The sequence below is a fragment of the Ovis canadensis genome, chromosome 12, assembly GCF_042477335.2.
Source record: "Ovis canadensis isolate MfBH-ARS-UI-01 breed Bighorn chromosome 12, ARS-UI_OviCan_v2, whole genome shotgun sequence".
Lineage (NCBI taxonomy): Eukaryota > Metazoa > Chordata > Mammalia > Artiodactyla > Bovidae > Ovis > Ovis canadensis.
Window position 1 is genome coordinate 46,818,556 of NC_091256.1, and position 72,089 is coordinate 46,890,644.

Sequence of the window (72,089 nt, forward strand, 5' to 3'; positions counted from 1 at the left end):
TTAGTACAGTTATCTTGCACATGTTACAGACCAGGCTCAAAAAATGTTCATCATTTTAAGCTAGACAGAGAAGGAGAAATACCGAATGAGATCCTTTATAAGTGGAATCGCAGACTTATAGGCTTAGAGAACAAACTTATAGCTGCCAGCGGGGAGGATGGGGGACGGGAATAGTTAGGGGGTTTGGGATGGCGATATACACATTGCTATATTTAAAATGGATAGCTAACAAGGGCACATGGAACTCTGCTCAATGTTATGTGGCAGCTGAATGGGAGGCCTCAGTTTGTCCTTTAGCCCTGGTCTCAGCTCAGGAGTGGATCAACTAAAGGGTGAGCTTTCCCACAGTTTAATCTGTCCAGATGTCCACATCTGCACCCAGCTCATATTCCTCTTTCACAAATCTTTGCCTCATCACTGTCTACTCTCCACCTCTGCTATGTATTTATCCATCGATGACGTCTCATCTAATTGGCTTCAAACCCACATTAGCCTAATTTTTTCAGTTTGTGTTTCTTTTGTATCCATATCTTCTCCCTGACTATATAATGAGATTCTTAAGGTTAGGGTTACCATATATTTGTCCCTTCATTTATTGTTAATCCTCGTAGTTCCTAGCAGAGGGTGGGACTCAAACTTGGTACTCAATGGATAACTGCTTACAAATTCTTTCCTGTTCAAAGGTGAAAGCACTTAAGGGATCTGAAAAGAAAGGTTTCCTCTGGCAATCCCGAAAGGCAGGGCAGAATGTAACAATACTAATAATGAAATCAGCATATGGTATTTACAGCATGTTTTATCATATCTAAATTGACTCTCACAACAACTCAGTGAGGCAGGGAGGGATTAATGCAGTTATCTTCGTTTTACAAAGACTTTGACTCCCGAGGTCTGAGTTACTTTCCCAAAGTTGGCAAGGCAAAACATTATTGAGGCAGAATGAGACCCAGGTATCTTGACTCCGTATCCCATACTCTCCCAATGGTGCTGAGCTGCTCCCTTCCCAAGTCAGCTGATAAATTATTTCCCTATAAAACCAAGGGAAACCAAGTTTATATGATCCAAGGCATGAGGAGCCATACTTTAGAAGCAAGAGCTCTCATTGTAAAAAAAATTGTTTTCCTGCTTTTCTTTCCTTAACTAAATTTGTATAAGACTTGTGGTCCTGGTTAAAGCTGGATTGTTTTCACTTTTGGTTAAAATGTTGTCTTTCAGAGAATAAGTTTGTCTCAGAATGTAGCAATTACACCAAGTGCAAAACCTTGAAAGTCAGGGCAAGATGTTTAGGATGCAGCTGACAGATACCCAGCGGGCATCTTAGTAGCTGCAATCCAACACAAAGTTGTTGAAGGCAAAGAGGCTGATACCTGAGAGGTACACCTAGGAGGTCTCTCTTATTGTGGTATTTAAAAATCATTCTCACTGATGTTTATTATTTGAGGAAGGAGATACACACCCTAGGGGAAAAGAAAGCTGAAACTTTGCCTTGAACATTTGACACTGTCTTCCCAAATAGTGTGGAACTAGAAGCCCCAGAAGGTTCTCTTCATGGCAATTCAGATTAATAGTCTAAGACACACTTAGACTGTCATAGAAAAGTGGAACATTCTTGTGATTATTTAGTAGTTACATAATGTTCAGGTCATAGTGATATTAATATATTCAACAATGTATTAAAAATTAAAGAAATAAATAATAGGATATTGTGTAAGAGTACAGAGATATGAAAGAAACCAGAAGAGACTATCTGAATATTTTTGAGTAGCCAAAGTACATTTTTTTAGAACCTCTAATAGCCAAAACGCAGTTTTAATGAGGGCATGGTGCTCAAAAGGAATTCAGCATATTATTTGTCATAACACTGAAGGAATGAAGTCATATTAAGTCTGGTTAAGACTATGGTTTGGTTTCACTCTTAAATGGTGTAACTATTGTGGTTAAAACACCCAGTTAAGAAAGTCAGATATAGTGTTTATTTCTTCACTGCCCTGGTAGGTTGGTTGATGGAGCAATTCAGTCATAATGGCTGCTTTATGGCAGAACTGGTGCCCATAAATACGGTCCAGAGAGGACTAGACCTTAGAAGCCATAGTATATACTTTCTTGTCCACTCTCTGTAATCAACTGTGCTTTTACAAATCTCATCTATAAAATCTCATGCTGGAAGGCATTTGAAAGGACTAACGATACTTTTCGGCAAAATTTGACCTTTGCTTCTTGCATGATGCTTGAAAAGAGCTTGGGCTTTGAAGTCGGAAGACAGTTCAAAGTCTTGGTCCTGTCTCAATAACTACGTAAACTCAGTCAAGTCACAATTGCTGGGTGTCTACTTCCTCATTTGTAAAATAGGGGTGATAATACCTACCACACAGTTCTATTGAAGAGCTACATGGGTATGTCTTTTTTCGGTTGCCTTATTTTTAGATTCCACATATAAAAATTATCCTTTAGTATTTTTCTTTTTCTGTCTGATCTACTTCACTAAGTATAATATTCCATAGGCCCATTCATGCTGAAAAAGGCAATATTTCACTCTTTTGTGGCTGAATAATACACACACACATATCTTCTTAACCCAACTGTCTGTTGATGGACACTTGGGTTGTTTCCATGTCTTGAATATTGTAAATAGTGCTGCTATGAACATCGGGGTGCCTGTACCTTTTTGAATTAGAAGATTTTCTTTTTTTCTGAATATATACCTAGGAGCGGAATTGCTGGATCAAATGATAGGTCTATTTTTAGTTTTTAAATGAACTTCCATACTGTTTCCCATAGTGACTGCACCAATTTACATTTCTATTAACAGTGTAGGAAGGTTCACTTTTCTCCCCACCCTTCCCAGCATTTACTATTTATAGACTTTTTTATAACAGCATTATGACCCGTGTGAGGTAATAACTCATTGTAATATAGAGTTTCTTTTCTCTAACAATTAGTGATGTTGAGCATCTTTGTTGGTCATCTGTCTTGTTTGGGAAAATGTCTATTTAGGTCTTCTGCCCATTTTATCAGAGAAAACAATGGCACCCCACTCCAGTACTCTTGCCTGGAAAATCCCATGGGTGGGGGAGCCTGGTGGGCTGCAGTCCATGGGGTCACTAAGAGTCGGACACAACTGAGTGACTTCACTTTCCCTTTTCACTTTCATGCATTGGAGAAGGAACTGGCAACCCACTCGAGTGTTCTTGCCTGGAGAATCCCAGGGAAGGGGGAGCCTGGTGGGCTGCCATCTATGGGGTCGCACCGAGTCGAACATGACTGAAGTGACTTAGCAGCAGCAGCAGCCCATTTTATGACCGAGTTCTTCATTCTTCTGATGCTGAGTTATACGACCTGGTTGTATATTTTGGAGATTAAGCTCTTGAATCTCTTGTTGGTTGCATCACTTGCAAATATTTTCTCCCATTCCATAAATTTTCTGTTCATTTTGTTGATGGTTTCCTTTACCTGGCAAATAAAACTTTTAAATTTTATTAGGTCCCATTTGTTTACTTTTGCCTTTTTTTTTTTTTTTGGCCTTGGGAGACTGATCTAAATAAATATTGCTACAATTTATGTCAGAGAATATTTGCCTGTGCTCTCTTCTAGGAATTTTATGGGGTTGTGTCTTATATTCAAGTCTTTAAATAATCTTCAGTTTATTTTTGTATATGGTGTGAGAGAGTGTTATGATTTCATTGATTTACATGTAGCTATTCAGGTTGTTATGTCTGTGTTCATTAGTAATAATCATGAACAGAACACACATGACTTTGACCACACTAGCCCTTGGAGATGGAGATGAATTTGCATTGGACTCTTAGTTTCAATGTCTATGTGATAAATGAATAAAGAGACAAACAGATGAAGTATATATTGACTCTCAAATCCTAGAAAATATTTTTTTTCTATTTCCACATATCCAAATCACTTCCACTTTCTCCATTCAACTTTTAGTGACTGCCTCCTCTCATCAGATTTGCAGTGGTTAGCCTCTGAGTTTTATATTTATGTATTATCTTTTATTGCTCTTGGGTACCTCCTTCCACCCAAACAGATTATGAGCTGCTTAAGTGCTGTTATTTCATTATTCCCCTACTGTGACCATGTGGTGCTGTTCCCACAAGATCCTTTTAATAAATGCTTGTTGACCAATTGACTGGAACCTTGCCTGATGAGAGGGGGCATTGTGGGGTGGCAAATAGTGAGGCAGAGCATGTAATGGAATGCAGTCAGCTGCTGTGTATAGTAACCAATAAATGCAGTGATGCTAATGTTATGTGTTATTAGTTTTGAAACTAACAAACTAATATTTTAATTTTCTACTTATCTTTTACGGCATAATCAAATTTCAATTTGTGAAGCAGATTGTCTTCAGTGGAAAACCTTTGATGATAAATACAAGTCCCTTACCATTCTGAGATACATTAAATTTAAAGACTCCTGGAAGGCCTGATCTTTGTCCCAAAGTTTGCTTTCCTTTGCAACACTTTTGCAGCCATCTAGCTACTGTGTCTATTTCAGATATTATTAATTCAGTACCCATTGATGAGTACATGCTCCAACAGAAGCTGTAGTAGCTACTAGGGATTCAGAGATAACTGTGACACAGTCCCTGCCCTGAAGGAATTTGTTCTGGGAATGGGCATATCACTTCAAGTAGTTGCCATAAAGTATCAGGAGACTCAGTTTCAACCCCTGAGTCGGGAAGATCCCCTGGAGGAGGAAAATGGCAACCCACTCCAATATTCTTGCCTGAGAAATCTCATGGACAGAGAAACCTTGCAGACCACAGTCCCAAAGGTCACAAGGACTCAGACATGCCTGAACAACTAAGCACAATACATTGTGGCAAAGGCAGGGAGGGTGTTCTGCATGCAGTATTGTGGGATCCCCCATGAAGACCTTCTAGCCAGCCTGGGAGAGATCAAGGAAGGCAAGGAAGACACTGATGCTTTATTAGGAAATGGAGCTTAACCCCATGCACTCTAGGGAGCATATAAAGTAAGAGTTAAAGATCACTATGCTAGATCACTCCCCTAGCTGTGTATAAGTGGCATTTGAAGGAGGCAAGTCAGAATAGGGATAAGGAGACCTGATAGAAAAATGTTGCAATCGTTTGGAAAAGAGAGGATGAGTTCTAGTTGTAGTTTTTTCATGGAACTATAGAAACTCTCTGGTGTTGGAAGGCACTTCTTTCATTGTTTAAATATTTGTATAGTTAATAGTTAACAAATACCTACAGTAGGTGAGGCAGTGGAGACAAAGAGACAAAGAGAACATTTAGTTTTGTCAAAACAGGAAAATGCAAAAGTATGACAAGTGATGTAAAGTAGGAATTATGGCAGCACCCCAGAGGGACTTCTAACACACCTGGGGAATCAGGGCATATAGCACTGCGAGTCAGCCAGGGAAAGAAGGCCCAGGTACAGAGGCTTTCAAGTATGGAAAATAGCATATAAAGGGTGCAAAGGCATAGAGGAACATGACAATGTCTGTTCAGGGAAATGTGAATTATTTTGCATGACTAGCACAGATTTATACCTGGTGGGCAGTGTGTGAAGGAATATATGTCTTTAGAAGGAATGTGTTTAAGAATCATGTGAAGATTTTAAGCAAGGACGCAACATATTAGATTTACGTTAGGAAAATCTTCTTACAGCTGATGGATGGATTTCCAAAGTAAAGACTGTAGCTAAGGAGACCAGGAAACAACGATAAGTGTTTTAAAAAAGTAATATGTTGAGATTAAATAAAATAGATCAAATCCAAGAATTGCTCAGGAAATGAAAATTATAACTGCTCTGATGATTCCATAGTACTTGGAGCATATGAGAATGCCTGGTCCCCGCTTAGAGAAATGCCGGGAAAACTAGGATTAACTTAAAGCAAGGAGGTAGAGCATGAATCCATGAAAACAATGGAAGATGTATGGCTCTTTATTTTCTTTTACTTTTTTTTTCTTTTTTTAAGCTTTGGGATAGAAGTTCTAAGAGCCTGTGTGTGTGTGTGTTAGTCGCTCAGTCGTGCCCGACTCTTTGCGACACCATGGACTGCAATCCACCAGGTTCCTCTGTCCATGAGATTTTCCAGCAAGGATACTTGGAAAGGAAATGGAGTGGGTTGCCATTTCCTTCACCAGGGGATCTTCCCAACCCAGGGATCGAACCTGGGTCTCCTGCATGGGCAGGTGGATTCTTTACCGACTGAGCTACAAGGGAAGCCCTCCAGTATAAAGGTGTGGGAATGTAAGAATGAAAGGAATAGCTAGAGAATATGATTGGAAGAATATGAATAAATAGTATGGGAGAATGGCATTGAAACATGTATAATATCGTATGTGAAATGAATCGCCAGTCCAGGTTTGATGCAGGATACAGGATGCTCGGGGCTGGTGCACTGGGATGACCAAGAGGGATGGTACGGGGAGGGAGGTGCGAGGGAGGTTCAGGATGGGGAACACGTGGCAGATTCATGTTGATGTATGGCAAAACCAATACAATATTGTAAAGTAATTAGCCTCCAATTAAAATAAATACATTTATATTTTTTTAAAAAAAGTATGGGAGAGAAAATATAAAGGGGCTGCTGCTTAGTCCTTCAGCAAAGAATATTCAACAGAGTCAGTCGTTCAATCATTCAACAAATAGATTTTGATCTCCAACAATGTACTAGGTACTCCACTAGGTGTTGGGAATACAAAAAAGGACCATGTGTATCAGGCGGAGACTGACTGCCTTCATAGTTTCGTTTGTTGTGTGGATTTGGTGCTCACACTGGCTGAGGCCTCAGATGGGGTGAGAAAGGATGAGATTAGCCATCCACGGCATTGCCTACAGAAGGCAGCATAGCTCAGTCTACATTGGAACGAACGCACATGCACTGGCCTCAGCCAGGTCTGGTGAGTAGAGTGTGCGGTCTTGAAAAACTAACTCAATATCTATGAGTCATTTTTCTCATTTGTAAAATGAGATTAATGACAGCCACCTTGTAAGTCGACTTACTAAGAGTTTTCAAATGAGGCTCATTTAAGGGTCAAGTAAGGTACCTGGCTCAGAAAACGTATAAAAATAATTGTTATCATAATCATGATTTGAAACCTCTATTTAGAGACACAGATAAAGCAAAGACTTGGTTACTTCAGTACATGAAGATCAACTGTGAATTCATGGAGGCCTGTGTGGATCGAAGCTTCACATAAAGTCAAAGGCCGCAGCATCCTTAATGATGACTGACTTCATGTGGAAGGACCTCAAAATTGCCACTACCTATAAATTAGCTTATTTTCTACTTTTCTTTTAGAAATGAGATCTTTATAATATCTGATGAAACTGGGGCACACTATTTTACTCCCTGAGATTAGGTGTCCAAATTCCTTCATTGGGAATTAAAGATAATAAAAAATAATTTATATGTCTATTGAATTGGTTATGATGACCAAATACCAGTGATAAATTTGATTTATGATGCAGGTAACCTTCATTCTTCAAGACAATGTTGGAGAAGAGCCTCAGGAGATGAAGTGAGCTAGAGCTTTGATATCAGCCCAACACATTTCTGCTAACAGATTGGGTATCCTGGGGTTTAATCAACTGAAGAGAATAGTAGTGCTTATTAAGCATGATGATGATTCTCTAGGCAGAAATCTTCTCAGGGCACGTGCAGCAAAGAGAAATGAGTCTGAGACTCTGCATGGAACCGAAACAATTATGGAGGCTGGGAACAAAGAAAAGATGAGAATGTCTCAGCTGTCAAAGAGTAATTCTGTCTAGCTGGATTAGATTGAATTTATGGAACTGAGGGTTTGTGATGTAGGAGTCAATACAGAAGGCAGACAACACAGAGGTATTGTAACTACAGGAGATGTTGAATCTGTTCCTGATTTTATTGGGATGGCTAAGGTCTAAAGTAATATGAAAAAGCTGAGTAGTAAGGTTATGATTTTCAGGCCACCCATCTGACTTTTAAACCTCCAACAATGTTCTCTCACTTACCTTACAATGTACCTCTCTCTCTAAAGGTAATATGTAAAATGTTGGAATAAAGCTGTAAGTCTTTTCTATTGTAAAACATTTAGCTACGGAATAATAAGAAGCGGTTTAAAAACTTTCTTCCTACTCTCAGTAGAAACCCTTGGCTCCAGGTTGACATAGCAGAGAGCAGCTGGGCTTCACAAACAGCCAGGCTTGCATCCGAAGCCCGCTCTCACTAGCTGTGTGGCCTTGGGCAAGTAGCCTTCTATTTCAGAAACTTGTGAACTGAGCTATAAAATGGCGATAAGAAAACCTATATAGAGTAGCTGCAAGTGTTAAATGGGAAAGCCTGGTAGAGCACAGAGTTCAAGGGGCTGAATCTCCCTTTCATGTTACCTCACTAAACCACTGTGCAGGGACCTGGGAGCATACATCACCGAGATAATGGCCCAGAGCCTTGAATTCTAGGTCTGACTGTGCCACTTACTCACGGGGTGTCCTTGAGCAAGTCATTGACTTCAGTGGGCTCCAGTCTTCCGTTAGTAAGACGTAAGAATTGCACGCATGGTTTCCCTCAGCTCCTTGAGAAGCACCTCGCTTCCATAGGTCTGCCCAGGCAGTCTCCACTACTGAAATGACTCTTACTCTTCTTTCACTCTTTCTGATGTCTTCTGTTTCACCAGCCTGAAACTGTTTACCTCAGATAGGGACTTGAAACCACGTGCCGGAACTCAAACCAGGCCAAAACTTGAACTGGGACTTAAACCCACATCTTTTCATTAGAGTGATTCATCTGGCATGTAGATTTACTGAGGCTCAGGTTCTTTGTGTCTCAGCACAGAATGAATTCACCCAGAGGCAAAGTGATAGTCGAGAAATAGATTTTTTAATATAGGATGCTTGTAAGAGATGCAAGTGGGCAGGCGATGGAGCTCTGCCCCCAAGGATTAAGTGGGCTATGATTTTATAATCAAAGGAAAGTGGGAGAGGGGGAAAGACCACCTTATTCAAGAAGATGTCAGGCTTACATCACTAGCTCCTACTTTATATCAAGCAGGATAGTGTCTGACCCTATGAGGTCAACTAGGATTATCACAGTGCTTATTCAAATCAGTAGAAGGGTGGTGACATTTTTCTAGCCCCTAATGGCCTGGGCATATCGCATGCTTTTATTTATGGCTTTATAGTTAAGCAAGACTGGTTCCTTCCATGACATTCCAAAAGCTTTCTTGAGTGCTCGTTAACTCACAGTAGTCTCTCCAAGTTTCCTGGGTTTACCTCTCTATCGGCAATCCCCTACTGGGACTTCTCTCACTACCTGTATAGCTATCTGATTCTATTCCTATCAGGCGCATAGTGATCTTCCTTCACAGTATGTCACTTACCGTGCCTTTGATTGTCACTCACGAGGCCCTTGATTGTCAACAGCTTTCTTTTGATTTCTAACCTTCCTGGATTTTAGGCCTTGGCTCCCTAACTAGAACAAAATTCTTCCTGAGGAAAGAAATATGTTTTAGGTTTTGCGACTTTCTTCAGTGTGTTCCAGGAACACAGTAAGTGATTAATGACACCTTGTTGAAGTAACAGTCGACATTAAATGTACAAAAGCCCAGATGTGTGGGATTATAAATTTGGAACAAGCAATGGTGCTATTCTGGGAAGGGCTGAGTCTGATGCCCCCACCACCAACAATCCACTCATCCACATCTTTCCATTTTTTTTTTCTATACCTCTGCAAAGGTTTTTTTGTTTTTTTGTTTTTATTTTTTTAATCAAGGCTTACTTATGCATGTAGAGAATTAAGCTTGCCTTGGCTCTGAATTTCTGTGGAGTCCTTCTCCAGCTTGAGCTGTGCTGTTTTATACTGTGAGAGGTGTTTGGAGCCTTTCTCCTGGAAGCCATGGGCAGAACTAATTTGCATGACATTGTGCTCTCAGTGACATTATACTGTCTCGGTAGGGGACAGGCAGGTATGACTCAGAGCATGTTTGATTTCCAAAGACATCTTTCAATGGCTAATGAGCTCAGCTTTGAGTCTGCCAACAAAAGAGACCTGGGAGACACTCAGGTCAGCTGAAATATACCAGTCCCAAAGAGGGAAGATGAGGCACACAGGCATGGTCTATGGATGCCTGTCAGGCAACCTCATGAACAAGAAACCCTGACTCTCAGATACTGGCTTCACTGCTTCAGCCCAGCTGATCACCAGCTGGTCTCACAAGTCAACTCTTTGTGGGAATAACAAGGAAACACAAGGGTCATAAAGTCTATATTCACAAATTTTTAATCTGTGTTATTGTTTGTCTTAGGGCTCTACTCGTATTTACTTATCAAATGTTTGCTGTATAGGGGATATGTCAAACAAAAATCACTGCCCTCCTATTCCCTGGGACTCATATGCTATTATAAGACTCAAATGCATCCAAATTCATACAGAGCTATACCAGTTTACCAACCTGTGCCCCTTTGCCCTCAGCCCCGCAGTCTCTTCAAGGGTTAGTTACCTAGGCTCTCCCGCATGTTTAACAAATGGCTAGTCCTGTACCTCCCTGGTTGGTCAGTGGTAAAGAACCCACCTGCCAGTGCAGGAGACTTGGGTTCTACCTCTGGGTTGGGAAGGTCCCCTAAAGAAGGAACTGGCAACCAACTTGCTTATTCTTGCCTGGAGAATCCCATGGACAGAGGAGCCTGGTGGGCTGTAGCTCTTGGGGTCACATGGAGCTGGACATGACTTAGCAACTGAACAACAGCAACAAGTCCTGTACTTGTTGCTCAGATGTTGATTTCAATATAGTTGAAAAGGTCATAAAAACACTAAAATTCACATTCTGGTTTTTAGTATGGTGACACACTTTCTGAACATGTAAGTAACAATTGTGACTGACTGGTATGCTTTCCAACTCATTCATCATTAGTGAGTAGCTCTTACAAGGATGAAATTAATGATTACCTAATGATGTTGAAGAGAAAGCGGGAAATGGCACTGTGTGTGTGAATGCTGAATTGATTCAGTCGTGTTTGACTCTTTGCGACCCCGTGGATGGTAGCCTGCCAGACTCCTCTATCCATGGGCTCTCTCAGGCAAGAATACTGGAGTGCATTGCCATGCCCTCCTCTAGGGGGAGAGGGCATTAACTCCCTTCTAACCCACACATTATCACAATACCATGCTTCTCAATACAGCTATGCAATTTTCAAAGTGCTTTTACACGTTTCTAATTATTGATTCCTTAAAGCTTTGATTTTGTTGTTGTTTTAGTCACTAAGTGGCATCTAACTCTTTTGCGACCCCCAAAACTGTAGCCCTCCAGGCACCTCTTTCCATGGGATTTCCCAGCAAGAATACTGGAGTGGGTTGCTATTCCTTTCTCCAGGGGATCTTCCTGACTCAGGGATAAAACCCATGTCTCCTATATTGTCAGGCAGGTTCTTTACTACTAAGCCACCAGGGAAGCCCCAGAGCTGTGATGGGTCTTCCCAATAAAAACTGAAAACCAGCTGGAAATCCAGATTAATTTTAAAGCATAAGTCTTGGATGCCCACTATATATATAAATATCCTGTCAAGCACTAGAAACCTACAAACGAATAAGTCAGGACCTCTTCCCTTAGGGGAATGCAAACAAAGACTGGATTACTGAGGAACCAGGAAGGGACCCTGAACCAGTCTTAGCAAACACTGCAAATTTTCTGGGGAACCTGAGTCCCATGCTTGGTCCTGAAGGGCAAGCAAGAGCAAGGGCACTTCAATGAGTGGAGGAGTTTTAAGTGTTTGTTTCTCATTGGCCATATGACAGAAAGAACATCTGTTCCATCGTCTCTGGGGATGGTGAGAGACGTTAGAAAGAGCAGGTAATTCTGCCTATTAAATTATAACCCACTAGGCAGACTGTTAGATGAAAGAGTCTGGTTTTATAATCTCTCTCTTTCCATGAAGTCTCCATATGCTCACCTTTCAGCTGGAGCAGAGTCCTAGGGCTGAACTGTTTACCAGCTGGTTACTGTTCTTGTCCCATAAGATTAAAATTACTTTTAAAAAAATTATAAACACAATCAATGGTAATTGTTTTTTAACATTAGGAAAGGCAGAGAAGTATTAAAAAAAGAAAGAAAGAAACAGTAATGCTACCATTCAGAGAATTCAGAGGATATAATAATTTGCCTTTTTTTTAAAATTTTAAAGTCTTTAATTCTTACATGCGTTCCCAAACATGAACCCCCCTCCCACCTCCCTCCCCATAACATCTCTCTGGGTCATCCCCATGCACCAGCCCCAAGCATGCTGTATCCTGCGTCAGACATAGACTGGCGATTCAATTCTTACATGATAGTATACATGTTAGAATGTCATTCTCCCAAATCATCCCACCCTCTCCCTCTCCCTCTGAGTCCAAAAGTCTGTTATACACATCTGTGTCTTTTTTGCTGTCTTGCATACAGGATCGTCATTGCCATCCTTCTAAATTCCATATATATGTGTTAGTATACTGTATTGGTGTTTTTCTTTCTGGCTTACTTCACTCTGTATAATCGGCTCCAGTTTCATCCATCTCATCAGAACTGATTTTTTAAAAGATGTTTCTATTCAGCAGTTTTCACTGATACGGATATTCATTCACATGGATAACTGGGCTTCTTCAGGGGGTATTGGAAAGAGGAGAGGAAGGTTATGAATGATACATTTCCAGTGCTTAAGAAGGCACAGAGGAACCTAATAAATAGGTTTTAAAATACATAGGTAAGGACCTCCCTAGGGTCCAGTGGTTAAGACTCTATCTCACAATACAGGGGACGCAGGTTTGATACCTGGTTGGAGAACTAAGATCTCACAGACCGCAGGGCAACTAAGCCTGAGTGCATTGGTAATGGATAAACACCCCAGTTAGATCCATACCCCATTTTACAAAAGATTTCACTTACCTTCCTATCTCTGGCTCCCAGAATGGTAACCAGGCTCTGGTAGTACTTCTTAACACAGTGGCTTAATTTCACAAAACTAAACAGAAGGTATAGTCAAAATGGACTGGGTCTTTGTAAGATTTTTTTTTTTTCCCTTTTCTTTGATTTTCTTTGTAAGAGTAGACACTGTAGATTCCATGGCCTTTGCTTGTGTTGGCCACCTGATGCGCATACCTGTTTGGATGCAGGCTGTACTGAGCGAGTTTCCTTCACTAAGAGGGGGAGAAGAACCTGGAAGTGTAAGGAGAGAACCAAGTAGGTTGGAAGCTAGACAAGGGACCAGCTAGAAAGAGGGAAAACCCCTGACTACATGATGAACAATAAATAAACATGGAAGAAGGAAATTCTTGAGCCCGGCCCCAAGGCCACCGAAGTAGAGCCTAGAACCAAGGACACCTCTGAAGCTAACTGAATCCCTTTACAACCACCACCAAAAGCCTCCTGATCATCACTAACAAGCCTCCTGACTCCAAATTAGGCAAAGATGTCCACTCCAGTAAATTCCCTATAGTGCTCCCACCAATCACCTAATGCCAACCTTCCAGCAGTAATTTTCTTTGTCTTGAGGCTATAAAAATTGGCTGCTTATCCATGAAAACTGTCAGCTTCCCCTGGTCTGTCAGGAAGTCAGTCTAATGCATTCACAGTGGTCACATTATTTATGCTCTTTGTTCTTAATAAACTTACTTCCTTCTGAAATGCCCTGTGTTTGGAAGTTCTTTTCAAACTTGCGTTCAGACTGCCTCAACCAAAATGTCTAAATTTTTGTTTTTTGCTTTTTTAGTTTGAGTCTGTACATTCATTAATGCTTTTATGAGAATACATTCCTCTGTAGGAACTGAAAAAATGCTGAGTTTCTAGTCTGGGTCGAAGCAGTTGACCCGTAAAGATAATACATATGGATGAACACCCAGGATGGAGAGAAAACTCCCCAGGCCACGGCATTGTGCATCTGGGTGCATGGAGCAGAGAGAGGATTTGATAAACTCCCTCTCCCTAGATTTCTAGGAGGCCTCAGCTGCAATCTGAGTTCCAGATACCATAATTGTAATTATTAACATGCACACATCGTGCAGTGCTTTATGGTGCTGATCTGAGCTACCTGTACATCCTTAGGGTATTTGTGACTCTGTACTGTGCCTCTCAGACACTTTGGTGGCATCAGTGTTTTCTGGGGAAACTTTCCTAAGCCTTTACATCCTTTAATGCCTTCCATGATGTTGTTGCCATTGCCTAAAACACCACTTTCCCTTTTCCCACCCTAATCTCTCACCACTCTCTGTTGCAACGGTACCTATTCTTGACTCACCAACCTGGACTGTAATGATTTGCTTGCTTGTTTGACTCCCTTAGTTTATAATCCTCTGGAATGCAGGAACTCTGCCTTGTGAAGTGGCTGATATATAATAAGCCTTTAATAATGTATTGGTTGAGTGACTGAATGTAAATAAATGAATAAATAAGTGAATGATAGCAAAACTGATCTCACCTCTTCTATGAATTTTCCTATTCTTCATCTATTCCAATATCCAGTTTACACAAGGAACATTATTTCTAAAGTATGCTAATAATATTCTATTTCTCTTACATTTATTGGGTCCTTATTAGTGCAAGACACTATGAGATCTTCTTTAATCCTTACAAGAACCCCACAGTATGGGTACTACTATTGTCTTTGTTGTTGTTTAGTCACTAAGCCATGTCCAACTCCTTGTGACCATATGGACTGTAGCCCACCAGGCTCCTCTGCCCATGGGATTTTCTAGCCAAGAATACTGGAGTGGGTTGCCATTTCATTTTCCAGGGGATCTTCCTGGCCCAGAGACTGAACTCACATCTTCTGCTTTGCAGGTGGATTTTAGTGACTTTAATTATAGGGTTAAGATTCCAAAGAAAAAAAGGTTTTGTTGTGTTGTTTAGTTTCTAAGTAGTGTCCAACTCTTTTGTGACCCCATGGGCTGTATTACACTTCTCTATCCATGGGATTTCCCAGGACACTGGAGTGGGTTGCCAGTTCCATCTCAAATTATTGTCTTTACTGGTAAGGAAATAGAGTGTTAGGGAAAGTAGGTGATTGAGCCTTGGTCATGCAACTGATAAGTGATGGAACAAGGACTTGTGCCCTGACTGTTGGAATCCAGAGCCCTCTTGCACTGACTTGACAAGTTCTATGGTCCTTCAGGGCCAACCACGGGCTTGGCTTCCTCAGGAAACGTTCCTGCATGTGTGTCTTCGTTGTCCGTTTTCTCATCTCTCCCGTCAGACTGTAGGCCCTGTAAGGCAGGAATCAAATCTCTTTTCTTCCCATTCTTTTTGTGACCACCCTCTTGTGAAGTTACTGGAAAAGGGACTCCTGCTCATACCAGGCAGATGAAGAAACAGCAGGCTTGGGGATCTGTCTAATATTACACAGCCACTTGTTGTCAGAGCCAGGGGAAGGACCTAGGTTTTCAAATCCCATCCCAGGCTTCTTCTCTGGAAGAAAATGCCTTAGGAATTTGTAAACAATCTGGGACAGATTGTTCATCTTTCACAGGATTTCTGGGGTTGCAAGAAACCACAATGTCACCTAGATAAATTCCTCATAGAGTGGGGAGGTGGTTTGTCCAAGGTTGTGCGCAGGTTACTAGAAAGATTGGAGTAATGAGAGCACAGAGGGAGATCACAGTCAGAAGTTCCTGGATGAAGCCTCAGTCTGGCACTTAGCTTCTTCTGATTGAGGTTGACCAAAAAAAAAAAAAGTATAAATTCAGATTTGAACCAACTTGATGATGACTTTCCTGTTATTGTCCTTGGCCTATATGCAAAAATAGCTTTCCTCTTAGTTCTTCTCTCCATTTATTCTACTTGGCACAGACACATATTGAATTGCTGTATTAGTTTTTTCCCTGACTTGTGCTGTCTGGCAGTCTCCTGGACTGCTCATCCCACTTGTACCTCTCCAACCCGAGCCTCCAGCTCCCTGGTGCCCTGCTCCCCCACCTCCTCCCCAGCCTTTGGTTTCCTTCATGGCTGCTAAGCCAGCCAGTCTGCACTGCTTGTCTCTCTTCCAGCTGTGCTCCACACACCCAGCTAAGTCTATTTCCTGGCTGCCATCCTGACCCAAAGCTGTAATTGCTAAAATATTAATGGTGCCCTTAGTGAAAAAAAAAAAAAAAAAAAACACAGGGAAGCTTGGTGTAAATGAAAATTGCCAGAGACATGGAAACAGTGAAATGGAAGAAATAAAGCAGAAACATAAGGTGAAAAGGGGCCTCAGCGTTAAGTCAAAGGCGGACATCCTTAGCTCTGCCTTTCTCTTCCTAATACCGAGGTCTCACTGGGAAATGCCAGCTTCACTGGCTGAGATTCACTGTCTTGGCCACCTGGATGGGCTGCCTAACAAGGTAGGTGATCCCTGTGGATTTGCCTGCCTGCCTGGGTCTCCTGAGAGAGAAGAGAAGGGAAGTATGGCACAGATCTGAAAAGAAAAGGCAAATTGTGTGGATAAAGAAAGTAGAGGCTCCCTGTGGTCAAAAATCATGTGAAACATTGGCATGAGGAGATCTGTAGGATGCTGAGGACAAATCAGGCTAGATTCAAAGGCAAAGAAATGTGATTCCACCCTTTATCCAATCCTTAATGAAAGCACTTAGCACCTTATGCTTTATTTATTGGATTTCTCATACTCTGTCATTATCATTATTGGATTTCTGGTGCCCTGCATGGTGCTTGGCACAAATCACAGTGAGAAGCTATATTTTCTGAATAATCAGAAAGGGGAGGAGTAGAGAGCAAAATGGAGAAGGAAAGGGCAACTCACTGCCGTATTCTTACCTGGAGAATCCCATGGACAGAGGAGCCTGGAGGGCTACAATCCATAGGAGAGCCAAGAGTTGGACATGATTGAAGTGGCTTAGCACAGAGAGCAAAAAATGACCCTTAACATTTGCAACATAGTGAAAGTTAATATTTTTATTCTTTTTATGATAAAGAGAGTACAAAGGGCTGGGGATGGGGACATCACAGGAGGAGGAAATATAGTGCCATCTCTGCAAAGACACCCCTAAACTATACGTTGAAAAGAAGTAGATCCCCCAGGGCAGCCTTTCCCATCCGGAAAATGGAAACCAATCAACATGAGTTTGCCAGTAGCTCACAGTAGGGCATATGCCAGTTTTTCCAGGTGCTGGCTAGTCAAACTCCTTTTTCAGTTTTCCTCCAGGTTCCTAACTTGAGTCCCATTCTCTAACCTCTCTCATCCTCCTTGTTTTTGTCTTACTTGAGACTGATTCTCACAGGTTTCTCTGATTCCTGTGTTCATTTTCATTACTGGGCATGCTAACAATCTTCTTCCAGTTTAGGAAATTCTTCCAGTCCTCAGTCTTTCAGGCCCAAACAATTTCACCTCCCCATTTCACCTCCCAGTCTCCTCCCTCCTGGAGCACAGAGCTCTGCACTTGAACTTCTAGGCAAGCATGGCTTACGTGGAGTGGGAGAGTGGGAGCAGGAAGAAGGTCTGTTCTCTGTGAAGATCCTAGGTTTCCTTCAAACAGACAGAGCTCCAGAGAGCATTCCTGGTTCCCTTCTTCAATTTCTGCCCCTTCATTCCACTACTGAACCTCCTCACAGGTACTGCTCAGCACCAGGCAGCTCACTGGGTAGTAAAAGCAACAGCAAGGCTGAGACAGGTGCTCAAGCAACTAGGCTTGTTTTCAGGCTGTGCATGTGCACACAGAATATATGGTGTGCAACAGAGCCATTGTCACTCATACAAAAGGGTTTCTATGGAACATGTTGAAAGTGAGAAAATAGGGATTTTATTGTAAGCGTGATACTAGTCAGAAGGCCCAGAAAACTGGCATTACAGCTACCAACCAGCTTGAGCAGAAGAAAAGAGAGCAACAGAAACCACTTAGGAGTCCCTGCTGATGTTAACATCTGTGGAGTCCTCAGGCCTCCCTGACCTCTTCCCTTCACTCAGATTGGTAGGTTGCAGGTTTAAACATTTGCAAATTCACAGTCATAGTCAGTCATCCGGCACATTATGAATTTCCACTGGCGATCCCTGTAGGGAGAGAGTCAGAGAGCTGATGTCAGTGAGAAAAGACACTTTAGGAAGGATAAAGCAGTGAGCAATCTTTGGAGAATTTAGGAACTTAAGGGACACCTAATCTCACTTTCCTCTCAGGAAACATCTCTAAGAAGTCTCTAGAAAACCTATTGGTAATTGCCTATGAGGTCAGGACTCCTGGACACCTCTTCACCCAGTTCAAGGTGCATCTTGGAGGGGACTAACTAGGTTGCCAGCGTGTTTAGGTCCTGTTTATCACCAGTGATCAGCTGATCACTGCTCAGTCTCAAAAGCACCTTCTTGGACATACAGGTTAACAGCTTTGGATAAAAGCATTTATTTAACATTTTCTTCATTTCATTGTAAAGAATCATCTCTTACATAGGCTATCCACCTGCTCATTCTTTCTTTTTCTGAAAATGTACAATGTGCTGGGCTCTGTGCTGTACCCTCTTCAGAAAACACTATTACAGGGAAATGGACAGAGAGAAAACAACTCTAAAAGCCTTAATATGAAAAGGAAAGTGCCTGTTATTTTTGCATAACAGAAACTGAATTGCATATTTGTTTAGATGGTCAGGAATAGGTATGAGAAAACATAGAATTGTTTAGTTTTGAAGAATATAGTGTGGATGCATTTCAAGGAACATTCTTTGCTAAGGACTAGCCCAAGTCTTTTGTTCACCTATTTAACAAAAATATATTGAAAGCCTACTCTGCATAGCACTCTTCTGGTCTGATATTATTTAACAATGATAGCAGTGATGGTAATGACAACTGTAACCACTATTTGCTGAGTCCTCCAATATGTCCAGCATTGCACTAGATGCTTTACATATTTTCTCATTTAATCCTCACAATATGTCATTGTTTAGGTGGAGAAGTGGACTCAGAGAAACATGAACTTTATTAACATAATTAGGTGACAATTTCAAGTTCCAAGTTTGTGGAACTCAAATCTTGCTCTTTATCTGATACCACAATGACTCCATAACTTGACACCCATAACTCCATTGAGAACACAGCTGTCATATCTTTTGCAAAGTCTTAATGAAGGGCAAAAAAGTCATTCTATGTATAACCACAAAAATGCTTCCCAAGCACAGTGGGGTCATTTAACCTTAGAATATTCTTCTTCCTCTTCAGTCTGAAAGGCCTCTTCCCAGATCAGTTTTTCTTAGACACCAACACTGCTAAGATCTTCATCGAGCTGCAAATCTGGAAGGTGGGACTGACCATTCTCGAGTTCTGGGAGGTAACTCTTGCCAACAGCTATGGAACAGGCTGCTCACACAGTAAGGCAGGCTTTGTAATTTGAGTCTGCTGCTCCAGGTTGTTTAGAGTAATGGGCATAGGATCCCCAAGTATAAAAAGTTTTCAAGAGCCTGGGTAACCAATTATTTATTAGTATTTGTTCTTTCAGTTGTTAACAGAGAACATGGCTTGTTTTAGATGGAGGTTAGGAAATTGGTGGCATGTGAGTTTATGAAATAAATTTCATTATTGTAGACAAGTCTGATTTATCTCTATGCCAACAGACATAGCTAAATAAGATCTTGAGCCAGGCATTCACACTGCTCTTTCAAAAGGCTTTAATTGATGCTAAGCAAAATTTAGACTTGGTTGTAAAAGAACCAAGTTATTCGAATCAGGCTTAGTCTCTGATTTCCCTCCTGGATCGTGGTTCTCAAGAAGGGGTAGTTTTGCTCCTCAGGGTTTTTTATTGTTGTTGTTGTCACAACTCTGGGGGAGGTGAGGTTGCTATCGTCATCTAGTGTGGAGTGGTCCGGATGCTGCTGAACATCTGGAATGCATAGGAAAGGCTCCTGCAACAAAGAGCTATCTGTGCCCCAGCTGGGCAACTCCATTCCAGGAGAAAACCACTATGATCTGCCTATGGAGGAAAAGCTCCTGCCCAATGAGTCTTACACTGAAAATATTTCTTGAAGGTGATGACCTCCGCATCTTTCAGCAGAGCGGGGAAAAATCCAAGTTGTGGATCTTCACACCACTGATTGTTAGTGACTGTGCTAAATTGCATGGGTATATTAATTGTAAACAAATGCATGATATAGTAGCTCAGTTTTCCAAGATTTTAGGTTAAACTACATAAGTGAAAATGCCCAAGTCAATAGCCACTGGACATTTTAAGTGTCAAAATATATTTATTTTGAGGAGATTTTGGATGGTGTACTCTCTTTACTGTATTCCTTCCTGTCTCCTTAAACAGAAAATGCCGAACTAATTTTCTCATTGACTTGGAAACATCATTAGGAATATTGAGCACCTTCTATACTGTTGTCCGGTGTTGCCCTTCTGGGCTTTGAGTTCTTAGGTCTTTCCTTTTCTTTTTGTTAAATATAGTTTTTTGTGTGTACATCATTCAGCTGTTTTATTTTAACTGGTGAGAAGTAATATCTTCCCTATTTATTAAAAAAATTTTTTTTAATTGAAGGATAATAGCTTTACATAATTTTGTTGTTTTCTGTCAAATATCAACATGAATCAGCCATAGGTATACATATGTCCCCTCCCTCTTGAACCTCTCTCTCATCTCCCTCCCCATCCCACCACTCTAGATTGTTACAGAGCCCCTGTTTGAGTTTCCTGAGTCATACAGCAAATTCCCATTGGCTATCTAGTTTACATATGCTAATATATGTTTCCATGTTACTCCACACATCTCACCCTCTCCCTCCATAAGTCTATTCTCTGTGTCTGTTTCTCCATTGAAAGCGAAAGTGAAAGTGAAGTCACTCAGTCCTGTCCGACTCTTTGCGACCCCATGAACTGTAGCCTACCAGGCTCCTCTGTCCATGGGATTTTCCAGGCAAGAGTACTGGAGTGGATTGCCATTTCATTGCTACCCTGCAAATAAATTCATCAGTACCATTTTTCTAGATTCCATATATATGCATTAGTATACAATATTTATCTTTCTCTTTCTTACTTCACTCTCTGTAATAGGCTCTAGGTTCATCTACCTCATTAGAACTGGCTCAAATGTGTTCCTTTTTATGGCTGAATAATATTGCTTTGTATATATATACCACAGCTTCTTTATCCATCCATTTGTTGATGGACATCTAGGTTGCTTCCATGTTCTAGCTATTGTAAATAGTGCTGCTATGAACAGTGGGATACATGTGTCTTTTTCAATTTTGGTTTCCTCAGGGCCTATGCCTAGGAGTGGGACTGCTGGATTATATGATGATTTTATTCCTAGCTTTTTAAAGAATCTTCAGACCATCTTCCACAGTGGCTGTATCAATTTACATTCCCACCAACAGTGTAAAAGTGTTCCCTTTTCTCCACACCCTCTCCAGAATTTATTGTTTGTAGACTTTTTGATGATGGCCATTCTGACTGGTATGAGGTTATAGCTCACTGTAGTTTATTTTTTAATTTGCCCCTTCTAGAAAATAATAACTAAGCTAGATAAAAAGGTATGTAAAATGCAAACAATTAATGTGTGAGAATTGAGGGGGTTTTCTGTGAATAAATGCAAGGGATTTTGTTCATGGAGCCTGAAACCTGTATTGCATCTTTTCAGATTTCCTTCATGTTTGTTTCTTTAATTTTTTTTAATTAAAGGTCATATTAAATAAGTTAACTCCAATTAGGTATGATATCATTGCACTTAAAAACATAAATATACACAAAAATGTCCCACCCAAATTTGTCATTCTATTATTTAATGAATTAATGAGTTAGGTTTTGTTCTATTTGCTAAACAGTTATTGGTAACTTTTCAGGAATTCGTTTGCTGTGTAAAGTGATGATCACCTAAATATAAGTAGGTCAAATCAACGTTTTAACACCTGAATTTATTCATATCTCTTTCTTTATTAGCAGGGAGAAGAATTTTTATTTTCCTCTTATTGTTTTGCTTTGATGTATTTGTGATAAAATTGGGAACTGATTGTGAGAGAACGGGGATTAAAAAAATTAGTACTGTCTTTCTCTGAAGTTCTCCTTTTTTGTTTCTAAATATAGTTGGTGAGTTTTGTGTGTTTCTCCTCTCCAGTCCCCTCTCTTTCTCCTTTCTCTCCCTTCCCACAACCCCAAGTGAGGACCATATAGAGAAGTGGTATTGGAGAGGATTTATTTCGACAGTGGGCACTCTTTTAATCACTTTTGTCCTCTCTAACATGTTTGGCAGGAAAAAAATGCTTTTTGAGACTGAGTAAAAGGAAGAGCATAAACCATCATGGAATACCAACTTGAGCATCTCCTGCTCTGAGCAATCTGGAACCCATCCTCATCTCCAAGGGTGAGCTGCTCCATGAAGTAGGTTCAATTCCCATTGTTTTCCATTGTCCTGTCAATATTTTAGTTAACCTAGACCAAGTAGAAAACTAAAATAGGGAAAACCCCAGATCAAAAATCCTGCTGATATGACCCTTGCAGGGAGCTGGTCCCCAACCACTCTAACCTTGCCCATGGAGAAGGCTCACCTTTCCACTGCAGAGAAAGTGGTTGTTGCCCCTCGCATATAATAATCATAATTGTAGGAAATCATGTCCATCTCCTCACCATAGTGGCCTGGATATTCTGTTGTCAGCCTATGTGGGAAGAACAAAAGGTTAGAGGGAAAAGATAAACTACTGCTAGGAGCAAACAGGAGACATGCTACACAGAAGAGATACAGTTTCAACATTATGGGAGCCCCAGATCAGAGCTGGATGGCCTCTGCTGCACCATTCCAGGCTGCAAAAAGATGGACAGTTTTCTCACGTCTCACGTTCCTTCTTGCCACTAAACTAGAAACTAAAAAAGATATAGCAAGCTCCTCAGTCCTTGAGGAAACATTGACTAATATCAGTATTAGTTCAATCCAATCAAGTCAACCAGAGCCAGGCTTTCAAAATGTGGGTTGTGACTTACTAGTAGATCATGAAATCAATTTAATTGGTTAGGACCAGCTGAGCTTTAAAAAAGAAGAAGAGATTGAATAGAAAATATCAGAGACTGCATTGTACATACTAAAGATAAGTTCTGGTGTACATACTAAAGATAAGTTATTGTGTATGTAGATAAAAACTTTGTTTCAAATATATATGTGTGCATGTATTTATATGTTATTTGTATAGTCTGATAATATGCACTTTTTTACTGTATTTTAAAAATATTAAAATAAAATATGAGCTGTATAAAAGTAGTTTTTACCTAGTCTGCCATTGTTTCTTTGGCACCTAAAACAGTTTCTGGTACATAGTAAGTATTTGTTGAATAAATAAAGAGCCTTGAGAGAGTCATTTAATCTCAGTTTCCTGGTCTATAGAAGAATGAAAGTTACCTTATAGGTTTGTCATTTGGGCTAACACAAATAAGTATGACACATGGTAGGAGTTGAATTGTTAGGAGAAATTTTGTGTCTTCCTCCTCCACATTGCCTTCTTTCTCCTCCATTATTCAGTCAAGCCCTGGCCTCTCCCTGAGTAGGCTCATTGTGGTCCACTCTGGAATAAATCTAGAATTTCCTGGCTCTTATAATGCTTCACCACTGGGCATCTTCAGGATCAAAATAGTCCTTTTGGTATGATATGTGTTCCCCAAAGTCTTTATCTGCACCCCCAAACTTCTTGGGAAACAAATAGTGTCAGTAATTTAATCTGATTTGGGGTCATAAGTCATTGTATGTTGATGATATAAAGATCTATGTAGACTTACTACTACAAGGATTGTCATGAAATCTTAAAAAGCCAGATGCATAAACTGGAAGGTCTCTTAGAAGATTCTCAAGCTTTGATGCAACAAGTTAACACAAGATAACCTGAGTTATTGAAGCTGAAGTTGCTCAGTCGTCTCCAACTCTTTGAGACCCCATGGACTATAGCCTATCAGGTTTCTCTGTCCATGGGATTTTCCAGGCAAGGATACCGGAGTGGGTTGCCATTTCCTTCTCCAGAGGATCTTCCCAACCCAGGGACTGAACCCAGGTCTCCCGCATTGCAGGCAGACGCTTTACCCTCTGAGCCACCAGGGTAGCCCAAACCGGAACCTAAAACTTCACTCTCTTTGTTCATAACCATTTGTTTTCCCACATTATGCACTTGTTCTTCTTCTCTGATTCTTCTCTTCTCAAGACATAATTATGTTCTATCAGAACACCAAGCCCTATCTAGAGTGGGTTCCATGTGTTTCTGCTTAATATTTATGGAAGGAAACAGGCTAAGGCAGAACCCTATTTTGTGCTTCCCAGGAGACTCAGAACAAGGACTTTCTCTTCCTAATGAAAACATTAAATGATTCATAAATGGCCCTAATAGGTTTTCATTTGGATTCTGTTAGTTTGTGATCCCTGAGGATTCTAACAAGTGCTAGATTCAAGTTTACCCAAAGGAGGAGGGATTTGTTGATAAAGAAAATTAGGATTAAAAGAGATGGAGTAGAATGTATTTTTTCTTACATCAGGGAGCACAAAATATTTTCCAGAATTTTTAGAGCACTCTTTAGATACAATATATAAAAGTTAATTGCCACATAATTTAAGACGTGTTGAGGCAGAATTCTACCTAAGGTAATAGCGTATGGGAGTCACTCAGTCGTGTCTGACTCTTTGTGACTCCATGGACTATAGCCCACCAGGATCCTCTGCCCATGGAATTCTCCAGGCAAAGATACTGGAGTGGGTTGCTGTTCCCATCTCCAGGGGATCTTTCTGATCCAGGGATTGAAACTGGGTCTCCTGTTTTATAGGCAGATTCTTTACCATCTGAGCCACCAGGAAAGCCCCAAGGCAGCACTACATTAAGCTAAATCCAGTTCCCAGAACTATTGGAAATCATTATGCTAGACTGTTATTTTTTTGAGTCTTTACTGATCTACTTTCAAATTATTTTGATAGTTAAATACATTTGGAATGAAATGGGAAAGAGAGGCTTGCATTTTTTAAAAATTGACATTTTAAGCTTCAAAGGGGGACAAACGTTATCCATTGCTTTTTTCAACTAGCAGTTCCTATGGCTTCATTTTTGGTAGTGACCAGACCTAAAGTCTCCTGTTTAAATGACAGTCTGACTCTGAGGTTTCTCTGTGGGGGACTGCTGTTGAGTAAGTTTCTAGAATACCCTCAGGAAGGTGTCATGCATGCTTATTTGTATATTTCCCTCTTGGTCCCAGCCAGCTTTTTGTTTTTACTTGATATTGGGGATTTTCATGTTGTTTTGTTTTTGTTATAAAATCATGAGGTCAAGTGTAGATTATTTTACAGAATCTTTGATTAAGAGGGTAAGGCAAGAGTTTGGGTTCTGGTAAAAATTACTTCTACTTTATGAAAGTAAAAATACAGAGGAAGAAAGAACTCCAATCAATAAACCTCCCAAACACCATTCATAGAGGGAACTGCTGCTTCAATACAGTCTGGATTTTGAATTTTAGAACAAGATAAATGTGCCTCCATTTAGTTTCTGAGGATGTCATGCACACACAAAATATTCCAATAAGTGAAAGCCCTAGTAATAACTCCTCAGAAGGAAAAAAAATAGAATTTAAACGTTCAGAACAAGACATGGGGACAAGGGCATAAGGACTTATCAGGAAATTAAAAGAGACTACGAGGAAGCACAAGATCAGGGTTTCATAAACTATGGTGATGGGCTTCCTGAGGGCAGAAGGGGAGGAGTTCAGTGTGGTTCCAGATTCCTTGTGGATTACCAGGTCACTGCAGGCAGTTTTCTGGCAAAGTACACTTCATACTGAGCACTGCCATACATTTCCAGACCAATTAAAACAATCAAACAGGCTTTCCCTTGCAAGAAGAAGGGAAAGTTCTGTCAGTAACATTGCTGTTGTTCAGTCACTAAGTTGTGTCTGGCTCTTTGTGACCCCATGGACTCCAGCATGCCTGGCTTCCCTGTCCTCCACTCTCTCCCCGAGTTTGCTCAAACTAATGTCCATTGAGTCAGTGATGCTATCTAACCATCTCATCCTCTGCTGCCTCCTCTTCCTTTTGCCCTCAATCTTTCCCAGCATCAGGGTCTTTTCCAATGACTTAGCTCTTCACATTAGGTGGCCAAAGTATTGGGACTTCATCTTCAGCATCAGTCCTTCCAATGAATATTCAGGGTTGATTTCCTTTCAGATTGATTGGGTGATTGGCTTGCAGTCCAAGGGACTCTCAAGAGTCTTATCCAGGACCACAATTCAAAAGTATCAATTGTTTGGTGCTCAGTTTTCTTTATGGACCAACTCTGACAATCCATACATGACCACTGGAAAAACCATAGCTTTGATTATATGGATGTTTTTATGCAATTTACTGAAATGAGTCTACTACTGAAGCTCTTCTATCTGGATCTTATATATCCCTTTACAAAGAGTTAATTGTCCCTCTGTGTGTGTTTCCCCTATCACTTTTGGGTGAGTGGCTCCTGGCGCATACTTTCTCACTTTAAACTATTTTTAGTGCCATCTGTAGGCAAGAGTATGGCATCACCGACTCACTGGACATGAGTTTGAGCAAGTTTTGGGAGTTGGTGACCAACAAGGAAGCCTGGTGTGCTGCAGTCCACAGAGTCACCAAGAGTTGGACACGACTGAGTGACTGAACTGAACTGTAGGCAAGGGGACTGGACCAGAACGTTGTTTCAAAACTAAGTGAGAACTTGATAACGTAGAACCACTTGTACAATTTCTTGTATTAGATAAGTTTGAAGAAAATGGAAAGAAATTAAGTAATGTCTTGGTTATGAATTGAAGAAGGCCCATGCAAATGGAGGGGATTTTTGAAACAGATATAGGATTTTCTCATCTAAGATTATTAAAGCTCTAAAATTATCAATGGATTCAGCTAGAATCAATAAATGATTGCTGTCCAGTATGTTACTACAAACTGAGCCACAGCTGACAGATAGCATTCTCCTTTTCTATGAGAATAGGACATGTCACAGAGCTTACTCAGATATATGTCATCACATTCATTTTAAAAAGGAGAGTAGAGATAGAATTTAAAGAGGACAGTTTACCTATTGTTGGAGGTTTGCTTGAGAACTTATGCGATTTTTAATAGTTAAAGGAAAGGGTTTTGACTCTTTCTCAACAGAAAGTGATTCAGTATAGATTTTATCAAACCTCACCTTTATTATTGATGTGTTTTGTTTAGTTGCTAAGTCATGTCTGACTCTTTTGCAACCCCATACACTGTAGCCCACCAGGTTCTGTCCATGGGATTTCCCAGACAAGAATACTGGAATGAGTTGCCATTTCCTTCTCCAGAGTATATTCCCAACCCAGGGATTGCACCCTCATGTCCTGCATTGCAGGCAGATTCTTTACCACTGAGCCATTCAGGACGCCATTTATTATTGATTACTGAGGCTTGAACACAAGGTCAGCCCTTGTAGCACCAGCATCTATTTGTTACGTGTCTGACCTGTCAGCAAGTAGGACAACTGGATTCTTTGGGGGTCATCCTAGAGGCTCCACTTTTAGGTTGTGTACCTCACTGGTGTGCGCAAGAACAAATGGGGCCATGCCCTATGGCCCAGCATCAATTAGTATCACATCCTCAACTTTATCCCACTTTTTGGGATACCAGAGAAGCACACACCACAGATGTCCTATCCTAAAAACTGGAAGAAAACCCAGAATCTACAAGTTAACAAACCAGAAGGGGGTACCTAAGGAAGCCATACATTAGCATTTTTCAAAACAAGAGTAAACAGTGTTTCCCATCCCTTTCTTTAGCACTCAGCCCATCCTCAAACAACATTTTAGAGAAGCTTCTTCTGGTCAATCCAACCTCTAATTCTGTCTTACTTCTATTTTCTATGCTTCCCAGGATTCCCTGGTGACTCAGATGGTAAAGAGTCTGCCTGCAATGCAGATGACCCAGGTTCAATCCCAGGGTCAAGAAGATCCCCTGGAGAAGGAAACAGAAACCCACTCCAATATTCTTGCCTGGAGAATTCCATGGACAGAGGAGCTTGGTGGGCTATAGTCCATGGGATTGCAAAGAGTTGGACACGACTGAGCAACTAACATGTCACTTTTCTGCTTCTCAATTAACACCTTGTTTAAAATACCCTATTCTAATGTTCTGGGCCTTGCAGGTGGCTCAGTGGTTAAAAATCTGCCTGCGGTGAAGGAGACATGGGTTTTACCCCTTGGTCAGGAGGATCCCTTGGAGAAGGAAATGGCAACCCACTTCAGTATTCTTACCTGGGAAATCCAATAGACAGAGGAGCCTCCCAGACTATAGTCCATGGGTTCACAAAAGATTCTAACACAACTTAGTGACTAAACAACAACATTCTAAAGTCCTATTACTTGTCAACACCACATATTTAGCTTTTGATTAAAAAACAGAATATTGTATAGCATCTTGTTTCACAATGGTGATCAGTACAGTGAGCTCCTTGAGGGGTCATTAGTATATGACAAGCATATACACTTTTATAATCTAGTTCAGCTGTGGACGTGGAAAAATTCAACATTTGTAGACTTGGGATATATTGAGATTGACCTACATTCTACAACCAGTCAAAAAGGACACCCCTTTCTGACAGGCAAATCACTGAAAAGTGTCTTAAATAAACAGAATCTGCTTGTGATCAATCCTCTTGTTTAATAAATGCTTTGCCAGGTAAGCTACAAAGAATAAGAAAATTTTAGGTGAGAATGATGCTAAAGCTGAAACTCCAGTACTTTGGCCACCTCATGCGAAGAGTTGACTCATTGGAAAAGACTTTGATGCTGGGAGGAATTGGGGGCAGGAGAAGAAGGGGATGACAGAGGATGAGATGGCTGGATAGCATCACTGACTCAATGGACGTGAGTCTGAGTGAACCCTGGGAGTTGGTGATGGACAGGGAGGCCTGGCGTGCTGCGATTCATGGGGTCGCAAAGAGTCGGACATGACTGAGTGACTGAACTGAACTGAACTGAATTTTCCAGTGGCCTGGCATCCCCAACAGGTGCTATATCTGAACCTATTTGAATTAATTTTGCAAAAATGAGAAAAGTAAAACCCAATTGCAGTTATGCATAAAAGAAAGCAACCTCAGAGTCAACTGGCTTCTGCAAAGAGCTGGGGGAAGAGTTCAAGTGGGACTAAATGACTCTGGAGTCACCAAAGTGCCCTTCTCTGCAGAGAGGCCCTGAACTCTGGGGGTAGGAGAAAGAATTCAATATGGCCATGTGTGTCCTCTTGTGGCATTTTGGAGCACTATATATCAAAGTGTTCAAGTATGTATCACAACAGGGGAAACACAGTTCTAGAGATATCTGTGGTTTTAAATTAGAATAGGAAAGTCCCTAAGTATTTTCCAAGTTGCTCTCTTGGAAATGAATTTCCAGCTCACCATTGCAAGCCCAGGGCTGGTTAGTAAGCACATTTGCTTTGACTCATGTTAGTTTTCACTGGCCACACTGCATCATGGTTGCCTTGATCCTGCAGTTGGTGGGGACAACTCCACCTGCAGTGTCTCCCCTCCAGCTAAAATAACCACTTTCTTCTCTATTTTCACTATGAGATGCCCACTGTATTGTTACCTAATACTCCATCTGTCCAGGTCTTATTTTCTCATCGAGATTCAGAGGACTCAGTACTGTGCAAAGCATGTGGGACCTGGAGGCAGATAGACCTGTTGGAATTGAATTCAGAACTTTGAATAAGTCACAACTTCTGCACCCTGGTTCTGTCATCTGGGCTATAGATCATGATATCTATGCATCAGAAGTAAATGAGCTAACAGAGTAGATTAATAAATGAAATAAATAAAAATTATCATCATCGTTAGAAACTGAATCAAAGTCTATGACCTGTACTTATATCCATTTATATTCAGTCTGATTAAGTGAATTAATGAATAGAGGAATGAATGATTATTTCTAGACTACAATAAAAGAGAGCAGACAGGAAAGTATAGAGCCACAAATTTGGAATTGCAAGGTTTACTTTGTTCTAAGCAGCAAGTAGGACCTGGTCTTATGTTACCTAGTACTTACTAGACAACCAGCCCCATCTCTGAAATTTCTACTCTTGAAGGTTGAGCATAGGAAGGGAGGAAGCACTGACATGCAGGCAGCAAATACATTTCTTAATTAGATATATGGCACAATGATTACAACAGCCACGCTACGCCAACTGATGACAGATATGATTGATTTTGCTGAAGCTCAAAGGGCCCATTGACCCCTAAAATGAGTGCTTTGTGCTTTATGCAGTGCCAGGGGATGGTTGATCTAAGGCCCAGAAGCATCTAAACTCATGGCAAGCTGCTTAAAAATGTAACATCTAGTCTTACTTTCTCAAAATGTGGGTGTCTCCATCTCTTTAATAACAGCTTCCAACCTGCTCAGAGGAAGCATCATAGAAGCTTCCCTTCCCACCAGGCTTCTGGGAGTAGTGCTGTAGTAGGCATCGGAGTAGGGGTGGGCGGGGGGGGCAGATGCCACATGGAGATGCCTATGAAGTCATCCTTGTCCCTTGTTCCCTTGTCATGTGGGAAATGGGAATGCAAACATTATCCGTCTTGTATTAAAGCAGTTAAAGTAGTTAAAGATAAGCTTTGATGGAGTGCTTTGGGTAGGAAAAGAAGACTATTCAGATGAGCTGGTTTTGTTGTAGTTGTTAGCCAGAACTATCTAGGAATTAAAAAAAATATCTCTGGCTTATGACCTCAGCATAATGGAGGGAGAGACCAGATAGTGGAGAATAGAATGCAGTATCTGAGATTCACATAGAAACTCAGTAGAAATTCATTATAGAAACTCAAGGCTGAAGGAAAACTATGGATTATCTATGCCGATTCTGAGGAAGGGCTTTTTTTTTTTTTTTTTTGTCAAAACATATTATGCAGTGAACCTGAAGAAAGGCCATGAATCTGGAAAAGAAACATTTAGGAAAGGAAACACATGCTCAATTCAAAACTGTTGGTCCCTGGGACATGGTCTAGCCTGCACAGCCTCAGCATGCTGATGGGGGCACAGCCTGGTGCATGGCAAGCAGCCGCTGGAGCTGCATGGAGAGGGGAATTATTCAGTCTCTGAAAGGTTGTGGCTTCCTCAGTGACACGTGTTTGTGGTTTGCAGATGAATGGACTAAGAATGCATAGTCTCACACATAAATAAATCTGTGTAACAACATTTACATTTGTACCCAGTCCCAGTGGGGACTCGTGAGTGCTGCCATGTCTGCTTCTGTCAGGAATTTGCTTTCTTACCAGACTTCACTGATGCTATAATATCTCGTGAGAAACTGCAGAGACTGAAATGGGAGCGGCGCCTTGGTCCCCAGCAAACAAACAAATCCCGCACTTACGTGGGAGTTGCTTGGATGATTTACTTTTTTCTCCTGTGCACAGGGTGCTATTCCTGAATCCCTAAAAGCTTGCAAGCTCAGAGAGGATAGATGCTCACTTCTCAGTGTCAGCCTCAGTGCTATAGAACAGCCTTCCAAGTGGGAAGAGAAAAATGTTTCCACCCACATATGCCCAGTTCCCTGGGAGGTGATTCAAGTTAGTTAAAGTGATGTGAAGGAAGGTTTCGAGGAAGAGGGTTATCAGGAGCTTTCACTGTGGGAAGGTGTGGGAAAACAGTTCTCGCTCGAAGGGCTGTTAAAAGGATCGGATAAAATAATGCACTTGAAGGAAGACTTTTTTCCACTATAAAACCTCCTCATATCAATGTCAGGTTTCCTCCCTGTTACTGTTCCAAGGGGCCTGTGATGCTCAACTATTCATTTGAAAAATTTATTGCCTACTTTGTGCCAAGCAATATGCTGAGATGCCAGAGAAATAAGACCTAATTCATGCCCTAGAGGTTTCATGCAATTTAGAAAAACATAGAATGTCATGACTCAGGAAACTTAAAGATGCCACTAAAATGTCTAGACGTGCCGGCGGGACAGTGAGTCATGCCCTGCATACCACAGTGCCTCATGCAATCTCATTGTGCTGTTCCAAGCGTCCCTTTGCAAAAGTACTATTTCCTTGACAACCATAGTAGTTCTCAGCTCTAACACCACACAACCAGGAAGAGGTCCAGTCAAGTGAAGCCTTTCTTAGCGGGACCACTTCAAAGTGGACTTTCTGTGTCTTTCAGAGGAATTCTCTCCTCCATTCTTCTCCTCTTTCTCTCCACAGTTTGATTCTACCAACTATCAGTGTCAGGTTTGGGTGACGGAGTAGGATGAGGAATGGGGAGAGTGGGGTGGTGGGAGAGGATGAGCAGACCATTGCAGACCATGGCCAAAGATAAATTTTGTTACCAGAGATTTTAATGTCTTGGGTAGCTTAAGAAAAGTTGCTCATCTCTGTCAGCCTTTGATCTCGAGACTTTGTTCCCACATACATGGCTCCATGCTCATTAAATTCTTAGCCTCTTAGAAACTGTGGGCTCCTGCTACTCTACTTCGAATGTAAGACCCTTTAGGTCTTGGATTCAGGAACTTTCACAGTTATAACCTACACCCTAGCCATGTCTGTTCACCAACCATGGTGGAGTAAGACCAGCTTTATGGAGGCATCTGGTCCCATCACTTCATGGCAAATAGATGGGGAAAAAGTGGAAGCAATGACAGATTTTACTTTCTTGGGCTCCAGAATCACTGTGGATGGTGACTGTAGCCATGAAATTTAAAAAAAAAAAAAGCTTGTTCCTTGGAAGGAAAGCTTTGACAAATCTGTACAGCATATTAAAAAGTAGAAACATCAGTTTGCTGACAAAGTTCTCTAAAGTCAAAGCTAAGGATTTCCCAGCAGTCATGCACGGATGTGAGAGTTGGACCTTAAAGAAGGCTGAGCGCTGAAGAATTGATGCTTCCAAACTGAGGTGCTGGAGAGAGACTCTTGAGAGTTCCTTGGACTGCAAGGAGACCAAATAAATCAGTCCTAAAGGAAATCAACACTGAATATTAATTGGAAAGACTGATGCTGAAGCTGAAGCTGCAATACTTCACCGCCTGATGCTAAGAGCTAACTCATTGGAAAAGACCCTGATGATTGAAGGCAAGAGGAGAAGGTGACGACAGAGAATGAGATGGTTAGATAACATCACTGACTCAATGCACATGAATTTGAGCAAACTCCGGGAGACAGTGGAAGACAGAGGAGGCTGGCGTGTTGCAGTTCATGGGGTCGTAAAGAGTCAGACATGACTGAGTGAGCAACAACAACAGCATGGAGACATTTTGGACAGCTGGTTGGAGTCCCTGCCCCATCAGAGAGCTACTGCTATCAGGTCACTTTGAGCTCTGAATTTACCATTCATCACTGCTTCAAACAGAAAAATGCTGCCTATCCCTAGAGACACTATGCCCTACTTGAGCATCTGTGGAGTTGTTTGGTTACAGAGAATAAGTGTGACCCACAAGGCTGTTTTTCCAAGCATCACATTACACTGTGGAGAGATATGTCACTTGAGTGAGTCAACCTTCAAATGTTGACACTTATTCTTTTGTTCTAAGTAAAAATGTCTGACTTGTTTCCAGACTGAAGAACTTGGGACAAGTTGTGTTGTCAGCATGCAATGCAAGTTATCAGAATTTATATATATATATATATATATATATATATATATATATATATATATATATATATATATTCTCCTAGTCAACTCAAAGGCTAGGTCCTTTTTAAGTCTATGATTATATACTATGTTTGGCACTCTGAGCTGGAGAAAGGCTGGATCTTCAAAAGAAGTCCTGCAAGAAAACTTAGGGTCCCAGATATGCCCAGTGTCCTTGGCTGTGATGAGAAGTTATCATGATATAGAAAAGAGCACTGAAACAGGAGTCTGTAAACTTCAGCTTAGAGGTGAACCACCATGAAATAAGCTGGCTGGTCTGGGGCAAGTCACGTTTTTGCTCTATTGCTCTGTTTGTTTGTTTTTCTATCAAAAGAGGGATATAGGAACACTGAGTTGATGACCTGTAAGGTCCCTCCCAGTGTGAATACTACTCTGGCCTTTTCTTTCATCTATCCATTCCCTTCTATAGCTAGCTACTATATTTAAAACTTGTTTGTGATGGCTGATGCTTGTCTGAAACTAGAAACGTGGACCAAAGCACACTCCCCCAAGTCCCCTCCAATCCCAGTAGCCGTAAGGGATTGCTTTTGGCTGCCAGGCTCACCAGCAGGAATATGGGCATCTCTTGCTGTAGCGACAGCAGTAAAATTGCCACTCTCGATCCAGCACTGACTCGAAGTAGCGGCTCTGGAACCCTGCCACCAGTCCATTGTTGGAGCATGTCTGGTACCTGAAGAGAAGAGAAAACTCCAAATAAACTAACACAATGGTGCACAAATTCACCCCCTCCCCAAGATCTTAACACCCAGTTACTAAGCCAAGTCACTCTTTCAATGACCTAGATTCCTTACAATTTATTCTATTTATGCAAATAATAAGGACTTTGTTTTATTGGTAGGAATGACATATACTCACCGTTAAAATTCAAATGATTCGAAATCTTTCAACTGGAGGAAAATTGGGAAACTCTGCTCTTGTTAGACCTCTGAGAATATGTTGTTAGATGGAAGAATGCATAAATGGATGGATACAGAGGCATCTAGAATTTTTACAAATGCAAGATTGTATTATTCATGCCATTTAAAATGAAAGATAATATAATTCACTTTGTCTGAATTGAAATAAAATGAAGACAAGGAAAAACACAATGGATTGATGAACTTCAAATAAACATTTCTTCTGCTTAAGAGCGGGCAGATTCTCTACCCCTGAGCCACCAGGGATACCTTGAAAGCTTTCAAAAGCTCTTCCAAAGTGAATCTTAGCTAACTCTGTTTTTCTGCATTTTTACCCACCTGGACATTGATCCTGTTCCCTCTTGTGAGGAAGCAGAGCTGGAATTTGTCTCTGTGTCACTACCTGGCAGTTGTTGGAATATATCCATGCTTTCCAAGTAAAGATAAGTTTCCAGAAAATATAATAGATAAAGTAAGAATTAAGTACCCAGTGCTGATAGGTGAGAGAGACCTTGCTGACACACAGACTATAAAACCATCAGTGACTGAACTTCATTTTGTTCTTTTTAATTATTGGAAATGATCTTCTGGATCATATATATATATATATATATATATATATATATATATATATATATATAAGCATGAATGAATAAATGAATAATGAATGATGGAAAAAAGATGCTTTCTGACCAGACATGAAATATATTTAATATCTAGTTTGATCAGATTCAAATAGGGACTTCCCAGGTGGTTCAGAAGGTAAAGAACCCGCTTACAATGCAGGAGACCTGGGTTCGATCCCTGGGTCAGGAAGATCCCCTGGAGAAGGAAATGGCAACCCATTCTAGCATTCTTGCCTGGAGAATCCCAAGAATAGAGGAGCTTGTGGGCTATACTCCATAGGGTCTCAAAAGAGTTGGGCATGACTTAACAACTGAGCACGTATTCAAATGTGTTTATTTATCCATTCATCCAACAAACTTGTACCTCCTCACTATTCTGTATCAATCTCTGTGCTCCTGTGTTGAAACAAAAATCAAGAAATGGGCTTGGTACTCAGTCAACAGGCAAATTGGCTTGAAGTCCCTGTTCCCAGGACTTGCAAGAAGTTGTGACAAACCTTAGAAAGCTCAGCTATAAGATATAACTAATGCAAGTTAAGCTGTACATTGAGACCTATGCCCGTTGATGACCTAGCCTTCTTTGCTCTACCATTGCTCACATCTCAGCTTTGGAAAGCACCTGGTACATTTCAGGAAGCCACACAGTTGGAATGGATGACTAAGGCCTGAAGGGTAGCCTTGGGGGCTGATTTTCCACAATGGTTTATCCTATCCTAATTCTAGCCTTGCTAGTGAGATGCAACTTCAATAGAAAGCTCTAAGAGTTGTAAACAAAGCTCATATGTGTCCAAAGAGTGATGGTGCATCAAACTGGTACTCTCTGTGATCTTTCTCCATCACTAAAAGTTTGCTTCCCTCTAAATCTGCCCTTTCAGAACTGAACCAGGCTTTCCTGGAACTGTTGTTCCACTCTCTTGGTTTGTCCTGGGCACTCAGACTGTCACAGGGATGCATTCCCATGATGGTAAGTTCCCATAAACAAAAATAAATTCAACAAGATAAGCTGAATGGTTTCAGTACCAGTTCTGAAGCCCATCCAAGTTCCATGAATTCTCTGCTGGCTGCCAGCCAGGCAGCTGACCCCACAGTCCTATATGGGAAGTGTGTGTGTGTCACTCTCTCAAATGCCACCTAAAATAACACTGCCTTGTGAAGATTATTTGGACACTACACGCCCAGGGCCCAAGGACGTATGATGAAAGCTAGTTAACCAAACAGAGCTCACCTCCCCCAGTTTCTGCCCCACTGCTTTCACATTTTGATAGAGTGAGCCTGTACCGGAGCTTGGCAGTGTGTGTAGCCAATGTGATGGAATTATTCCTTCTAGAATTGGATTTTTGTAAGGGAACATTTTCACACTCGTGTAGAAACAGTATAGGAGGGTAGTTAAGAGCATAGGCTATGTTTCTGGACTGCTACTCCAACTGTTCCTGACTGTATCACCTATAATAGGCTTCATACCCTCTAAAGGTCTCAGTTTTCTCATCTGTAAAATGGGTATACTAATAGTCTGTACTTATTAAGGTTATTATGAAGACAAAATGAAGTAATGCATACACAACTCTGTGTCTCAGATAGTAAAGAATCTACCTGCAAAAGAGGAGATGCGGGTTTAATCACTTAGGAGGGTCAGGAAGATACCCTGGAGAAGGGAATGATTACCCACGCCAGTATGATTGCCTGGAGGGCTACAGTCCATGGGGTTGCAAACAGTCTACACCTCTCTCCAGTTGAGATGTGCTAGTTCTATTGTCCTACAGCATGTGGGATGCCAGGTCCCCAATCAGAGGTTAAACCTTCATTGCCTACACTGCAAGATGGACTCTTAACACTGGACCATCAGGGAAGTCCCCCAGAATGCACTTGTAAGAGTCCATCATTCAAATCCAGGAGGGACCTTGAAACTCTCTGCTAGCAGTTCTCAGAAATGCAGGTGAGCGATACATCTTCCCACTTCTACCTTCTCCTTCAAGAACAGAGCCTACTCCAGGATGAGGGTGCAAAATTAATCTAGTTTTGGGCATTCCTCTCCTCCACTCTTCTCCCTTTCAATCACCTTTTCAAAAAGTACTTAATAAGATCCACCTAAAGATTTGTCCACAAACTGCAGGATTCCAAACACAGGAGCCAGGCAGGTGAGAAGGGGAATGAAGGCAGCTTATCAACAGGATGGGAGGGAGGGGGAGTTGAACAAAGCTTGCATTACTAAAGTGATTCAAATTCAATTTTTTTTTTTAAGGTGTGGAAAAGACATCCCTGAGGCTCTGCTTCACTGCCCAGTGCATGACTGTTGTTCTTGAATGGTCTGCAGAAAAGAAGATGGGCCCAAGACTGCAGCTTTCCTGGTAAAGGATAATAGGACCCAGCTAAGCCCTAGGCACAGGTTCCATGAGAACATTTCCTCATAGTCTGAGGGCCCTGGGGTTCCTTGCCTATGGATTCTCTCCTCTCCCTTTGAAAAGACATTCTTTCTCATCAACCCTTTGAAGGCTGGAGGCTCAGATTCACAATCTCGAGCACTGTGAGCCCTGCTCCACCTGATGCTGGAAACTTTCTAGAGGGAAAATCACCAGGCAGTTGTTCCTCCTCTGACAACAATGGTCATGGACATTTTCTGAAAAAACGGCCTTTCTGAAAGTGATTTCTCTTTTCTCTGGGCCATCACCCTAGGAAAACTTTCTTCTGTATCCACAATAGCAAAATGTGGAAGCAACAGGATTCAGGGGAAAGAGTCCCTGTTGAGGGATTGGCAGGCATTGAGTTCCGGTCCTAGCTGTGACCTTCACGTTCCATGTGGAGCCTCACCTAGGTCACTGTGAGAATCAAGTGAAATAACACCTGAAAAGCTCTTGGCCAAGAAAGAAACACAAAGAGCAAGGATCCGAACTCAGATTTTTCTGAGGCCAAAGCTCCTGTTCAGGAACTCTCAGGGAGCCCAAGAAGTTGCTCCATGATTGTCATTCTGCTTTCTGGTCCATTCTCCAATCAGGCTTTCTCCCTACTATGGTGTCCTTCCCTAGGTCCAGGGCCATTGGTCAGGCTCAGTGACAGTGGCCAGGTTGGGAAGCTGTGCACATGTCTGGTTTTGCTGGTGAACTTCTCTGTGAAGTTTTAGTCTCTCTTTCCAGTCTCTGCTGGTCTCAGTCCAGACTCACAGAAAACCCAGACTCTTAGCAAGTTGGAGGTGACGTTGGGTTGAGTGAGGAAAGCAGCATCAACTTGGTGAAGAGCTTTCAGAATCCCATCAAATGGATGGGCCGGTTGTGCTCATCTCTTCTTCCAGCTCCACAAACTGTATTTCCAGGTCTGCTAGCCAGTCTTCAACTCCACGACAACGATGGAATAAAAACAATTTTTCCCATCGTCCAGGCTGGCTGCCACTCCTGTGACTAGAAGACCACGTGGCTCAACCTCTTACTCCCCAACATTGCTCTACCAACCCAGGTGATAAGGGTTTAAATTTCACCAAGGGAGAATCATTCTTTTATTTATTTATATATTTTTCATTTTAGATAATGTATCTTGTGAAAATTGAGCTTACATGAACACAACAAACATGCATTTTCCACGGATATTTTTCTTTTTTTTTCTTCTTAAAAGATATTTTAATATAAATTTATTTGTTTTAATTGGAGGCTAATTACTTTACAATATTGTATTGGTTTTGCCATACATTGACATGAATCTGCCACAGGTGTACATGTGTTCCCCATCCTGAATCCCCCTCCCACCTCCCTCCCCATCCCATCCCTCTGCGTCATCCCAGTGCACCAACCCCAAGCATCCTGTATCATGCATCAAACCTGGACTGGCAAGTCGTTTCACATATGATAATATACATGCTTCAATGCCATTCTCCCAAATCATCCCGCCCTCGCCCTCTCCCATAGAGTCCAAAAGACTGTTCTATACATCTGTGTCTGTTTTGCTGTCTCGCATACAGGGTTATCGTTACCATCTTCCTAAATCCCATCAAGATTGCTTTGACTATTCAAGGCTTTTTGTATTTCCATACAATTGGTGTTTTTCTTTCTGGCTTACTTCGCTCTGTATAATAGGCTCCAGTTCATCCACCTCATTAGAACTGATTCAAATGTATTCTTTTAAATGGCTGAGTAAAACTCCTTTGTGTATATGTACCACAGCTTTCTTATCCATTCATCTACTGATGGACATCTAGGTTGCTTCCATGTCCTGGCTCTTATAAACAGTGCTGCGATGAACATTGGGGTACATGTGTCTCTTTCAATTCTGGTTTCCTCAGTGTGTATGTCCAGCAGTGGGATTGCTGGGTCATAAGGCAGTTCTATTTGCAATTTTTAAAAGAATCTCCACACTGTTCTTCACAGTGGCTGTACTAGTTTGCATTCCCATCAACAATGTAAGAGGGTCCCTTTTCTCCACACCCTCTCTAGCATTTATTGCTTGTAGACTTTTGGATAGCAGCCATTCTGACTGGCGTGAAATGGTACCTCACTGTGATTTTGATTTGCCTTTCTCTGATAATGAGTGATGTTTAGCATATTTTCATGTGTTTGTTAGCCATTTGTATGTCTTCTTTGGAGAAATGTCTGTTTAGTTCTTTGGCCCATTTTTTGATTGGGTCGTTTATTTTTCTGGAATTGAGCTGCAGGAGTTGCTTGTATATTTTTGAGGTTAATTCTTTGTCAATTGCTTCATTTGCTATTATTTTCTCCCATTCTGAAGGCTGTCTTTTCACCTTGCTTATAGTTTCCTTTGTTGTGCAGAAGCTTTTAATTTTAATTCGATCCCATTTGTTTATTTTTGCCTTTATTTCCAATATTCTTGGAGGTGGGTCATAGAGGATCCTGCTGTGATTTATGTCGGAGAGTGTTTTGCCTCTCTTCTCCTCTAGGAGTTTTATAGTTTCTGGTCTTACATTTAGATTTTTAATCCATTTTGAGTTTATTTTTGTGTATGGTGTTAGAAAGTGTCCTAGTTTCATTTTTTAACAAGTAGTTGAGCTGTTTTCCCAGAACCACTTGTTAAAGAGATTGTCTTTCTCCATTATTCTTGCCTCCTTTGTCAAAGATAAGTGTGTGGATTTGTCTCTGGGCTTTCTATTTTGTTCCATTGATCTATATTTCTATCTTTGTGCCAGTACCATACTGTCTTAATGACTGTGGCTTTGTAGTAGAGCCTGAAGTCAGGCAGGTTGATTCCTCCAGTTCCATTCTTCTTTCTCAAGATTGCTTTGACTATTCAAGGTTTTTTGTATTTCCATACAAATTGTGAAATTATTAGTTCTAGCTCTGTGAAAAATACCATTGGTAGCTTGATAGGGATTGCATTGAATCTATAGATTGCTTTGGATAGTATACTCATTTTCACTATATTGATTCTCCCAATCCATGAACATGGTATATTTCTCCATCTATTAGTGTCCTCTTTGATTTCTTTCACCAGTGTTTTATAGTTTTCTATATATAGGTCTTTAGTTTCTTTAGGTAGATATATTCCTAAGTATTTTATTCTTTTCATTGCAATGGTGAATGGAATTGTTTCCTTAATTTCTCTTTCTATTTTCTCATTATTAGTGAATAGGAATGCAAGGGATTTCTGTGCATTGATTTTATATCCTACAACTTTACCATATTCACTGATTAGCTCTAGTAATTTTCTGGTGGAGTCTTTAGGGTTTTCTATGAAGAAGATCATGTCATCTGCAAACAGTGAGAATTTTACTTCTTCTTTTCCAATTTGGATTCCTTTTATTTCTTTTTCTGCTCTGATTGCTGTGGTCAAAACTTCCAAAACTGTGTTAAATAGCAGTGGTGAGAGTGGGCACCCTTGTCGAGACTCATTCCTTTAGAGTAAAGCTTGCTGCTAAGTCACTTCAGTAGTGTCCAACTCTGTGTGACCCCATAAACGGCAGCCCACCAGGCTTCCCCGTCCCTGGGATTCTCCAGGCAAGAACACTGGAGTGGGTTGCCATTTTCTTATCCAACGCATGAAAGTGAAGAGTGAAAGTGAAGTTGCACAGTCATGTCTGACCCTCAGCGACCCCATGGACTGCAGCCTTCTAGGCTCCTCCGTCCGTGGGATTCCAGGCAAGAGTACTGGAATGGGGTGCCAGCTTGGACTCCTGTTAATTCTCTTTTCCCCAGAATATTCTTTGAGTTGCTATCAGACATATATAACATGCTCCACAGACTTTCAGAATATTTGTTAAGTCAACAAGTATTCATCAGCACCTACTCTATGACAAGTGCTGTACTTGGTCCGGAATGCTTTCCAGACAACTGTACTGGTAAGGGACATCACGATGATACAGATGTTGGAAGGAAGAAATAGATTGGTACTAAAGACAAAGATGAGAAACAATAAACTGTCTGGGGATGGTGGGGCAATGAAATGGCAAGAGACAAAGACAAATCAGTTTGGGGGCAAGTTTACCTATTCCAAGGAGCTTTACAAGTTTTGGATATTTCTCTCAAGCCCCAACAGAATGACTCCATGTCCCATCTTGTTCTTTCTGCTGATGTTTATGCCTACCTCCACAAAAATGGGGGATTCCCTGGTAGCTCAGATAGTAAAGAATGTACCTGCAATGCAGGAGACCTAGATTCGATTCCTGAGTTGGGAAGATCCCCTGGAGAGGGCATGACAACACTTCAGTATTCTTACCTGGAGAACCCCCATGAACAGAAGAGCATGGTGGGCTGGAGTCCATGGAGTCACAAAGAGTCAGGCATGACTGAGCAACTAACTAAGCACAGCACAGCACAGCCACAAAATGGGGATGACAACTTCAAGCCTGATAGTATTGCATGAAGATTAAAGAAATGTTATATGTCAAGTGTCTACCCCAGAGCCTGATACAAAATATGTTATGAAAAGACAGAAAAGGTAGTGGTTGTTACTATTACTGTTATCATAAATATTTGCAATTAAATGGAAGGAGAAACTACATCTGGGCCAAGAATTGTTCTAGGTGCCTTCTACAGTCTTCCAGGGAATTGAAAATTCTTCCATAAGGAGAATTTTGTAAAGACTGTAGTAAATCGAAATCTGAAGGTACAATGTCTGGTGGATATGGGAATGAATCAGAACTTTCCAGCCAGACTGTAACAGCTTTTACCTGATCATCAAAGAAACATGCAGTCTTTCAGTATCCTGATAGAAGATTATGGGTTTTCTGTTGACTAAGTCCAGACACTTTCTGTCAAGTGATGCTTTCAGTTGGTCTAATTGGTAGCAGTACATGTTGAAATTAGTCATGTATTTTTCCAAAAGGAGCTCATAGTAGAGGACTCCCTTCTAATGTCACCATATATACATCATCAACTTCTTTGGATGAAGACTGGGTTTTGGTGAGGTTGGTGGTTTTTCATTTTAATTGCTCATTATCTCTTCTGTTATGCATTATTGTACAGTACCCACTTTTCATCTCCCATAACTGTTTTTAAAATGGAATGGTTTAGTTATGCCTAAGTAGAGAATCATATGAGGAAATATTGTCAAGAAGGTTTTTGTTTTTTTTTTTTTTTTCCTGTTTAACTTCCATGGAACATCAAAGCAATTAACATAACCAAGCTGGTGCAAATGATTCTCAACACTTGATTTGGATATTTTGAGTATGTCGATTATTTCCCACATGATATAGCATTGATTGTTCTCAGCTAATGTCTCAATTTGGTCACTGTCAAATTCAACTGGTCCCCTTGACCATGGAGCAATGTCCTATGAGAAATCTTCAGCACAAAACTTCACAAATCACTTTTGACATGTTCGATCAGTCACAGCACCTTCTCCATACACTGCACAAATTATTTTTATTTCCATCTCAGCTGCTTTTTCTTGCCTTTCATGAAATCACAAAGTATAATATGCCAAAATGTTGCTTTACTTCTTTCATCTTCAATATTAAAATGGCTGAACAAAAATTTATCAATTTTGATATGTTTTTTAAAAAATCCACACTGATATGATAGCTGTTACAATACAGCCTAACAAAAATTGTTTCAAGTGAAGTTAAAAACAACTAAGAACTACTAGAGACATCTTATGGAAAAAATTGAATGAACTTTTTGACCAACCCAACAGTAATTTTGCCTTGCAGTATTATTGTGAAGCTCAAATAAGATTAGACCACAAGTAACTCAGGAGCATAGACTGTATGTTATTCATCTTCATATTCCTGGAGTCTGGAAAAGTTTGTGATAATAAGTATTTGGTAGTGAATAAATAGGCAAATGAATGAGGAATTTTCTATAAATTATACAGCACCATATCAATTAAAATTAGGGCAATAGCACTTATACTTCATACCTGTTTCATTGCTTTTTCAATTGCTTCACTCTCACCCTTGTTTTTGAAGTCTGTGAGTTTGTTTCTGTTTTGTAAAGAAGTTCATTTGTATCACTTTTTAGATTACACATATCAGTGATATCATATGTTATTTGTCTTTCTCTGTCTGACTTACTTTACTTAGAATGATAATCTCTAGGTTCCTCCATGTTCCAGCAAAGGGGATAAGTTCATTCTTTTTCATGGCTGAGTAGTATTCCATTGTATATTTGTAGTGGGAAGAGGGGGTGAATTAGGAGTCTGTGGTTAACATATGTACACTACTATAATAAAATAGATAATCAAGAAGGATCTACTGTATAACACAGGTACCTCTACTCACTATCCTGTAATCACCTATATGGGGAAAAAATGAGAAAGAATGCATCTATATCTATATATATGTAATTGAATCACTTTGCTATACAGCTGAACCTAACACATTGTAAATCAGCTTTACTACAATATAAAATAAAATAAAATAATTTAAAACTGTAACCAAAGTGGTTTCCTGTGCAGGAAGATCTGCAAGCTTCTTTGTCGAGGGCACTGAGGACATTGGCTGGGATTTGGGATGCTCAATGAACTAACTAGTCTTTTTTTAAGTTTTGTTTGTTTGTTTGTTTGAATGTGAACTGTTTTAAAGTCTTTATTGAATTTGTTACAATATTGCTCTTGCTGTTTATGTTCTGGTTTTTTGACCATGAGGCATGTGAGATCTTAGCTCCCAACTAGGGATTGAATCCACACCCCCAGCATTGGAAGGTAGATACTTAACCACTGACTGTCAAAGAAGTCCCTCAGTTCAGTTCAGTTCAGTTCAGTTCAGTTGCTCAGTCGTGTCCGACTCTTTACAACCCCATGAATCGCAGCACGCCAGGCCTCCCTGTCCATCTCCAACTCCCAGAGTTCACTCAGACTTATGTCCATAGAGTCAGTGATGCCATCCAGTCATCTCATCCTCTGTTGACCCCTTCTCCTCCTGCCCCCAATCCCTCCCAGCATCAGAGTCTTTTCCAATGAGTCAACTCTTCCCATGAGGTGGCCAAAGTACTGGAGTTTCAGCTTCAGCATCATTCTCTCCAAAGAAATCCCAGGGCTGATCTTCTTCAGAATGGACTGGTTGGATCTCCTTGCAGTCCAAGGGACTCTCAAGAGTCTTCTCCAACACCAAAGTTCAAAAGCATCAATTTTTCAGCATTCAGCTTTCTTCACAGTCCCACTCTCACATCCATATATGACTACTGGAAAAAACATAGCCTTGACTGGACAGACCTTTGTTGGCAAAGTAATGTCTCTGCTTTTCAATATGCTATCTAGGTTGGTCATAACTTTCCTTCCAAGGAGTAAGTGTCTTTTAATTTAACGGCTGTAATCACCATCTGCAGTGATTTTAGAGCCCCCCAAAATAAAGTCTGACACTGTTTCCACTGTTTCCCCATCTATTTCCCATGAAGTGATGGGACCAGATGCCATGATCTTCGTTTTCTGAATGTTGAGCTTTAAGCCAACTTTTCCACTCTCCACTTTCACTTTCATCAAGAGGCTTTTTAGTTCCTCTTCACTTTCTGCCATAAGGGTGGTGTCATCTGCATATGTGAGGTTCATGATATTTCTCCCAGCAATCTTGATTCCAGCTTGTGCTTCTTCCAGCCCAGCGTTTCTCATGATGTACTCTGCATATAAGTTAAATAAGCACGGTGACAATATACAGCCTTGATGTACTCCTTTTCCTATTTAGAACCAGTCTGTTGTTCCATGTCCAGTTCTAACTGTTGGTTCCTGACCTGCATATAGGTTTCTCAAGAGGCAGGTCAGGTGGTCTGGTATTCCCATCTCTTTTAGAATTTTCTGCAGTTTATTGTCCCTAACCAATCTTATTTGATATTTCACTACATATTTAGTGGGTCCCACAATGTGCCAGTATTATTCTAGTGCTGAAAAATAGTCTATACAGTGGTGAATGAGACAAACTCCATACATTCATGAAGCTTATATTTTGAAGGGAACAAACTATAAAAATGCAAACCAGGTAATGACAAGTGCACCACAAGAAACATAAAGCAGATTGGTAAGCAGAGGGTGAAAGACATTGGTGTAGAGGAGCTGATCTGAGAAAACCAGGTGAGCACAGTGTGTACTTAATGACCAACATAATGAATCAGGAAGGACTGCTCTTTACTAGACAGGACCTTGGTCTCAATTATAATTACACTGTGAAAAACTGAGTTCCTACTGTTAAAAAATTAAATAGAAATCTCAATTAAATAGAGTCAGGAGATGGACCAGAAGGGGGAGCTCTCATACCCTGTGATGCTGCTCAGCCAATGAGAGTTTGTCACAAAGGAACCAATGAAAAACCATGAACTTTATGCTTACTGTAGCCCTCCCAACTCCTTTTACCCCCGCAAAAGCGTTCTCTCCATTTCACAGGGACTTGCACATGCCTCACCATGGTTGTAGACCCCAAATTGTAATCGTTTGCTCATCCCAACCAAAAGCGTTGTTTTCTGGAGATGTAACTGGCAGTCTATTTATTTTAAGTCAACATTTTGGTGTTCCATTGGGGGATCCAGTGAAGATCTTTGATCACTTTGAGGCTTGTAAGCAAACAGATGTGGTACCCAGACTTAATTTGTTGATGCTCACTGCTTTTCTAACTGACCCTGAGGTTTTTAAGCAAATCTTTCTCCTGGATCTGAGCTTCACCCTCATTGCATTTTGAAGCTTTCCAGATTTTATTCAGGATCTATTTTAAGGTTTCATCTTTTCTGGTTAAGACCTTGTTCCCTTATGAGAATATTCATTTGGCACTTTGACTCAATTTTTGAAATCAGACTGATACAGCTGGAACTGGCTGGCCATCAGCCCATTCCTTTAGGAGAGTGGGGCTGTCTTATTGGAAGTACGCTGAGTAGCTTCCTGTCTCTCTTGGGGCCAGACTGCTGTCTTAGAACTGGCTGATACTAGACCTGCATGCAGTGTGGGCTATTCGAGCTAAGTTGTTTGAAAATAATTCTCTTACTCAAGAGAAAACAGCTCTGAGAAAATGGGATCTCAGTTATTTAAATATTTTGAGGGTATCCCTTCCCTACAGTGATCCTGGTCCATTTTATGTTTGAAAACCAAGGTTATTCCTCATGTTTATGTCTAACTAAATTGGATTGGCCTAACCAAAGGCAATTTAAAATACCAATGACCATTCCAGGGGAACTTTTGAAATCCCTAAGCATGCTTTTCTCAAAACCAAATTGGACAACCGTCGCTCTAAATTTTCCAAAGCTAAATGAAAAGCCTATTCTGATGGTATTTTGAGGCTTCCAAATATTGTCAGGAGACTAAAATTGCATCTCTGCAAAGTAAAATGTTCAGATTAACTGAGGAAAATGTTTAAAGAAAGATACCATGGCTCCCAAAGCCTCGGGTTCTTCTTCCTCAGCCTCTCTGTCTCTCCCTCCACTTCTGTCACCTCCTCTCTCTACTTCGGCACCCCCTGCTCAGGGTCCACCCTCAGTGCCACCTTTCTCCTTCTCTATCTTGCCGTCTACACCTCCTGTATGTGTTTGTGTGCTCAGTCACTTCAGGCGTGTCTGACTCTTTGTGACCCCATGGACTGTAGCCCACCAGGCTCCTTTGTCCATGGGATTCTCCAAGCAAGAATACTGGAGTGGGTTGCCAAGCCCTCCTCCAGGGATCTTCCTGACCCAAGGATCAGTCCTGCATCTCATGTGACTCCTGCACTGCAGGTGGATTCTTTACCACTGAAGCCCTGGGGAAGACCCTATATCTCCTATAGAGACCCCCAGTCCCTCAGTACTGATTCTCTTGGCAGACTTCCTCTTTTCTCTGAAGGTCTTCCCAATCCCTTTTCCTCTGAACTGATCAGAAAATGTCCCTTTCAAATTAAGCCTTTTGGGGACCCAGAGGCTCAACCTTAATCTCTACTATTTCCTGGACTAAAGCTGAACTGCGAGACACAGTCAAACCTTTTCCCAAAGTAACTGAAGATTCTCATAGATTTGCTGAGTACTTTAGTCATTCAAACTTATCAACCTAGTTTCTTCAACATATATCAGTCAGTTCATATGCTTGTCAGTGAAGACAACGCCCAAATTCGAATGAAAATAGCTAATACGAAAAATCCTAAAAGGTCTCTAGAATTACAACTGTGAGACCAGCACACTAACTTACTATGTGTTCAGGCTCAGGCAATCACTAGACATATTCATTGAGTTATTACAAGGGCTTTTCTAAAGCCTGTTGATTGGAACAAAATTCAGGCTGGCACACAAAAATTTGGTGAATGTGTTTATGACTATAACAACTGACTTCAGATTATTTTTAAAGCAAATTCTGATCTTTCTCCAGATGTTGATTCCATTTGGGTAGCTCTAAACTCTATGTTTAGTAACAGGCTGATCCGGGACCTCTCCCTTCTAGTAAAAAGAACTAGCATGCAATAGGAAACTGTGTCCACTCCAGACTTAGTTAACCTAATAAACCAGCACTCTCTTACTTTAGATGAGTTACCTAAAAAGAAGACTGCCAAAATTCTTAATCTTCAACTTCAGCGAATGAAGGCCTCTAAGTGAACCCCTTCCCCTAAGTTTCTGCTATTTTTGCAAAAAGTCAGGACATTGGAAAATAATTTGCTACAAATTTAAGGGCTTTAGTTGCCTTCAGCCCTTTAATCCACATTTCCAACATCCTCCCAGTCCTCAATGACTGGATTCCTGGGAACAAAAGGAGCTCATCCCAATCATCCCTCTTAAATGACTTGAAGAAAATTTGTCCAGGTTGAGGGTGAAACTCTTCCAGTTCTAACTGACACTGGAGCCATGTTCTGGGTACTCAACTGCACTACTTCAATCAGCCCTTGCCTTGTAGTACTAAAACAATTCAAATAGTGGGAAATCTCTAATAAACCTCAAGAGATTTCTGTCTCTGAATATATTCCCTTTTGCTTAGGCCTTTTAAGAGGCACATACCTTTTCCCCTTAGTTTCTTTTCCCTTCCATTTATTAGGTGAAGACTTCTTAGAGACGTATACAGGCACGAGTGCATGCTCAGTCACTAAGTCATCTCCAAATCTCTGCGACCTGTTGGACTATAGCCCACCAGGCATCTCTGTCTATGGGATTTTCCAGGCAAGAATACTGGAGTGGGTTGCCATTTCCTTCTCCAGGGGATCTTACTGACCCAGGGATTGAACCTGCATCTCCCTCATTGGCAGGTGGTTTCTTTAACATTGAACCACCAGGAAAGCCAAAGAAATATACAGGACTTTTTTTCCTAAAAGGAGAAACAATTCTAGAATTTGACAGTAGTCATCAAAGCATCCCACCAGGTGAATCAAGTGACTCTTTGACATTTATTTGTTTTGCTGTTGATGGTACTAGAGCTGATTCTGGAAACAACTGAGCATCTGCTTCTACTGAATCAATTACCACCCTCTTTGTGGCAAAATCTCCAACTGATATCAGGAAAATTAGCCCACTGCACATCCAGTTTCAAACAGATCCCTTAAAACCTCTTCCCAGAATTAATCAATATCCTATAAGTAAATAAGCCCTTCAAAGCATAAAAATCATATTAGATTATAAGGCTCAACACCTCATTGTCCCTTATACTAGTCCCCATATGTTATGTTAGTTGTTCAGTCATGTCCAACTCTTTGCAACCCTATGGACTGTAGCCCACCAGGCTCCTCTGTCCATGGGGTTCTCCAGGCAAGAATATTGGAGTAGGTAGCCATTCGCTTCTCCAGGGGATGTTCCTGACGTGGGATCGAACCCAGGTGTCCCACTTACAGGCAGACTCTACCATCCGAGCCACAGGGGATCACAATGCTCCTATTTTACTGATGAGAAAACTTAAGGACTGAGAGTGGAGGTTTGAGACAGAACCATTTAACCATTTTTGTACCTCAGTAGAAGTTCTCCTGAATTTTCATCACACTGAACATTTCTCAGTCAGCTGCCTCACCTCATAAGAAGTCCTTTGGCTAACTGTTCCTCACACCACTCATTTAGGTTGTAATAATCTTGACTCTGCTACTCTTCTCCCCTCTGGCACTGATGAAGTTCCTCATGATTGCTTAACACTGATGGGATGACCTACTGACTTCTTGTGACTATCTTTAGGAATTTCTCTGGGTAACTGATTATTCTTGGTTCACTGACAGTTCTTATTTAAAAGATGGCAATGGCATATTCTGTGCTGGGTATGCTATTGCAACTTCTTATATTTTTGAGATGGTACCTTTATCTATGGCTACTTCAGCTTAACAGGCTGACTCATATGCTCTTATGTGAGCCTGTACCTTTTAGTCAAGTATAAAACTGCCAAAGTTTATACTAAATAGTAGATATGCTTTTGGAGTAGCTCATGATTTTGGAATGTGGTGGAAGTAATGTGGTTTCCTCTTGTCTATCACGTGGCTTATCTTTGGTGAGTTATTAAATTCAAATAGTCAACTCCAAAACAAGCTGCCATTTTGAAATGTCTTCTTGGGAATTCTTTGAGGACCTGGGAAAAAAGCAAATGCCAGGAGACTGAATGTTCTTCTGAATTCAGACTCTATGTAAAGCTGACTTGCCTCTTTAATCAGCCTGGTCAAATTACAGATTCACAAAATCTTTGCTGACTGCCCATGATGTGCCAGGAATTTGTTTTAGATTTGTGTCAGAGTTCTCCTACACTTCGGCTTGTGAGCATCACAGTACTTCTCCCTAACAGCTTGCAATATGGGTATTACACTTTTTTTCCAGAATGAGAAATTGAATGCCCAACACCACAGTGCTCAGAGATGATAGGAAAAGGAGCTGTGAATCAAAATTTCCTGATTCTAAAACCAGAGCTCCTCTCGCCACACTCCAGCTCAGCCTCACTAACAAATTTTAGCTTCACTTTGTTCCACATGGGACCCACATGTCCTACAGCCTGGGTCAACCCAAGTTTGAGAAGATTCCCTGAGAACAACTGGGGCATGCTCTGAGATGGCAAAATGCCACTCATGGGACCAAGGTAAATCCTCCAAGCAGTTGTAAGTAGGGGCCAGCATGCACACTTCAGAATCTGGCACCTGAAGAAGTGATTTTTCAACAGAGAAGCCCTAGCAAACAGCCGTGTTACAAGTCAACTCAGACATGTGGGAAGCAATTTTTAAAGACTGTGCTCCAATTAACAAGGGTCTTTAGCAGATCCTATGTATTTTTGTCATATCTGTGTTTGAGACTCCCCCATCCCCTTTAAAACTAAGCTTGCAAGTAAATGTAGTTATACAAGGCAGCCATATTGTACAAAACTATCAACTCTTCCCCCAGAATAGATTAAGAACCCACAGTCAACGGGAAGATATAATTGCCCCCCAGTTTATGAAAAATTTCTCTCTTTCTGATTTTTTCACTGAGATTGGAGGCTAAACTAAAAGCAATAATCATCCAACAAAAATGCCTCTGGGGTAATCGGGATCAGTCTTGGGGCAGCTGAGTCCTACTGGTTTTCATTCGTACATTTTTTTTTTTTTTTTTTTTACTCTGTGATTAATGGAGGAGGAGACAGAGACAACAGAGGGTGGAAAGGGGGAAAGAAAAAAAAATCATTTGACTCTGCACAATCAAAAATGTGGAGGAGTGATGGTGGAAGAGAGATTGTGTCTGTCAGCTTCTCATTTGCTTCGCATTGGCCAAACAAAATCATATAATTTGCACTCCCTCTTGTGTTTTTCTTCAAATAGTTTGGGAGTTAATGACAAACAAGTCACACATTGGCAAGTTTGAAACTAAACACAATTTGCCTTCTCTCCCTAGCAGGGATAAACACAAAGATCAACAGAATGAAAAAACAATCCAGCTGTATTTTCAAAGCCAAGCAGAGATTAGGAGCCTTGGAGCCCTACAAGATTAGGCAGTCTAACTGCTCATTTTCCAAATGAGGTGGGAGCCTAGAGAGCTGAACCCAAGGTCCAAGGTCACCAGGCAAGTTGTCTTCAGGAGCAGGATCCAAGTTCAGGCCTCCTGATTCAGAGTCCAGGGCTCTTCCTTTAGGATTTAAAAAATCATCTGAGTGCTATTTTGTGTGGCTCTAAAAGGGGCCATTAGAAAGGGGCCCCACCCATCTACTGGTCCCCTAAATTGGAGGACTAGACAGACAGTTGTAATTAGGTCATCCCCAGGCTCTGTGCCAGGCAATGGCCTGCCTACGGGAAGCCACTGGAGACTGTCATTGAGGTAAGGCTGGACTCTGAGTCAGCCATCTGTCTGGAAGGGTTTTAGATAATTAAATATGCTCGCTGGAGGCAGTGGGGATGGATGAATAAGGCATGATATAGGGGTTCCCACCTGCAGCTATGAACCATTACCCCCATCCCTTTTGCAGGCTGGCTGAGCCCCTCAGTCCTGGCAGTAATCAAGCTGACCCCATCCCTCCAGGACTAGCTTCTGCTGTCATCTTACAGAGCCCTCCCTCCCCAGGATGAAGAACTGCCCTGAATCTAGTCCCTACCACCCTGACCCATGCAGACTGAGCCCATGCAGCGGGGCAGCAGACTCTCAAGTAGCCCATCACCATGGCTAAGCACTTATGCTCTGGAGCTGAGACTCACTGGATCCAAATCCTGGATCGACCGTTTTCCAGTTGAGGAAACCCCTGATCTCTAAACAGCAGTTTATCTACCTATAAAGTGACTTATAGATTTAAAGCACTCAGCATGGTGCTTGGTTGGGTTAAGCAATCAATGACAGCTGTTTTTATTGCTTAGAAGTCCTCTTTATTGCCTGGCTCCTCCACCCATCAGTCTTTTCCTCCTGACCTTTCATCTCTGTGCTGGTGGAGTGACACTCAGAATTTTGTGCTTGACCACCCCTAAGCCCCAATCCACCACATGCCCACGGAGACCCCTCAGTAGAATCTCTGCACAGTTACCATAGCAGCAACCAGCCAGCTGGGCTTCCTCCTTCCCAGGCCAGCCTCCCCTTAAGTCTGCCTTCACCCTCTCCCCCAACCCACTCCATGGCCTTGCCCCCATGCAGGCTGCTGTGACTAACTGGCCTCACAGTGCATAGCTTCTGGGATGGGCTCTGACCAAGTACTAGTGTGAGACAGTCACATGCCACAGTGGAGACAGAGGCTCAGGCCATTTCTGTGTCATTAACCATTGCAGAACCCAGTTCAATGAGAAGACTTCTCCCAAAGGATTTCAATAAACTATTTCCCAGCAATGAAATCCATTTTAAATGCAGACAGAGAAGGACCTTGGTACTCAAAACTGAGAGGGCACATTTAATTGGGATGGCAAAAAGCTATTTCATTTCACTTCTCTTGGCTTAAATTTCTTTGACCCCTCTCCCCCCACTCAGTAGCCTTAAATCAATATTTCTCAAACTGTGGTGAAGGTTCTGTTGTTTATTTTCCCCAATCTATTGGGTACCAATACTTTTTTTGTAAGATAGTCCGAATAAGTTATTACCATACTAAAGTGCCATTTGGATGTCACAGCAAAATTGAATTGCTACAAAGTTTCACAAAGACTTTCAGTTTCTGTACTTATCTTTTGGCAAACTAGTAAATGTTTCACAAAGCCATACTAGTCCCTGGACCAAACTGAGAGCCACAGAGAAGTCCATCTGCCATGGACACCCCTCCACCCCATCGTGGGTTTTTGTCCTGTAATGTGGTCTGCTCAGCATCAACCCTGCCAACCCGGAGCATGCAATGGAAAGGATCCTGGTAGGATTTGCCCAGTCTCCAGTGAGCTCTATCCCCTGAGGGTCAAGCCTCCCCCAGCGAGAGGGGTATGTTGCTGCATCACCAGCCATGTGCAGCATGCTGGCTCTTACCATTCCTTTCCAGCCCTGTTGATCTCCTCCCACCAGCACTCCGTAGGCTCCCCCAGGCTCTGGGGTGTGGGCATACAGGCGTAGTTCCACTGTCTGTCGGAACCTTCCTTCTTGTTGAAGATGCTCCTCACGGCCACCACCACCTGCCCATGGGGACACTGGTAGCTGAAGCCCTGCCGGTTCAGATTCACCCACCCATCATCACTGTAGTCATGGTACTGATGATAGGAGTACCCATAGTCACCATACTGCCCCCAGGCCACGGTGACCAGTGGCAGAAGCACCCACAGAAGAGTGAGGTCCATGCCGTCTGGGCTTCTGGCAAAAAATGTCACCCTATGTCTGCTGGGCTGCTGGTTTTATACAGCTGCTGCTGACATGTGGCTTCCAGATGTGGGTGAGCAGGCTCCAACTGCAGTGTGTCATCGTTTAAGCAAAACTTTTCGGCGCGGAAATATTGGCCATAAGTACATTCAGTTTGTTTTAAGGTGGAATTCTAAGAAAATGTAAGGAACATGCAAATGGAAGAAACTCCCAGAGAAGGAAAAAATTAGCAGTTAGATTATAAAAGCAAATGGTTTCACACTCCTTAGAAACAGTGTTAGAATAAAAACAGTGTGTTTGTCCCTCCTCTCTTAGCACCTCACCTCTCTCTGCCCCCAACTTCACCCACCACTAGCAAACCCCTGTATTTATTCTTCAAACCACCGACCACCCTTCCAGGACCACATAAATATGCAGAATGAGATTTCAAAACACCAAAATAATAGGATGAAGGAGCAGAATCATTTAGATTTCTATAAGCCTGGATGCCTGCTTTTTTAAATGTTTTTCTTTGTGTGTTTGTGTGTGTGTGGTAAGTCCCTTAATGTAAAACATACTGTTTTAACCATATTTAACTGTACAGTTCAGTGGCACCAAGTACATTCACAGTGCTGTATAAATCTCACCAACAACCATCTCCCAAATTTTTCACTTTCCTTAATTGAAACTCTGTTCCCATTAAACACTAACTCCCCATTCTCCCTCCCCATATCAGTCCCCACCCCCTGGTCTCTGGAAGTTAACAAGGTACTTTCTGATTCTATGAATTTGACTGCTCTAGGGGTCACACAGAGTCTGACATGACTGAAGTGACTTAGCAGCAGCAGCAGCAGCAGGTATAAGTGGAGTCAAACAGCTTTTGACTGTTCCTACTGTATATTGGAATGCATTTTAAGGTTAATTTAATAAATGTCCTACAAACAGATTATACCTTCTTTTTACCCCTGTGCTACACAGTAGGTTCTTGTTAGTTATCTGTTTTTGTTTTTTTTTATCTTCCCATTTTTATTTTATTTTTTTTTAATTTTTATTTTTACTTTATTTTTCTTTACAATACTGTATTGCTTTTGCCATACATTGACATGAATCAGCCACGAGTGTACATGAGTTCCCAATCCTGAACCCCCCTCCGACCTCCCAGCCCATATCATCTCTCTGGATCATCCCCGTGCACCAGCCGCAAGCATCCTGTATCCTGTATCGAACATAGACTGGCGATTCATTTCTTACATGATAGTATACATTTTTCAATGCCATTCTCCCAAATCATCCCACCCTCTCCCTCTCCCACAGAGTCCAAAAGTCCATTCTAAACATCTGTTTCCCTTTTGCTGTCTTGCATAGAGGGTTATCATTACCATCTTTCTAAATTCCATAAAAATGTGTTAGTATACTGTATTGGTGTTTTTCTTTCTGGCTTACTTTGCTCTGTATAATAGGCTCCAGTTTCATCCACCTCATTAGAACTGATTCAAATGTATTCTTTTTAATGGCTGAGTAATACTCCTTTGTATATATGTACCACAGCTTTCTTATCCACTATCTGCTGATGGACATCTAGGTTGTTTCCATGTCCTGGCTATTAGAAACAGTGTTGTGATGAACATTGGGGTACACGTGTCTCTTTCAATTCTGGTTTCCTCGGTGGGTATGCCCAGCAGTGGGATTGCTGGGTCATAAGGCAGTTCTATTTGCAGTTTTTAAAAGAATCTCCACACTGTTCTCCATAGTGGCTGTACTAGTTTGCATTCCCACCAACAGTGTAAGAGGGTTCCATTTTCTCCACACCCTCTCCAGCATTTATTATTTGTAGACTTTTGGATCGCTGCCATTGTGACTGGTGTGAAATGATACCTCATTGTGGTTTTGATTTGCATTTCTCTGATAATGAGTGATGTTGAGCATCTTTTCATGTGTTTGTTAGCCATCCGTATGTCTTCTTTGGAGAAATGTCTATTTAGTTCTTTGGCCCATTTTTTGATTCAGTTGTTTATTTTTCTGGAATTGAGCTGCATAAGTTGCTTGTATATTTTTGAGATTAGTTGTTTGTCAGTTGCTTCATTTGCTATTATTTTCTCCCATTCCGAAGGCTGTCTTTTCACCTTGCTTATAGTTTCCTTTGTTGTGCAAAAGCTTTTAATTTTAATTAGATCCCATTTGTTTATTTTTGCTTTTATTTTGAGTATTCAGGGAGGTGGATCATAGAGGATCCTGCCGTAATTTATGTCGGAGAGTGTTTTGCCTATGTTCTCCTCTAGGAGTTTTATAGTTTCTGGCCTTATGTTTAGATCTTTAATCCATTTTGAGTTTATTTTTGTGTATGGTGTTAGAAAGTGATCTAGTTTCATTATTTTATGAATGGTTGACCAGTTTTCCCAGCACCACTTGTTAAAGAGATTATCTTTAATCCATTGTATATTCTTGCCTCTTTTGTCAAAGATAAGCTGTCCATAGGTGTGTGGATTTATCTCTGGGCTTTCTATTTTGTTTCATTGATCTATATTGCTGTCTTTGTGCCAGTACCATACTGTCTTGATGACTGTGGCTTTGTAGTAGAGCCTGGAGTCAGGCAGGTTGATTCCTCCAGTTCCATTCTTCTTTCTCAAGATTGCTTTGCCTATTTGAGGTTTTTTGTATTTCCATACAAATTGTGAAATTATTTGTTCTAGCTCTGTGAAAAATACTGCTGGTAGCTTGAAAGGGATTGCGTTGAATCTGTAGATTGCTTTGGGTAGTGTACTCATTTTCACTATATTGATTCTTCCAATCCATGAATATGGTATATTTCTCCATCTATTAGTGTCCTCTTTAATTTCTTTCATCAGTGTTTTATAATTTTCTATATATAGGTCTTTAGTTTCTTTAGGTAGATATATTCCTAAGTATTTTATTCTTTTCATTGCAATGGTGAATGGAATTGTTTCATTGCAACAAAAAGAATAAAATACTTAGGAATAGTTATCTGTTTTATATACATCAATCCCAATCTCCCATTCTAACCCTGCTTTCAAGTTCCCAGCCCAATATCTTTTAACCCTGAGTATAAGCATGGTATGGGCTTCCCAGGTAGTGTTAGTGGTAAAGAACCCACCTAATGCAGGAGACATAAGAGACACAGGTTCGATCCCTGTGTCAGGAAGATTCCCTGGAGAAGGGCATGGTAATTCACTTTAATGTTCTTGCCTAGAGAAGTCCATGGACAGAGGAACCTGTAGGGCTACAGCCCATAGAACTGCACAGATTTGGATGGGACTGAATGACTGAGCACGCGCATAAGTATGGAATACCAATTTGCAAGCTACTCAGAATTTTAGGTCACATATGGATATACTATGGGCCTCTGGAAATATAAATTGGGCGTTATCTCTACACTTAAGCATCCTTCTGAGCTGCTGAAACTGGACCCAGCTATACCTAGAAACTGTGCTTAGCTTTTCAATATATAATGGGTTTAATCTGAATAAAGTCGCATTTTATCCTTTGGTGGTTTTCCCTTCCATGTTTTCTTTTTGATGAGGTATATTTACATATAATAAAATTCATCTCTTCTGCGTTCAGCATACAGTCATTCATCCAGCACCATAATCAAAACATAGAATAATTCCATCAACCCTCAAGCTCCCTTACACCCCTTGGTAGTCAAATCCTTCCCAATATCCAGCCACTGGTAACCACTGAACTACTTTCTGTTACTGGAGTTTTGCCTTTTCTAGGATAGTCCATAGATGGAATCATACAGCATGCTATCTTTTTTCTGATTCCTTTCACTAGAAATATTTTCAAGATCCATCCATGTCGTTAAATATCAGTAGTTCATTTCTATATACTGTTGGTGTGACTGTACTACAGACTGCTTATATACTACCAGTTGAAAGAATGTAAGTTTATACATAGTATCAATCGTGTATATACATCAACCCCAAACTCCCAATTCATCCCATCCCCCTCTACCCCACCTTGCTATCCATACATGTGTTATCTATGTCTGTATCTCTATTTCTGCTTTGTAAATAAGGTCATGCTGTATAGGAGAAACTAATATAACATTGTAAAGAAGCTATATTCCAATAAAATTTTTTTAGAAAGAATGTAAGTTTGGAGATTGGGATTGACATACATACATTACTATGTATGAAACAGATAACTAATGAGAACCTATTGCATAGCACAGGAAATTCTGTTCTGTGATGATGTAAATGGGAAGGAAATCTTTAACTGATTCATTTTTCTGTACAGCAGAAACTAACACAACATTGTTAAGCAACTATACTCCAACAAAATTAATTTTTTAAAAAGCAAAAAAAGAATATAAGTTTAATTCATGTACAGCTCACCATTTATTTTCAACTAGGTTATTATATTATCTTTCTCACAGCCTTATATAGTAGTGAGGCATTATTGTGATTTTTTTATTTCTGCAGGTAAGAAAACTGTGGTCAGGAAGTTTTTTGGTTCAAATTCCTAGAGCTGGAAGGTCATGATCCCCAGATCTTCTGAGTCCTAGTCTGTGATTCCTTTCATCATTTTATCAAAACTATAGTCTACCAATTACACTAGTACATCAACATTTAGAAATAATTTCCAAATAAAATATTTATAAGGTTATTAATATTAAAACACACACTGAGCCTTCCCTGGTGGTCCAGTGGCTAAGACTCCATGCTCTCAATGCAGGCGACCTGAGTTCTATCTCTGGTCAGAGAACAAGAGCCCACATACCATAACTAAAGATTTCATATGCTACAAGGAAGAGAGAAGATACCACTTGCCACAACTAAGGCCTGCTGCAGCCAAACAAATAAATATTAAACACACATGCACACTAATTCACATTATGAATATCTGCTATTATTGGCAAAGTATGCTCAGTAGGCCTTGGGGAACTTTGAGAACTAAGTATTAGATTAATAGTTTTCAAAGTGTGGTTCTAGGACCCGCAACATCAACATCACTTGGAAAATTGTTGGTAGCTCAAATTCTCTGGCCCTTTGAAGTGAAAGTCATTCAGTCGTGTCTGACTCTTTGTGACCCCATGAACTATATAGTCCATGGAATTCTCCAGGCCAGAATACTGAAGTGGGTAGCCTTTCCCTTCTCCAGCAGATTTTCCCAACCCAGGTCTCCTGCACTGCAGGTGGATTCTTTACCAGCTGAGCCACAAGAGAAGCCCAGGAATACTGGAGTTAGTAGCTTATCCCTTCTCCAGTGGATCTTCCCGATCCAGGAATTGAGCCGGGGTCTCCTGCATGGCAGGCTGATTCTCTGGCTCTACTCCAGACCTACTGAATCAGACACGCTGGGGTGGGGCCCAACAGTAGTCAGTTTTACAAGCCCTGCAGGTGACCTGATGCATGCTGTAGAACCACTACACACAAGTCATCTCAGAAAACTGTAGCCAAATTTCAGGAGTCACTTGGTAAGGAGTAATATAGTGATGCTAATGCCTATCTGACCAAAACCATTCATATTTATGCCAGAGCCCACAGTGTAACCACTGGGATCTCTGACTTCCTAGTAGTAATGGACTTGAGATGTTCTGGAGAGATTCTGCCCATGGGCATTCCAGTGATTGGATGATTCTTCCTTTTGTTTGTTTTTTCTTCTCCTTTCTTTTCCTCCTCCTTCTTCTTCTAATATCTTTATTGAGATACACATCATACATCATATATTTCACCATTTAAGGCACATAATTCAATGGCTTTGAGTATATTCACAGAGTTGTACCACCATCACCACAATAAATTTTGAAACATTTTTATCATCCAACAAGAAATTCTAAAACGCTATACCATTAGCAATCACTCTCCACTTTTCCTCAACCATTCAGCCATTGGTAGCCACCAGTTTACATTCTGTCTATGGATTGGTCTAATCTGGACATTTCATGTAAGTGGAATCATTCAATATGTGTTCTTTCATGGATGGTCTTTTACTTAGCATGTTTTTCCCCAAGCTTCTTCCATGCTATAGCATGTGTCAGCACTTCATTTATTTTTATTGCCAAACAATATTCCACTGTATAGACATTCCGCTGATATTTACCCATCACAAGCTGATGGACATTTGAGTTGTTTTCAGCTTTTGGCCATGAACATTGTTGCTACGAACATTTACATACAAGTTTTTGTGTGGCCATATGTTTTAATTTCCCTTGGATGAGTACTTAAGAGTGGAGTTTGGGGGCTATATGGTAACTATTGTTAACTTTTTGAGGAACCACCAGGCTGCTTTCCAATGCAGTAACTGCACCATTTTGCATTCCTACCAGCTGTGTATGAGTGTTTCATTTCTCTGCATCCTCACCAATACTTGCTATTAGGCCTGAGTTCTTCTGAAAGTTGTGGAAAGCCACAGTCACTCTGGTGAGACTAAGCCTGGACCTGCTCCTTCCTGGCAGCTTCCTCAGAGATATAGTTCATTCTTAAGAAATTCTGAATACACTGTTTGCCCTGATCTCAATGGGGAACTCCCACACTAGCCTTTGAATCAACACTTCCCTTCAAGTGAATTACTTTTCGACTTTTAGGACTAGAGCAGATCCTGTTGTACATTGTCAGTTGAAAGTGAAAGTGAAAGTTGCTCAGTCAAGTCTGACTCTTTGCAACCACATGGACTATACAGTCCATGGAACTCTTTAGGCCAGAATACTGGACTGGGTAGCCTTTCCCTTCTCCTGTGAATCTTCCCAACCCAGGGATTAAACTCCAGCCTCCCACATTGCAGGCAGAATTTTTTACCAGCTGAGCCACAAGGGAAGCCAAGAATACTGGAGAGGGTAGCCTATCCCTTCACCAGTGGATCTTCCCAACCCAGAAATCAAACCAGGGTCTCGTGAATTGCAGGTGGATTCTTTACCAACTGAGCTTTGAGGGAACATTGTCAGTTAGAACAGCGTATATTTACAGTGTCACTCTAGAGTTGATCTAAATCTACTATTAATAGATAAAACCTGTTGGCTCCATGGACAAGGTATTAAAGGCAGAGGACATGGCTCTTCCTAGTGCCTAGAGGAAGGTGATAGCCCCAGATGAACAGATATTTAACCTAAAATATGGACTGAAAATTATTGGAGAATTCCAATTTTGCATGCTTATTTTTTTCCCTTTTAACTTCTGTGTACTATGAGGATTTGGCTACAGTTCTATGGACTGGAGTGACTTCATACGCATGCAGTTCTTTGTGGCTAAATGCGTGCTAAGTCACTTCAGTCATGTCTGACTTTTTGCCACCCTACGGACTGTAGCTTGCCAGGTTTCTCAGTCCATAAGATTCTCCAGGCAAGAATACTGGAGTGGGTTGCCATGCCCTCATCCAGGGGATCTTCCTGACCCAGAGATCAAACCTGTATCTCTTATGTCTCCCGCACTGGCAGACAGGTTCTTTACCACTAGCAACACCTGGCTATGCACACAGGGTCTTTATATACATACTCTCAGGAAAGCTGGTGAGTGTCTGCTGAATCATTCATATTTTCCCAACAAAAAGAATGTTATCAGCTTCCCAGTTTATCTGAGGAAGGTCCAAATAGCCCCGGCACACCGAGACTGTCCTCCTCTTCCTTAAGCTTGTCTCTCTTTGTGTGATCCTTTGCTTTCCTGTGATGGAACCCACCTTTTTGCCATTTGATATTAACTGTGAGAGTTAAAATGTTAAAAAAAAAAATGCTCATATTGGAGGCAGCAGAGAAAGAGTAAGAGCCGAAGTTAAGGAGAGAAGATTGGGATGAGTAGAATAAAGTGCATCTACTGTGTGTTGGATTCTCTACCATGTGCTTCACATTGGACAGGCCAGTTAATCTTCCAGTGGTTAATCTAGGATAACCATTTTATGGTTGAGGAAAATTAGGTCCAGAAAGCATTTGTCATTTGCCCTAATTTTTCATAGCTAGCTCAAGGCACAAAGGGGACTTCAATGATATCATCAATCCTTTTCTCGTAATCAGGAGATGATATTAACCAAGGTCGTGATAAAACCTGAAAGCGGTGGTACAAGATCCCTAAAAGAGCAGAGGCTCAAGGACTCTAAACAAGTGGGTTAGAATCCTGGTTTTGCAAGTAAATGAAACTAGACCAGACCCTAAAAGAGCAGAGGCCCAAGGACTCTAAACAAGTGGGTTAGAATCCTGGTTTTGCAAGTAAATGAAACTAGACCAGAGTTTCACAACCTCAGAACTATTGATACTTTGAGCCAAATGATTCCTTGTTGGGGATACTGCCCTGTATGTTGTGGGATGCTGTGCAGCATCCCTGGCCTCTATTGAGTAGATGTCAGTAGATCTTGCCTCTGCAACATGTGACAACCAAAAATGCCTCCACATTGCTACCTGTTCCCTGGGAGATAAACTCATCCCTGGCCAAGAACCACTGAGTTAGACAAACCTGTTCCATTGTCTGTTAATCGAGAGATAATAACCACCATGAGATTGTTGTGAGAATCTCATCAAATTGTGGTCTGCCAAAGCCTTTGTAAATTCTAATGCTTGACACAAATGGAGGTTGTCATTATCACCCCAGAGAAACACAAGACACTGGATCGGAGGCATCATTATGCAAATTAGTGTGATGAGCAGCGGAGGGCTCAGCAGGCAGCCGAGTGTCCTTGAACAGACACGTGACTGGTGCAATTCTTTGGGGAATGAACAAAGCTGGGAGCCTGTTGTTTCCCAACCTTAGGGGCTGCATTAGTCCATATGATGAGTGTGGATGGCAGAGGTCACTGAGAGTGAGTTTGTGGGAAGAGATGTCAGGAGGACAGGGTTGGGCAATGAAGACTGAGAGTGAGGCATGAGCATTCAGGAGATTTGGAAGCAGCAGGCAGAAGGAGGAGCCTTTATGGTGGAGAAGGAGGACTTTGTGTGCACTGGGACCAAGATTGTGAAGGAGGAACCAAGCCAGGTTAGTTCTGAGATGCTCATGGAAGGAAGGTGGCCTAAGTGCCTCATCAGTGCTCAAGGATCTGTGAGGATGAAGGAAGCCCAGAGACATGTAGGCTGCTGGATATATGGCTTTAGTAGATATATTATGTGCTTGTAAGTGAAACAACATAAATCAGAATACACATCATCAGGAGTTTATGATCTGCTGCAGAACATAGTAAAGAAATGTCTCATTGGGAAAACATGGATACAAATGAGAAAAAAAGATAATAATTCAATCAGAAAAACACTGAAGGGCTGTCTTCCCAAGTCAAATTTTCTAATTCAAAATCAGCCTCCTCATTGCTTAAAACCCTGTGTATAATCCACATGATCCGGGAAAAAGTGGGCACTCAGTAAACATTTGGTATTTTCCATTTGTGGGGCTTTAACATGATCCAGTTCATCCAAGCATTGTTGAACTGGTTTATTATATCCATTTTACCAATTTGGAAATGAAGGCTTTGAGAGGTAATGCCCAAAGTTGCAGACATATGGGTGATAGGGTCTGAATATCAACCCATGTTTCCCAGTTCCAATCTGAGGATCCTGAAGCATACAACACTGCACTGACATGAGTATTCACAGCTTATGTGTACATGCCAGGTTGCCATGTGTGTACGTGCCTGGCCAGGCTTGGCCAGGTTTCTCAGGTAAAACTTGAAGTCTGTGTCCCGTAGGGAAGCAAGGTGTCAGATCCTGGGGAATCTCGAAAGATCCAGCTCACGCACAGTTAGCAAGCCCTGAAAGTGACTTTCATCTCCAGGGAGACAGTATTCTCATCATCTCAGCCAATCGGTTCTCCAGCACTATCTGCCTGCTGCTTCTGATCACGCCTGGCTCCCTTCACTAAGATTCACACTCTTACTCTCTTTCCTGTAGCCATGCATTTGGACTTCCTTTGGCTTTGTACAATCACTTCACCTCTCCGGGCTTCTGATACTGGACTTGGTCACCTAGGAAGCCTATTGTCTCTCCCAAGTCTAAAAATACAAGCCCACTACTCATCGGCATTTCTCAACTTCAGTTCCCCCCAGACCACCTGGATCCAAACGTGCCAAAAGCAGATTCCTGGGGTCCTATCTGCCCTACTGGAATGCAGTTTCTGGAGAGGGGGCCCTGGAATTTGTCTTTTTAATGAGCTCCCGCACCCCCATTCCCACCACCGTGATGTTCATACTTAACCAAATCTAGAACCACAGGCCAAGGGGCATATCCATTCCCTGGGAACAAGTAAGATTCATATTCTTCCCTAACTGAGTATAGCAGAATAAGACAAGTTTCCTCTGCCCTGTACCTAGTGTGGCCCTGGCCCCTGGGCTTGTGGGCTGTGGTCAGAGCTTGGTCCTGTAATCCTGTGTTCACAGAGCCCACTTTGCTTCCCATAGGCAGCCTGGAGCCAAGCACAGTGCACACTAATGACTCCTATTTCCTAGCCCAGCTTTATAAAATGCTGCAGTTTTAATATCTACCCAAATCACTCAGCCCTCTTTGCAGGGTTGTGTGCATGAGTCTGTGTGCACGCACACGTGTGCACACTCATGCACTCATAGCCCTGCACTTTCCTCTTAATCTATACAAAATTAAATAAAACAATATGTGGAAAGTGCTTGAGGAGAGGCTGGTATTAAAAAAAAAAAAGTCATGGTTTTGTAAGTAACATACTAGGTATTCTCATTTCACTTTGGATCACTTCTCTTTCCAGCACTGCACCCTGGGAAGGTTAATTCACTGAATGAATGTGCCGTCCTGCCCTTGGGTCCTGATCAGGCTTGGCCAGTGGGAGGCACCAGGGGAATATGAAAGGGAGAGGAAAAGGGTCAAAATGTTAATTTCCCTGCCAAGTCCTGGTAAGCAGTGGCTGGATTTCTTTACATGAGGCCTCAGCCTCTGTCAGCTGTCGCCTCTTCCAGGACAGAGCTCTAGACATCACTCTTTCCCTGCCCCTTCAGACCTGGGGGTAGGGTGGGGGAGCGGTTTTTCAGTTGTTTTTAGTGGAGCCTGCCTGGGTGTTCACCCTTAATCCTGCTCACACATTTGCACATGATTCTTTCATTTATTCTCTCCAGTCATCCCTTTTGAATATGTACCTTTTTCTTGCCAGGACCTGACTGATGCAAGTGATAACTGGCTGAACTCAATACAAGGGCAACTCTGAACCACAGTAACTGTCCCCAGCACTGGAAATGTCTCCAGCAGCTTGTGGCTCTTAGTTGCTCAGTGCAAGAAAAATGTTCTCTTCAGCTGTGTGATGTTGAGAAGCATCAGTGCGGTTCCTTCTTCAGTGGGAAGCCAACCCCAACTCTACACCCAGTCTTCTACCCTTGATGTTCACGCCACTCCATCCAAAGGCCCACCTTTGCAACCTGTGCCCTTTGGGAAGCCAATGTTAAATCTTATCCAGAAAACAGACTGGGAGTCGTTTGAGTTGTCCTGATGATGTGTGTGGGTCAGCCTTCCTCTACCAGGCCACGTAGTCTTTGTTCATAGAGATCTTCCTGAGCAGAGAAAAATGACATCTCACAGACCTGTACACTTACATCAGTATGTCTACTCGTGGTATACACTTTTATACTCATGATATTGAATGTCATCTTTGTACACTTCGAAGGATAACTCTTCCTAGTTTTTCAAAGGAGATGACTGATGCTGAGAAACTTGCCCAAGGTCACTCAGCTAGTGCAGATAATCCACTTTCAAATTTGGTGGAACTCAAAGCTCCCAAAATGAAGGATCTCTCAGGATCACATCCAAATCACCTAGAGAGCTTGCAAAAGAATTAGAGATTCCTGAGAGATTCCTGCCCCATCATCAGAGTCTGCTGCAGGTCCACAGAAGGATCTGGAAAGGGAGTCCACAGTGAACTTGCTGGGTCCCTCCTCCCTGCCCCCTGCAAAACTTCTCTTTTAGTTCTCACCTTAAATCTAATTCCTGGGGAAGCCTTCTGGACCTCCTTGACTCAAATTCCCAATCTCACAGCTTCACAATGCTGCCTAAACATTTTTCATAGCTGTTACCACAATCACAATTTTATATTTATCTGTGTAATTGTTTGATAACATCTGACTTCCACCACTAGACTATACATCCTGTCAGGGCAAGTTCTGTGCCTGATTTTAGCCACTGTTGCTTTTTCTGTGCCTGGTACATCCCTGACATTCAATAAGTATTTATCAGATGCTTGTTGACTGAAAACAGGATACTGGACCAAATGGTCCATGGGGTACCTGTCAACCATTTGACTCTATAAATACTTGCTTGCTTCCTCTTAAGACATCAAATTTAGAATAAGAAGTAGCTGAGAAAGTATGGTTTTTCTGACTTATCATCACTTGACATGATCACAGTATATCCAAGCAGCTGCTGTCCAGTGACCATCAACTGAAATGAGCCATCTGAAAGTATGGGAGATGCCTGGGTGCTCACCACTGCATCCTTAGAACCCATCCCAGGGACTGCCGAACTGATCCTAGATGCTCAATCAATGTTTTCTTCCACAAATGAGTTCAAATAGGCCAACATCAATGAAGTAAAGGCACTCTCTGCTCCTCCTTCCTCAGTTCATTTTTCTCTCCCTCAGAAATGTTTCCAGGGGTCCTTGAAGCAGGACTTAAACTAACATGTCCTTCTAGCTAGTGACATGACAGAGAAAACAATCAACAATAAAGAGCATGCCATGTGGCAATATCTAAAATGAGATGGCTTCAGGAAAAAAAAAATGTAATTCATGGAGAGATGAGGCAAATTCATGGGGAGAAGAGGTGAATTTGCAAAAAGCGCCATCTTTTGTAAACCAAAGTCACCAGTGACATTGACTAAAAGACAATTGTGCAAAAAATGCAAGGTAGTCCCGGCCTTCCTTTTCAGGTGCTGTACTTAGTCGCTCAGTTGTGTCTGACTCTTCGCAACCCTGTGGACTATAGCCCACCAGGCTCCTCTGTCCACGGAGATTCTCCATGCAAGCATACTGAAGTGAGTTGCCATTCCCTCCTCCAGGAGATCTCCCCCGGGATCAAACCCAGGTCTCCTGCATTGCAGGCAGACTCTTTACCTTCTGAACCACAAAATACCATAATTAGTGGCATATAAAACCGATGCTCTCACTCTCATTCTCTCTCTGTTTGTATATGTGTGCATGTGTGTACAGATGTATCTGCTGCTGCTGCTGCTGCTGCTAAGTCACTTCAGTAGTGTCCGACTCTGTGCGACCCTATAGATGGCAGCCTACCAGGCTCCCCCATCCCTGGGATTCTCTAGGCAAGAATACTGGAGTGAGTGGCCATTTCCTTCTCTAATGCATGAAAGTGAAAAGTCAAAGTGAAGTCTCTCAGTTGTGTCTGACTCTTCATGGACTGCAGCCTACCAGGCTCCTCCATCCATGGGATTTTCCAGGCAAGAGTACTGGAGTGGGGTGCCATTGCCCTCTCCAACAGAAGTATCTATCACTTGCTAAATGGCTTCTACATCAAAGTGTCCATTTCTGTAAGAGCATGGCTATATCAGCTCATTTTAGTTGGACATCCCCCAAAAAATGCACTTTAGTTCAAAATCATTAATAGCTCCATGGGGTCGCTAACAGTCAGACACCACTGAGAGACTTCACTTTCACTTTTCACTTTCATGCACTGGAGAAGGAAATGGAAACCCACTCCAGTGTTCTTGCCTGGAGAATCCCAGGGACGGGGGAGCCTGGTGGGTTGCCATCTCTGGGGTCTCACAGAGTTGGACACGACTGAAGCACCTTAGCAGCAGCAGCAACAGCAACTTTACCCTTTAAGTTCAATGTACCAAATTATCAGTATATTCTGAGGTATTTTGATTTTAATTATTCAACTCCAAGCCCTACAGAGCACTCAGTGGTTCTTGTACTCTCAGGCAGGGGCATAATTATTCTATTTATTTCACTACAACCAATACTGATGGTTTCCTAAGGTCTGTTGTAGTGGGTTAAATTATTTCCCCAAATCTATGTCCACCCAGAACCTCAAAATGTGACTTTATTTGGAATAAAAGTCTTCATAGGTGTAATTCGTTAAGAATCTCAAAATGAAATCATGTTGGATTTTGTGTGGGCCTATGGGCTTCCCTCATGGCTCAGTGGCAAAAAATAAATCCACCTGCCAATGCAGGAGACCTGAGTTTGATTCTTGTGTCAGGAAGATACCCTGGAGAAGGCAATGGCAATCTACTCCAGCATTCTTGCCTGGGAAATCCCAAGAACAGAGGGGCCCTGGCAGGCTACAATCCATGGGGTTGCAAAGAGTTGAATAAGACTGAATGACTAAACAGCAATGGGTCAATGACTGGTGTCCTTATAAGAAGAGGAGGGAATGCAGAGAGACACAGATAAGGGGGTGATGTGAAGAATGGGGAAATTAGAGTGATACATCTACCAGCAAAGAAACCCCAAGTGTTGTAAGAAGTTGCAGAAGCCGGGAAGGGGCAAGGAAGGATGCTCACCTAGAGGCTTCAGAGGGAGCATGGTCCTCCTGATGACTTGATTTCAGACATCTAGCCTCCAGAACTGTGAGAGAGTAAGTTTCTGTTCTAAGCCACCAGATTTGAGGTTATATTTTAGGAAATTACATATGGGTGCTGAGGATTCTACCTACCACTGGAGTGATACAGTCATCCTTCTAGTTGCACATGAAGGAAACATAATCCTTGCCAGCCTTTTCAGTTTCCTTCAAACACTCTCCTCTTTCTCTTACTCTGACAACACCCCACCTGCTCTGTGTGGCCACCCCATGTCACAGCGTTAGTTTCCTGAACAGCTGCTGAACCGAGGGACCACACAACAAACCCTAGAGTTGAGAGGCAGTGAGCTGTCAGGGAGGATGGGAAGGGCACCTCCATCAAAAGGGATGAGAACATGGTAGAAAAGGGGTGGATAAATGTCGCTTCCATTTGATTGCTCCAAGGGATACTGTCTCCTTGATTCCAGAGAAATCCAGGCCCATCAGGGAACATGCCTGCCCAGGTTTCACCTCTTTCCTCATCACACTTTCACCCAAATCTGCGTCTCCCAAGTTGAGACTTGACAGTTTAGTCCTGGCTTCAGGCTCTGATTTCAGATCCTGGAAGACATGATGGTTAACTTGAGCAAATTAATTAACATTTCTGTGCCTCAGTTTCTTCCTCTGTAAAATAGGGTGATTGACAGTTTCTACCTCATACAAGTATGGTGAGAATTAAATAAGTCAACATATAGAACACTTGAAAGATGTACAGGTATGTAATAAGAGGTAAATAATGTTAACTGTTACAGAGGATAAGGAGATTTTGGTTTTAACACCAAATGCTAATAAGAATTCTCTAGTAAGACCTAGTTCTTCAGTAACAAACTGATAACTATGTAAATATCTTACTTTAGAGTGATCAGAAAGAAGAAAGGGAAAAAAAAAAAAAAAAAGAAACAGCATGTCGGGGGAAGAATCACTAGGATAAAAGAGTCCAAAAGCAAACATTGTTTTTGCCAGGTGTCCGTTCATAAATCTTTCTTTAAAAAAAAAAAAAAATACGAAAACCTGATCACAATAACAGAGGAAAAAAATTCCCTATTCTTTTCTACAAAGACAAAGGGTACTTGGCTTAAGTCTATGAGCAATTTTATCAATAGCAATCACTTCACAGATGTAACAAAAGCTGCCATTCTCATGGTGATGTGCTGGGCATCAAGCTAAGCTCTTTATTCTTATCATCATCTTTAATCCTCACAACAACCTTTGCCATGGAATTATACACATTTCAGAGACGAGAAAACAGTTTCATAGAAAGAAGACAAGTAATTGCCCAAGGTCACAAAACCAGAAAGCAAAGTACCTGGGATTTGAATTCAGAATTCTGACTTCAAAGTTCATCATCTCATCTTTCCCTATTGTGTTACGCAGCCTGTGTTTATCTCTAAAACCAGACAGTTATTACAAGGATGGAAAAGTACTGAAGGAGTATAAAGTACTAGTTTCCCCACAGGAGTAATCTGTGTTCTCAAACTACTTGGATACCCTACAAGTGAGATTGCATAAAAAGGAGGCGGTCCATTCCCAAGTGGTGCTGTGATAAAGAGTCTGCCTACCAATGCAGGAGAAGCAGAAGACTCGGGTTTGGTCCCTGGGTCAGGAAGATCCCTTGGGGAAGGAAATGGCAACCCACTCCAGTATTATTGCCTGGAAAATCCCATAGACAGAGGAGCCTGGCAGGCTACAGTCCATGGGGTCATAAAGAGTCGGACAAGACTGAGTGATTGAGAACTGAGCACCATGCTCTGCAACCCTTGCCCTGTTAATTAGGAACCACACACACACATGAGTTTTAAGCATCTGAAACAGACTCACTCGCGAGGCATCAGAAAGGTGGCTTACAGGAAGTGCATGGTTTGAAACCACGGTACTAACGCACACTGCAGTGAGCCAAGGACAGCAGCCTGGAGGGTGAGGCTCCCTAAACAATAGAACTCCCACAGCACTGCTCACATGATGGAGTCAGAGCCCAGTGTAAACACCAACACCCCTCCACAACAGCATCCCACTCCTGACACAAGTCCCTCCTTTCTTGCTGTCTCAGTCTGCCCTTCCAGTGCAGGCACTCTGCCCTCCTGACCTGAGAATGATGAATTAGGCTGTGTGGGGGGTACAGGGAAGAGTAGTCATTTTCTTGAGCAACAAGAACTGACATTTTCCCATGCCTAATCAGAAAGGAACTAAGCACTGTAATGTTAGCCAATCCCTTAGAGCTCCTGGGATAAGAGACATTATATAAGTGTTAATTATTATTGCAGTTGGAAGAACGGCTAAAACAGTAAGTGTTTTTAAGGGATGAAATGGAAGGCTTTGAGTCAGGGACGATTAGGATGGCTTTACTGCTCCTTTCAGTGAAGGTGTCATCATAGGCTTACCTGAACATAAGCTTGTTGGCTGGCTGTCAGGTTGCAGGACAGTAGTAAGAACCAGAACACTTCCCTTGGAAAGTGTGTTCTTAAAATGTACTCAGACTCATTAAAAGTGGGATGTGTGTGCCATTTCCTCCTCCAGGGGATCTTCCCTACCCAGGGATCAACCTGGGTCTTTTGCATCACAGGCAGATTCTTTATGGCCTGAGCCACCAGGAAGCCCTAAAAGTGGGATATAATGCATGAAACTACCTTGTGTGTGTGTTCGGAGGAATGTGCTCCCATCTTCCATTCTACCTTTCTGTGCAGACTGTACTGTGGAATAGACAATTCCCCTGAATGACTTGAGCACTTAAGTTCACTGATTTCTAGAGTGATTTTGCTGGATTGTTTATAAATAATCCTTTTGACCCTTGAAGTGGAGTTATGAATGCTATACCCAATTTGGGAAAAAATTTTAAAAAAAGTATTCGTTTTGACAATACTTTCATCCCATCCAGGAATATAATTTACTCGTGCATTTATTAAAGCAAAAGCATGTATTAATGCTCGCTGGGACCTTGGATAAGTCATCACACCTCTCTGAGCCTCAGTTTCCTCATTTGTTAACCAAAGGGATTACAATAAATAAGGAGCCCTTTCCATCTCTACCATGTAGTAATTCTAGATCTGAAATTTATTCTTGAGAAAAGATACTCTTTGTTGTCAAAGCTTCTGTTTCTGAAAACTCAAAGCCACTATTACATTCTTGGTTCTGGAAAAGAATAAATTATTGAGAAAGATTAGAAGCTGTCCTCTCATAGTCTGTTACATGCGTTCTCAGTCACTCGGTCTGACTCTGTGTGACCCCGTGGACTGTGGGGAAGCCCAAATATCTGAATACAAAGCATTTTACCTCTTGATAATCTCCATAAATATCAACCAATGATACATTCATCCCTCTGCCTTTCATAATTGCTATCTGATTTTAACTGATGAAATAAATTTATAGTTTAAGGCAGGGCAAGAAAAAATTAAACATGAAAGTCTCTGTGTGCTTGGGCCTCTTCCTCCCTCTCTAATGTGTGGTGTACATCTACATATTAACCAGAGCTCCTCAAAGAGCGGAGTGCCTGCTCAACCAGAAAGACCTTTTTCTTTTTTCTTTCTTGTGACCATAGCACCGTAACTTCTTAAAAAGTAGAGGTCTTTCCTAATTCTGAACAGAGCCACGGTGACTTGCTGCTCACTTCATACCCATTTATGTGGACTATATATCCATGATCAACTTTATGTAAACTATAACTATGTCATTGTGACGTATGGTCCCATGTCTCAAAAATGTATGTGACTGTGCCTTTGACTTGCAGCAAGCAGAACAGTTCTCTGAACTTTCTGAGAATTTGTTTCCTGAGTTTTAATCCTCAGTTTGGCTCAGATAAAATTCTTTCTCTTTCTTCTTGGTAGTTAATTGAATTTTCATCCACATGACTAAGTTTCTTCATTCTTGGAGTGCAAGTTCTTTCATTTGCAAAATAAAGTAAACAGTATATATCTTGGGAGACTATGGTGAGAATTAATCTACTCTCTTTCTTCCTCATTGCCAATTTATAATCCAAATGATAATAGGAAGGCAATTTGGGAAAAGGAACTAGGATTTTTTTTTTTTAATTTGCATTCAGGTTCTGGAAGAGAGGAAGGAGGTGAAAGTATGCTTATGGTTAAAAGCACAGGAGTCTTTGATCAGGTTTGTGAAGGCTCCTCTTCCCATAATAGATTAAAGAGATTGGAAAGGAGTTGTCAGGACTTGAGA

The 72,089-nt window shown here is 41.4% G+C and overlaps 1 protein-coding gene across 1 annotated transcript; it reads right to left on the bottom strand.

Moving 5' to 3' along the window:
- Positions 1-16,852: 16,852 nt before the first annotated feature.
- DPT (dermatopontin) lies at positions 16,853-53,606 on the bottom strand. The gene is made up of 4 exons (XM_069545576.1): positions 53,172-53,606; positions 34,045-34,170; positions 22,424-22,531; positions 16,853-17,960 (listed from the first exon to the last, which is right to left on the bottom strand). The coding sequence occupies exons 1-4, from the start codon at positions 53,474-53,476 to the stop codon at positions 17,894-17,896; spliced, it is 606 nt and encodes a 201-aa protein (XP_069401677.1). The 5' UTR covers positions 53,477-53,606; the 3' UTR covers positions 16,853-17,893.
- Positions 53,607-72,089: the final 18,483 nt, after the last annotated feature.

What these genes read in the sequence shown, in the direction of transcription:
- DPT (XM_069545576.1), bottom strand. Translation starts at nt 53,476, where the DNA reads ATGGACCTCACTCTTCTGTGGGTGCTTCTGCCACTGGTCACCGTGGCC. An exon ending in AACAGGGCTGGAAAGGAATG is followed by an intron (nt 34,171 to 53,171) that starts GTAAGAGCCAGC and finishes TCTTCTCTTCAG; the next exon opens with GTACCAGACATGCTCCAACA. An exon ending in ACTTTCTCTGCAGTGGAAAG is followed by an intron (nt 17,961 to 22,423) that starts GTGAGCCTTCTC and finishes CTCTCCCTACAG; the next exon opens with GGATCGCCAGTGGAAATTCA.